The following is a 54,021-nucleotide window of genomic DNA, read 5'->3' as shown; positions in this document are numbered from 1 at the left end:
TTCTCTGCTTTCATTAGTTTATTTTCCTATCAATTTCTTCTTTAGTAGTTTATAAAAGTTCAACATTTAAAAGAAACTGGCAAAACCTGCGCTCTTTGCTAATATGCCTAGAATGATCCAAAACTTGTTTTCAGTTGTGCACTGGGCAAAGATATGTTTTGCCCTGCTTGGAGCCCCTGACTGCATGTTTGTGGCTGTGTTGCCACATGCCAGCGAGGAAGACCATTTGAGGGGATGACATCTATGAATCAAGAAGTTTGAAGCCATACCTCATGTGAAATGCTGTAGCCAGCTGAGACATCCCGTCAGCCTGGCTGAGAGATGAAGGGAGGAAGGCTCTAAGGTCACTTTGAAAAATGGCACTTAGCTTATAATTCAAGCAAGCGCTTTAAAAGATAGCACTGTCAATCTGCCTAGCCTGGTGGGAGTGCCAACAGTAGCAAGGGAGGCTGAGGGGTGCTGAACCCCTTGTGGCACTGCTTCTCACCTCATTGATAGGGTAAGCAGGGCTGAGCAGCCCCCAGCTCCCTGCTGCGTGTAAGGCTGTGTTTTTTGGGTGACAGCAGATCGATGGCAATGCACTGACACATGCCTGAGTGTCAGCCAGGACCTGTCTTTTCCCTTGCTGAAACGGAATTTCTTTGCCTGGGCTCCTTCCCTTGGTCCCGAGTGGGGTGATGTGACCTGACATACTCATTGTAACTTTTCTTTTCCACAACAGCCGAGGAGTTTCTCATCACTGCTCCACTTGAACACAACAACACGGGATGAATTCTGACAGTAAGCAGGCTGGAAGGCAGCTTTCTTTCTCTCTTAATATTTTATTTATGGGGAGGAGGCCAAACAAATAATTGAAGATGCCTGTTTGCACCCACTGCAGTCTGCGAGTGGTTTGAAATGTAAACATGTCAGCTCATGGCTGAAGCTCAAGAAACACATGTGCCGAAGAACCGCAGGCCGTTTGTCTGTCTGTCACACTTACCTTCCCAGCCTTCCCTCTCTTGTCTCACGCACAGACAGCCTAGGAGCAGGGAGGTAGCATTGTATATGACACTGGTGTGAGTTTCCATGGAAAATTTGATGTAAGGAATGGAGGCACGCACATGACGTGAGGAGAACTTATGGTGTGTCTTAGACAGTAAAAAAAAACAAATGGTATTTCAGGCTTTTTTTTTTCTTGTATGACATACAAATTGAGATCAGCTGAGTCTTCAAGAGTGGTACACTCATCTGTGCAGAAATATATGGCAGAAACAACAGACAAAAGGCCATTGGGGAGAAGAAAAGAGATTGAGAGGTTGGTAGCGCTGGAGTGGGATGTTGGACAATTACATGTATACTTGCGTAAGTGTGGTAATGGGCAACAGAGATGGAAATATTGCTTAATAAAATGCCATAATATTAAAACAGAGAAAGAATGCATAAATCCAAGGTGTTCTAAGAAGTGGCAAGGCCTCCAAAGTCATTTAAATGAGATGTCTAAGCACAAAAATACTCCAGGTGTTGGTATGGCATCTTTGACCAGCTGAATCTTACCCTGCTCAAATTCTTCATGAATCCCACAGCAACCTTCAAGGTGACCTGACTACAGTGAGCTGTATGCATAAGAGGTACCACAAAGAGCCAACTGGAACTCATGGTTTTCTATAAATATTAAAGAAAGATTAACATTCAAAACCTCTAGAACCGTAGATTGCATGGGATTGCATGGCATTTCAACCCCTTTAGCTCTTGTATCAGAGGGAGGTAATGAGTTGTCATTTAGATATATTTGATTAAAAGTTAAGAATTTGGGAAAATGTCAGAACAACCATTTTCCATAGTTATGATGGTGAATTAGTATAACAAAGGGGGAACATCAGACCCTAGAAGAGCTACTCTGAATGCACAGAGGGAAGTTCGGAGAGGTCTCTGGGACTGAGAGAAATATTCAGAGGTATCGTTACTGTATTCTCTTTGTTAAGAAAGAGAATGAGTGAATAGGATTTTGTAGAAATTGCTGTTAAAGTCTACTGGGTTGAATCAATCTGAGAAACATATCCTATGAACACTCTCAATAGCATACATTCATTTTAAAAAATGAGGTGGTAAGTGAGCAATAACATCATGTCAAGAATAAAGCTGATGCAGAAAAAGAGGTCTGATGCTGACTTCCCACCAACTTTGTACTGGTGTCACATTGTTGGCTACAGTGGGTGCAGCCCTGATTAATTGTCCTTGTCACTCAGACCCTGGGAACAAGTCTTGAAGGCAAACTGATACTCCAAGGGGATGTTGGGTGTAAGGTTATTTGAATAGGGTCTTAGCTGGGAGCAGATCTATGACATTTTGAGTTGCTGGTGTGTGCAGTGGCAACAAATGTTGAGAATTGCCATGCTTACAGGTTCTGTCTCTTTTCTCTGTGTGACTAAAGGCCTCCCTCTGAAATGTGTGCATAGCTCCTGTCAAAATCAGTGGGAATTATGTGGAAGTATCTGCATATGATGAGATCATGGTGCACTTTAGTTTTCATCTTTTGTGAGAATTGCCTCACTGCATTGTTCCAGGGTTTCATTTGCTAAGAATTGATTTCTGCAACTCAAAGCTTTTATATTAATGATAATAATATCCAAGATCTTTTTCTTGAGCTTTCCTGAATTAGGTTGTTCCTCACTTGTATCTAAATTTAGTCTGGGCATGACTACTTGAATATTTTCTCTTATTTCATATTATTCATCTCCTTCAGTCTGCTGGCTTCAATTCAGAAAAAGAAAGTCAATATTTTCTCTGCAAGTTATTTCATTTTGTTGGTCTGTGATATCACAGCAAATGTCAGCTGATCTTATGTAATACAGAGCTGAAGACAGACTGTTATCCTTCCTTTTACAAATAAATAACACTAAATAACATAGATTTGTGGTTGAATTAAGTATTTTTAGAGCTACTAAAGCAGTTAAAACAGTCCTCTGCTGATGAGAAAGTCTGTCTCATTTCCCGGTGGTCTCTTGTTTCTCCTCCACTTGCATTCGATCTCCGTAATGCTGGCCATTTTGCTGGTAACAAAGTCATCATTCACTCATTGCTTAGCAAGTCTGAGCACACTTCATGGTGGATAGCTGGGTTGCCAGCATGATCCCAAATTACCTTCCTTTTGCTTACTTTTGCTTTGCTTGTAGGGCCAAGCTAGTTCAAGACGTAATATGGGGCAGGAAGCAGCAGAAGATAGCCCCTGTTCTTCCTTATGCCAATGGGACCAGGTCCTCTGCTTCTCTGAGAGCAGGTAAGTCAGCTGTCACCAGGTGAGAATACGGTCCCACAACATCAAGAACCACACCATGTCTTCAATCTGTGGTTTTGTCAGGAGCTGGGTATCTCCGGGTTTACAACTGCAGAATGGCAGACTGTCTGAGAGGATGTGCACTTGCATGGGGTGGCTGTTTCCCTCAGTGGGAGCAGATGAGGAAGCCAAGAGCAAGGCAATCAGCCTGACTCAGAGTGCGCTTGGATTTTCCCTTCTAGCATAATGGATTAACTTCTGCTGCTGGCAAAAGGGCAACAGGAGTGTTTTAAATTCTCTTCCTCTACGTAATCGCAAAAAAAGGAACATGGGGTGATAGCTGCTGAACAAAGAGCAGACAAGTGCTCCCACCCGCTCAGCCTCCCTTTCCATCACTCATACTGCCACCGGCTTTCAAGGCCTGTCTAGGTCATATTATGACTCCTTTATTAGTGTTTAAGGTCATCGGGAGACATGCAAGTGCATCCTATATCAGGAAGTGCGGCGTGTCTCGAGAGTGAAATATTTGGCTGTTAGTAGGAGCCGTGGCCGTGACTCGGAAATCCCGGGGAGCGAGCTCAGGGCAGACGGGCTCCAGAGCGAGCGGCCTGCAATAACAGAGGCCTTCCTGCCATTCTCCGCGCGGCGCTGTGTGGTGGCCGGGCGTCCCCGCCGAGCTGCCGCAGGCTGCTCGCCCTCCTGTGAGGCTGGCTGCTGGCCGCAGCTCGGCAGGCGAGGATGGAGGCCTCCCCGCAGCCGCCGGGCCCAAAGCCAAGACCATGAGTGCAAAGATGTGGTGGGGAGGTTCACGGCTTTCTGAGCTCTGTGTGTTTTTGGTCTTGCTTTAATGCCACTCAGGCATAAACAGTCAGCATGGTAAACATGTTTTTTATAAGTAGTGTGCCCCAAAATACCCAAATAAAGCAGCTTTTCACAAAATTGGATGTAAAAAATGGGGTGGAAACTGGATCATTTATCTACAAGATAAAGTTCAAAATATTTATGTTGTATCAGTACGTGCGAGGATAGCAAACCCTTCTCTTCATTGTCCTCGTGCAGAAGAGACAGAGGGAGACAAAGGTGTGTAAACATCAACAAAACTCTTAGCATTGAAAGGCTTGCCAGCTGCTTTAGTTCTGGACCTCTGGACTAGTGTCAGGATAGAGGATCCTCTCTAAAATCCATCCAACTGCACAGTAAAAAAGCAAATATTTTCCCTTACAGCAGAAATAGGCTATCAAGGAGTCATCACCTCAGTCTAACATTTTACAACTACCACTGCTCTGCACCCTCCAGAACACTAGACAATTGGAGAGAGGAAAATCAGGTAGCACTGATGCCTACTATAGCTACAGAGTTATTCCCATTAGTTTCCCATCTCCAGACATTCATCACTTTTTTTTTTTTTTTTTTTTTTTCCCCAAAAAATGCCCATGATCAGACAGTACGTATGTGTGTGTGTGCATTTGTGTGTGTGTTTTTACACAAGTGTATATGGGTGCACACACACCAAAAATATATTTTTTTCTTCTTTTTTAGATCCAATGAAAATACAGAGTGAGACAAAAATGGGAAAATACAGCCTAGGAAACACTGAGGCTGATTTGAGTTTGCAAGGTCTCTGTTCAGAGCCATTTTATATTTTCCAGAAAATATGTTTGACATTTTAAGGAGGGATTTTTATTGAAATTTCATTAAAAATCACTCTTGGAACACAATTTAGAAGGCAACAAACCGATGCTCATCTTAAAAAAAGCCTTAGTAAGGAGAAAATTTGGCAAATAATTTAAGTGTTAATAATGCTTGGATTAAATGTTTGGGCTTAAAGGGAAAACACTAATAACATCACCAATGTGTGGCCAATAGTCATCTTCTAAAAATGCCAGGTTTTTATGAAGCATTTTTCTGTGTTCTGGGCAGCTACAGATTATTTCCTTTTTTTTTTTTTCTTTAACACAATGAAAGGAGGGGAAAAGTCACATTTCATAAATGCTCAGGGCTCTGAGTTAAGGCCGTAGTTTTAACTTCCTGGCTGAGTAAATTTTCACACAACCGGAGACATTCTATTAATAAATTTAACGTAAGTACAAAGTCGTGTATGTATGTACAATAAAAAGCTTTTACTGGAGACCTAGCTTTCCCCAAAGTATTTTATCCTATCTCAAAAAAAAAAAAAAAAGTAAAAAACAAAGTGTGCATTTCAGCTACACTTACGGCACATATGCATGTGCGGTAGCAATTAAGTACCGACTTTCACATTCCTCTGTCCTCTGGGAGCTTCTGATCAGCATCTTTGTTCTGGATAGCTGACATGGGCATGCACAACATGCCCCCTGAACACCTTGGGCAGCAAGCTCACAGATGGAGATTTGCTTCTGTGTGCTGACTTTAGCAGTCAGATCAGATTAGTAGGCCTAACTTGATGCCAGGTGGTTTTGACAGACTCATTTATTTTGTTGTATTTAAGTATTTATGGGTGTACTGTAATAAGGACCATCTATGAATCATGTTGCTGTCTTCAGAAAATCATCTACAACTCACATTGTTGTTAGCACCCAGAGGGTCAGCTGGGGACTTTTGGGAAATGTTAATTTCAACAGATCTCATGCGTGGTTTTGCCTGCTGTTTCCTCCGTCTCTTGGATGTCTATCCAAGAGAAGACAGCAAGAACGTATGAAGAGATGGTGGGGATGGGCGGAGAGTTTTCTCCTTTCCCATTCCCAAAGAATGTCATTCTCCAGCATAGACCACGCAGCCTTCACAGGCCTGGAGAAGCTAAGAAGGGTTGTGTGCAATCTGTTCTTCTCACGCAGATCTGGGATCAACAGCGTGACAAACCTGGCTGTGTCAGACATACATGGCAGGCTCAGAGCATTAATAAGCATTTTTTTAAGCTGTCACTGAAAGACAAATCTCTGTTCTGTGCATCTCTTGGAAGATATTTACTGCTTGGGTAAAAAGAAAAGCAACTGTTGGACAGATGAAATTAATTAAAGGTTTCACTTTGCTAACTAAAATTTCATATTTCCCTCCATGTAGGCTGTAATAGGTTGCACGATGACTAACCTAAATATTATCACATGACATGTTGTCATTTTACATAAATAATATAAGGATTGCTGTAATCCTGCATAAACCCAACTTTATGTTGGTTTATGTTGGATGTTGAAAAATATTATGCAAGTGTCCAACATGAAAAGAATCATATTTCTTATTCCACCACCCTGGCCAAATATCATGTTGTCTTTACTGGAAAACTGGTGTTCATCAAACAAGTTTAAAGCTAAGAACGGGAGAGGGTGGGACATTACATTCTTGAGAAATGACATTATAAATAATACGGTAATGCTTTGTCTTTGTGCTGTTAGTAAATCTGGGATATTATAGGGTAGGCAGGGAGAACACGCCATACTGTGTTTGCACTCCAGCTTCAACTTCGTGGTGGCTTTATTCTTCAAACACATGGACTACATAAAGTGATCTCTGCTCACCAGGTCTTCCAGCTCCTTTCTGCTTCACCCACTTAAGCTTAAATGTCTAGATCAAGAAATACCAAATATTCTCAATCTTGTAGCACACAATCTGCTCCCCACACCAAAAAAAAAAAAAAAAAAAAAAAAAAAAAAAAAAAAAAAAGGTGAAAGTATGCAGGGAGAAAACAGAAAAATAGTATAGCTTTTCTTATAAAAATAGAAAAATTTTTCTTATAAAAATTTTTCTTATTTTTACTTATAAAAATAGATGTAATTTAATGTCATAGAGGAAGGACAGAACAAAAAGAGAGGCAAAGAGGTTGATTTCGAGAGACTGTGTCATAGAATTGTTGAGCTATAACCGCTTCTTGTGTAAGTATCAGTGTATGCAGTGGCTTTCTGGAGGTTACAGGTCTTCAGATCACAAGCACTGGAGAAATATATTTTAAAGCTGTCATTTTTAATCTGGGGAGAGAACGGGAATAGGATCAGGTCTTTTCCCTTAACTGATAAACAGTATTGTAATGCATGCTTACTGTTCAAGATGTGAAAAATAACTTTTACTAAGTAGGCTTGGAGGTCTGCCCTATCAGCCCATGGTGCACTGTGCCTGCCTTGGGATTTTGGTGAATGCATCAATCTCACATGGACGTGCTGCTGCTGTGTGCTCTCATATGCAGGAACTGGGTGGAAGCTGTTTAGCTGAAAGATGCTAATGGATTCTTTTATCAAAGGAAACAAATGGCATAACAACAAGTGTTTTATTAGTTTCTTATATGTACTTTTGTGGTTCTCTGGAAAGTGGAATATTGTCAGAAATCTTGGAAATAATCAAGATGTAACAATAAATAGCAATAACAAAAACAGACTATTTATTTATTTATTTATTTAGCAGCTACAACCTCTTTCTTGTGGGAGCATTTTCTATAGGGCCAAGTAAGACATGTAAGCCTGCAACCATAAAAAAAAAAAAAACACAAACAAAACAAAACAAACAAACAAACAAAACAAACAAACAAACAAACAAAAACAAAACAAAAAAAAACATGCTTTGGCTGTAACAAGTCTAAAGTTTATGCAAGGCTCTTCTCCTTACTATGTTTTTCCTCTCACTGTTTATTTCTCTTTTCCTCCTTTCAGTTTCACTTCCCTCCCACTCTCCCTTGTTTCTCCCACCAGAGCACAGCTTCTGGAAAGGAAGGCAGCAGACTGCACAGAGGACAGCAATGAGAAGGAACTTCCCTCTACTCAGCAGAAGTCTTTAAAATAATCTTAAAAACACCTCAAAACCCAGAAAGTTATGGGAACACTCCAACAGATGCAGAGAATTACAGCTGTTAAGCATGCCTTGTAATAATGAGAGAAAAAGTCAAGAAAAAGGTTTTTCTCATTCCACTTTGCTTTGTACTGAGAAGGGGAACTGAGTAGGTTAGCTAGAAATAGGGACTTGGTAAAGGAGAACTAAAGTGCTCATCACTCCAGTGCCAGCTGGCAGAGGATGTACTCTGGTCCTACAGAGGGAGGGACACATGCACAGTGCAGGCCCAGTCCCAGCTGCACCTTTCTTATTTATTTATTTATTTTTTTTGAAAACTCTGTAATTATTGTTAACATTTTAGGTAGGCTTGGGTAAGTGGGATGAGCTTTAAGACCAGAGTATATAGCTTTCATGTTTTTCTATAGGGGAAAGTCCTGTTCTGGTTCTAGCAACACTAACTGGAAGGGAACAAAGAGACATGTTTGGGAGAGATCACTGAACACATACCTGATAAAGAATGCTACCCAAAAACATTCTCCTGGTGGATCTCAAATGTTCAAGCCAGCTTTCCTACCCTGACTGATCTACCACCTACATCTCAGAAAACTTGGGGTCCTTTGCTGAACATGAGACCTGACACCTAAGCCTTCACTGAGCTGCCTCCCAGTCATCCCCAAGCCCATACTGGTGTGGGTGGTTATTCCATCCCAGATGCAAGGCTCTGCACTTGCTTTGGTTGAACCTCATGAGGTTCCTGTCACCCCATTTTTCCAGCCTCTTCATGTCACTTCAGATAGCAGCCCTGCCCTCCAGCATATTGAATCCCACACGTAACCTCACTGCAAGAGCACACAGTCCCACCATCCCGACTGTTAATGAAGACATTAAACTGCATTGGTACCAGTACTGATCCCTGAGGGATCATTCTCTCAGACTCTGCCAGCAGGCTCAGAGACCTTTGAGGCCTGGGGTCAAATAACAGTGATAACAGGCAAAAAAGGTAAAAGCTGCAGGACACCTATTCTTGTGACTAGGTCCCCAACCTCCCTAAGCAATGGGCCCAGACTTTAGCCTTTCCCTTGGTGCCAGTGTGCCCATAGAGGAAACCTTAATTGTTGTCCTCCACCTCCCTTGCTAGGTTCAACTCCAGCCGAGTTTTGGCTTTCCTGACTCCATCCTTACACACACAAGCAACGTCTCTATATCCTCCCAAGTACCCTGTTCCTGTTCTCACTTCTGTGCACCTGCTTTTTATGTCTGAGCTCAGTCAGGATCACCACGCTCATACACGCTGGCCTTCTGCCATGCTTCAGCTCAGCTCTTCTCACATTGCCTTAGACTATTCTGGTGCTCTGAGGAGCTTGTCCTTGATGATCTGTATGCAATTTAGCTGGGGCTGAAGCTCCAGTGTTGTTTTTTAACCAGTTCTGAGTCCTTTTCCTCAGAAGCCACTGAATGTGTGGGGACCCTCCTCTCTCTGTGCTGACTTTTGATAGTATTCCAAAAGCAATGGATGTGTTGGAGCTAATTTTTTTTTTGAGTTTTAAGGTGAGATTGATCTGGGAACATGATAATGTTGTAAGATAAAGCCACAGACCCAGCAAAACAGTTTGCTTAAAGAGAAAAGAAAATGTTTGTGAGACAAAAATATATTTCTTTGGGGTTGAATCAGAGGGTCTGTATTAAGTTTCCCCCAAATTTATATGCCATCATATGTCACCATTTTTTTTTAACCTCAAATACATATCTGTTTTGCCTTATCTTACACACACCATAGTGTATATGCTAAAGGAAAAAAGGTTTTTCCCACCTTCCCAAAACTAATTGAAAATGACACTTTCTCCTAGATTCTTGTTTCTTGGGGCAGAAGATGAGAAAATAAACAGTCCAGAATGACTGACATTAAACGCACTGTTCTGAGGTATAGATATGTCAGTAAAAACTAATGAGTGTGGCATAAGAACATATATGAATAAAACATCATACTCCAGCTTTATATTTTTCACATTCTCAATTCACTAGAAAGGATATCCTACTGGTGCCTTCTCAATAAAGCCAGCTTGGGGCACATTGGAAGAGGCATGGCTGTCATCTTAAATTCTGAAGTAAGTTCCGGTACCTTTTTGTTTCGAAGAGAGCCTTAAGAAAACATGAGGGTGAAGCATGGAAAGTCTTATGGGCCTTCATTGGAAGGTGCATTAAATGCATCAGGGCAGAGCCCAAAAGTTAGTAGCAAGACAGCATGTGTGCAAGTGGTTAGATTATCAGTGAAGATTTCCATAAGACGTAGTCTTCAAAGCAATATTGGCACTAGAAAACGCAGTATTTGGATTACTGAAAATAGGATGTTTGATGCCAGAGCCAGCATTAGAACTGAACAGTCAGGACAAATGTCTGCAGTTTCCAAACATGCCATGGTAATAAGCCAAGTTAGAAAGAACAGCAAGTCATTCAGCACTGGACAGGATGAGAGAAGGATCCATCCCATCCCCATGTCCACTATTTGGTGGTTGCCCTGACTCTGAAGGAACTAAGGGGTCAGTCTAACAAGACCCATAGTAAAAGAGCTTTTGTGACTAAGGGGCCAAAAAATTAGCAAATCTGTAAATTGACAACATGGAGGATTTGGGGTAGATATAGATGCAGACAACAAAGCCTGTTCCACTGGGGAAATGCAAGCAAGATCTGACAGTGTTAGAGGACTTGACATGGAGACAAGGAATAAAAAGCGAAGTTACAGGTATTTTTTTATCTTCCCTCCCTCTCTCCCTCCCTTCCTCCCTTCCTTCCTTCCTTCCTTCCTTCCTTCCTTCCTTCCTTCCTTCCTTCCTTCCTTCCTTCCTTCCTTCCTTCCTTCCTTCCTTCCTTCCTTCCTTCCTTCCTTCCTTCTTTCCTTCCTTCCTTCCTTCCTCCCTTCCTCCCTTCCTCCCTTCCTCCCTCCCTCCCTCCCTCCCTCCCTCCCTCCCTCCCTCCCTCCCTCCCTTCCTTCCTTCCTTCCTTCCTTCCTTCCTTCCTTCCTTCCTTCCTTCCTTCCTTCCTTCCTTCCTTCCTTCCTTCCTTCCTTCCTTCCTTCCTCTCTTTCTCTCTTTCTCTCTTTCTCTCTTTCTCTCTTTCTCTCTTTCTTTCTTTCTTTCTTTCTTTCTTTCTTTCTTTCTTTCTTTCTTTCTTTCTTTCTTTCTTTCTTTCTTTCTTTCTTTCTCTCTTTCTCTCTTTCTCTCTTTCTCTCTTTCTCTCTTTCTCTCTTTCTCTCTTTCTCTCTTTCTCTCTTTCTCTCTTTCTCTCTTTCTTTCTTATCTCATTTTATTCTTTCTTTGTATTGAGTCGATGGCTTTGTTTGGGGTTTTGAAAGGGAATGTTTATTTTATAAGTATTTATTTATATTTATATTTTATAAGTACATGAAGTGTTGTTGACTGGGACTAAGAGAAACTCCATGTTGTGAATACTGCTTTAATTTTCATGTTTTCTGTGGTCCAGATGTACAAAACTGCATCTATGAGGATACATACCTTGCAACTGCATACCATAAATCTTCATATAATTCTGGATAAAATAAATAAATAAATAAATAAATAGCAACACAGAAGTTTAAGACATAAGAGTAAACACAGAAGTTTAAGACATAAGAGTAAAGCCATCTTGTATGCCTATAAGACAAATCTATGATGGAAACAAAGTATTATCTGAGAAGAAATAACTTTTAAGCCTGGAAGTATTCTTTTGCCTCATCAAATCTCATATGAGCTTAAACATATTGATTTTTGTTAAATTCCTGATATTAAGCATAGGCATTGGAAGGCATATTTCATTTTGAATGAATGTAGGCGTATTTCATTTTGTAACGATAATATAATCTAAACATGAGAAATAGAAGGACATAACCACTTTTGACAATGGCTAGTGAACAGAAACAGTTTAAACATAAATCATAGAGTCATAGAATCATTAGGGTTGGAAAAGACCTCCAAGATCACCCGGTCAAAGCATCCCACTACCACCAATGTCACCCACTGAACCATGTCCCTAAGCACCATGTCCAGCCTTTCCTTTAACACCCCCAGGGACGGTGACTTCACCACGTCTCTGGGCAACCCGTTCTGATGCCTGACCGCTCTTTCCGAGAAGAAATTGGATAAATAGGTAAAATATTCTGGTGTAGTTTGCAATGTTGTTGTTGTTGTTGTTGTTGTTATTATTATTATTATTTATTATTATTATTATTATTATTATTATTATTATTATTATTATTATTATTATTATTTTATAATCTGCAATAGCACAGAGTAAAATTATTTTGGTTTCATTGTCCTCCTGAAATCTCTCCCACCAACCTTTTTCGAGAGCTTAGAAGCAGGGACTTCAGTCCCCAGCAGGACTCGGTATCAACCTTCACAAATTAATTTATTTCCTTACTCTGTAACAGTTATAAATATGGCTTTACATGCATTTTATTTATTTCTGCAGCAGATGTTTATGGCTTCTACAGTTGGTAAGTTTGTAAACAACACAACACAGCTAGTTAATTAAGTCTATAGATGTGGTTTTGACTGCTTTATATTTGGAATAAATTCTTCTACTTTTCAAGTAGAAGAATTTCATGCAGACAGAGAAAACTGTTTTTGGTCTGAGTTTTTTTTTTTCTTTCTTTGTTTTTAGGACATTGTTTTCTCCAAAGTGCCTGTATAGAGGCTTACATGAACAGGATAGCTGCAAAGATTTTTAGAAAAAAAGTCTTGAAAAAAATAAGTAAAGGAATATATAAATTGCATTACAAATATTTTATTTTCTGCAGAAGAATTACCTATTAAGCTGATAATAAACCAGGTAATGAGGAATGTTATGCAAAAATAGTCAAATGTTCATTTCTCTTTTGCTTCTGCTTCTGGTATTGTAATTTTAGAGAAATTTTTCTTTAAAGTGCTTGGGGTATCCTGCAGGAGACAATCAGTTCCAGAACAAACCACTTTATCTGGTTAGCTCTCTCCAACTTATTGACCATAGAAAATATCTGTGACCGTTCATATTTTGCCTCTCCATGCAAACTTAAAATTCATTGCAGAGATAAAACACTAAGCATTCTGGGAAATAAAACCTGCTGCACATCATGCCAAAAGTAGTAAGAGTGGAAATAATTAATTCAGTACATCCTTCGAGGTGGACCCAAATTTAGTGCAAAGAGAAGCTGCACCATGATTTTATCAGAATTTGTTCTCCTCCCCGGAGCCACTAACAGGCCTGCCATTAACTAAATACTATTCAAATTTCTGTAGTTCATTTTATAGTGGAGAGCTTTGAAGTTTTACCTCCTGTGTCACAAATTGAGAGGAATTTGCTCTGCAAGAGAGATAAAAGAGGGATGTCTTCTGGCAAAGACCTAAAAGTAGGTACTCAAGGGTATACAGGGCCCTAATCTTTTCCCCCTAAGGCAAACTAATTTAAGGAATATACTATCAGACTCACAGCAGATCATATGAACTCTCTAGGGCACATTTGGGTAGCAGATCAGGAACATTAGTTGCATAAAATTGATTAACAGAGCTGTGCAATCAGAAACATAGAGAAAGCTTATGCTCAGGGTCCTGCAAGAAGTAACTTGTCATTAACCCCTTTTGAAAATGTTGCCCTAGCATACAAATAATTTGGAAAACACACATTTCTGTGAAAGGCTGACTCTTACACTTCAAAAGCTCACATCTCCAGTAAACTCCAGCAAAGAAGGCTCAGAGTTATCCTGTTAGAGGTTAACTTTCCTGTTCTTCCTTGGTCATACAACAGCAGGGCAGGGTGACTGGCACTGTACCGCTAATCAGTTCTGTGCCTGTCCAGATTTAAAGACAGGTCACTGAAGGTTCCTCTGAATATAAAGTTCAGTTATATGTTACTGGCCTGGGTTGCCAAGAAGATAAGACACAGAAGGAAAAAGTGGCAAAAGAAATTGGGGCAGTGATGGAATACAGAACCGGTGAATTACAAGTGAATTGACAGGTTCGGAAATGTTCTGGGCAACATGTTGTGGACCATCTCAGACGAGCTCTTACTGCAGGATGCTAAAGTTCCTGTATCATGTGGTATGAGTCATGTAATATGTCTATGCATTTGAACAATGCTTCACAAATTAAACACTGAACAGATGAGGGCCTATAATATAATTGCCAAGGTCTGTGAACATGTATTCCATCACAAAATGGCACAAGCTGCTCTGATGGCTGTCATCTCCTGCTTGAACATGTCAGAGGCACTGTAGGTGCAGACAAAAAAGCTTATATAGACTGAGCTGAATTGCTGATGAGGTCAAGAGTAAACATGGAGTTAGGAGGCTTTGCATAAACTTAGCATTTCCTTACAACTACAGGCTGCAGCTTCTGATATAATTTAGAGCAGCCCAAGAGATGATCTGAGCTGACTGGAGCAGTAACATAAAGCTCATTGTGTGCCAAAACTCTCTACAGTCTAGGCAAAAACTCATTGACTATTAACATACAATTCTGAACTCTCCTAGCTCACCCTCTGCCTCTTCTTTTCAATGAAATAACAAAGTAACACACCTGCATAGTTTCTACTTGTAGCAGAGAAATCTTCACTTGCTCTTTGTTTCTTTATTCTCACCTCATCTCCTTAAGTTAAGAGTTAGTTTCTTCACCTGTTCTCTATAATTTACTCACTGTGACCTTTCCAATCATTGCAATCGGGACAGCTTTGTATTTTACTAGGAGTGGAATTGCCTGGAGGTAGTATACTTGTAACCAGTATTTCTTTCCAGGACTGGGATTCATACTTTTGATTGCTTGGTTACATGAAACCACCAATGATGGGTGAAGTCAGCCTGGTTTCTAATTTTCTACTGGATTTCATTCATATTTTGAAGAGGTTTAAGAACAATGGGTATTATGTTGTCTGCTGCCAGACATACTGCCAAGTTGTAGAGGAACAATACTGAATATAAAATTAGGGAGTTTCTTCATTTACATGCAGGTAAGGATCGTGCTGTCATTTTAATTGATATACAGATTGAACACTGATGTATTTTATCTTCCAAAAGCAAAATGAAATATCATTATCCCCAAAAATGCCACTAATTTGGTCATTCTATGCAACAGGTACCTTTCATTTGCCTGTGGTCCAGTTTAAAAGCATGTGATGACTTCAGATATTCTTAATAGTTCAAGATTTAGACAGAAGATTGAAGATTTTTACATCCCTGAGAAAAATGGGACAAGAGAATGTGAGTAAACACAGAAATATGGCAAGGCAAGTTTCTGTTATTAATCTGAAAGTGATGTCTAACAGTGGAGTCAGTAAATAATTTGAAAAGGATCCTAATAGAAAGTGATATAAAAGAAGCTGCTTTTAGATCAGAGAATTTCTCACATTGAATACAACAGGAAACAAGAAAATACTTTATTATTGCCTTTTAAATTTTAAGGTTTGTAGCTCTGCTGTAGAAATGGAAAATAAGACAAGTATCTCCTGGAATGGCTGATTTAGAGACCATATAGTCCCTGAAGTTTCAGTGGAAAACGTTTGCAGATAGACTATATGTAATCACAGCATCAATTGAGCAGACCTAACAAAATAATCTATCAAGAAAAGGACAACAGCTTCTTATTTTCAAACGGAAGAGGAGAATGGACTAGAAGGATGCATAGAGCAACATGGTAGGCTCTACTGGTTGCCTTCTACACTTCATAATGTGTTTTTCAAATCATGGGTTACAGCCATTGCTATCTCAGCAGTACTGGACAAATGAAAGTGAGAAAGAAACTTAAAGAATAGAATTATAGGCATGAACAGATATAAAAGGGATGTGGAATATTAAGTGTTTCTTGCAACAGGCCATTTTAGGAACAAACATTATAAATTAATAAATTAATAAATTCAATAATAAGTTAATAAATGCAAATACTTTTAGAGGCAAATTGGTTAAATGTTTGTTTCAGCAAGGAACTAAAGTCAAACCACCAATAACAAAGAAAACCAAGTCTCCTCACATTGTACTGAGGGGCTATACAGGATGCTTCAGATCTGGCATGAAGTTTCATGGAGGTGATTTAGGAACCCAAGTCCCATGAGAATTCCTTGTGGCCACTCTTAGGCTGGAAGGGACTTCTCTTCCCTTGAGGATGGCAGGACAGATGAAATGCCTTCTCTACAGCTGCTCCCAGCCAGCTCTGTTAACCTTGGCTGAAACCAGCAGTGTTTCAGACAATGCTTCAGCAAGGTGGACAGCAGCTGAGGAAGGGTGGGTGCAGGGGTGGGAGGTCCCATGAGCAGATGACCACCTTTGTGGGAATGGGGATCCAGCTCCATCCAGGGTGCTCCTCCTGCTGGTCCAGAGAGCCACCTGGCTGCTGGACCCACCTGCCAACCTCCCTCTGTGTCTTCAGCATCCTGCAGGGCACCAGCAGGGCTCCATATCTGTGTGCAGGCAAGCACTCATGGGGATCTTCTTCTCTATAAAGCCCCTTGAAAGGAAGGAGAGGCTGAGGGGCACCTGGTGTGGGTAAGGTCAGGTCTCTTTCTAGGAATGGTAAACCCCATCTAAATGACAGTTAAATTGCTAAAGCTAGCTGGGAACATGATAAATTTTCCACTTAAACAAATCAGAAATAGTCTCAGTTGTTTAAAATTGTTTGAAGGTGATTGCATTTAGGGAGTGGCTTTGACTAGACACTGACAGTGTGTAGAGTGTTTTTTTATTATTATTATCTGAAACAAGCTTTTGTGGTAGAATTGTGCCACCACTCACACCAAGTGAGGCTTTAGGATTCGGTTTGACAATGTTAGGGAACGGTGATGAATTTGTTAGCTCTGTGTTGGCTTGCAGATGAACATCAGATACTGTACAACTGTTTCCTCTTTGTTTGGTCTAAGCAGTATTCTTACACAAATGCTGGGACTTGAAGCAGGATTTTCCACTACCCAGCTTATGCTGGGCAAATGAATGTTCCTTTAGCAGAGGGCGGTATTGCATTGCATTTTCATGTATCCCTACCTTATTTTGTAGGCACATACTCAGAAGACTTTTACTACAGCTAGATAGTTCTATTGTGAATTATCTTTTCAGATTTTGTTTCCTACAGTTACAGTTGTCTCTTTCTAAGGGCTGAAGGAGCATGTATGTGGGTGTGCAAAGGCTGGGAAGAACAATGTTACCAAGCCTGTTTGTAAAGAAAATGCACGTAACAACACTTGGAGTACTTAACAGCAATTTATGTAGCCATCTAGATAAAGTTACAGGAGCGAACTGTTATGCTAAGTGCATAATGCTGTGTTAGTCCTGCTTATCTCATTTCACTTACTTGACAGACAGTTCTTGTACCAGACCAGTTTGTGCTTGTGTGAAATAAGCAGTGAGAATAATTCACAACCATTCTTCTTTAATGTTTTTGCCACCTGGAGCCAGAAACAGGCTTTCAGCCCAAGGAACAAGGAAGCTCCTTTCATAACTTCTTAACAAGCTCATGCTCACTCTGTTTGACATCATGCTGCACACAGCACTTCTTTCAACAGATGCAGCAGAGTTTATTGATGAGTACCTGCTCTACTCTTAAACCCAGGGTGCTACGTCACTGCCCAGAAGTGCAAGTAGAAACTAGAGGTACTCCTAACATCCTCTATTGCCTTTATTAAGTATGAATTGGATTCAGTACCTGCTGGAGTCCTGTTCTCTGCTAATACTGATAACACATTTTAAATATTGGAGGGAAAAAAAAAAGAAAAAAAGAAAAACCATAGCCAAATGCACATAGTATATCATGGCAGGTTCCTATAAAGGGTTGTCATTGTGCATCATTAATGGTGTTTCAGTAGGGGTGGGTAAACAGCAGAGGGGCTGGCATGACAGTAAAAGTTCCAGAAGACTAACACAATCTACAATTCAGAAAACTTTGTGTGAACATATCAAAATTGAAGAAAACAAATGGATTTATCATGACAAGGTATATCTGCTTTTATCCCTGGGACAGGGTTATTGGACATGGCAGCTTTCAGAAGTAAACTGATGTGATTACTTTCAAATTGACCTTGACCCAAACTAAATATTAATTCAGAGTTCATGAAATGGGATAATTATACAAATTACACACAAAATGGAAAATTATGATAAAGAATCTATGATAGCATCACTAAAGAATGTTTTCCCCATTTTGCCTACAGGTAGAAGTCTTACAAATTCCTTTTTTGAATTTTGGTGCTTTCATCCATAAGATATTTGAAATGTCTTATTCATTCAGAATACTGGGGAATTAAATATCATGCTACTTATACTAGACTATGTTGCATTAAATTTTGGAAAGGAAGATAATCTGCTGGTGAATATGTGAAAGTTTAATCATTCTTTTTATTTAAGTTATAGTTAAATTACCAAATTCCTCAAACCCCTGTAAATCAAGGATTAAAAAGGAACCTGCATCACAATCCTAACTACAATAATTTATCAATGAGTTAATCATTCTATAAGGTTTAATTATCATTCTGTTTCTACTCTCAGAGTGTCTTTCTTCATTGAATAACATCATGATTTGACCAAGTAGAGTGAACTCCATAGAAAACAAAAACAAAAACAAACCACATGCAAAACCAAACCAAAAGCCCCACTGTGTTCACATGACACAAAACACTGCTCAAGAACGAACTCATATCATCAGCCTAAATTTGCTAAAATACACTGACAACCCAACTTTGTACCAGCAGGATTTATGCCAGAGCTTGTATTGTCTTCCTGTGCTGTTCAAAGTTTGTGATGGTTCTGCTATTTTAAGTCCTCTTAGAGCCAGAATAGGACTGGTAGAAAAGCACAAAACCAGCATAGACTCCACGGTGTGTGCTCTGGTTAATCTGACAGAGATGATGTGTGATAAAGTTTGGGCTTCATGGGTGATCTGGCGGGGCTTCGATCTCTGAGAGACATAAGAAGGGAGAACGCAGACACTTTGAAGCTGGGCTAAAGCACAAAACTTTCACAGGTTGAACTCAAATCCTTGGGCTGGAGACTCAGTCATACACCAAAAAACTTTGGTTGTGCTCCAAACATCGTTGCCTCAACCCATTCCTAACAGGGGTAGGAGGAATAGATATTTCTCATACCTTGAGAATAAAAAGATGAATCAGAAATAGGTCCCTCCCAATAGCCCTAATCACTGTATGATCACCCCTGGTTCTTCTGAAAGATTCAATTTGGTTTGAAATTATTTTATCATTGAAATTCTTCTTTTAGCTGAGAAGGGGCTGTTCCTTGCATACAGAAGCTCTCAATAATTTCATTTTGTACTTTCTCGAAGTTCCCTTCAAACAGGCTATTTACAGGGATCAGACAGGCTCTGTTGGAAGTACACTTGAATGTGCTCTGTAAGAACAGAGAAAACTCTGAAAGAAACATACTAACGATATTTTTTTCCAAGGAAGGGGAAAAACGAATGAAAACATTTTTATCAGGTCTCTGGAGTGTCTTCTAAGGCCCTTAGTAGTCAGATAAAAGGGTCCATACGATGTTTACACAGCCTCCTGCAGAGTAATTGCCATAGCAGCTCATATAAAAGCAACAGTAGAAAGGTGTAAAAGTCATTTGCTAGGAAGAAATAGGAAGCAATCAGCAACACTTTAAACAAATTATTGCCATGAAATCACTCTCTCAGCTTGAGATAAGTACTCGGGGTCTGTTAAAGCTATAACAGCCCTGTGGCTTCTCCTCCCAAGACATTTTTTATGCAAAGATTTATTCATAAATGGGATAAATAGGGATGCAGTAGAGATATGCATTAAGCTGGTGCTGAATATACCTGTCCTCAGGCTACAGCTGGTCCCCTTCCTCCCCGTATGTAACAATTTATGTGTGAGTGTGTGCAAGGACTTTGCAAAAGTGTAATTATGAGTGATGCCCTTTTGCAGCAAAGCAGAAGTCTGCACAGGTTAAGCCCCTTAGAAGTGGCTGTCTGTAGAAGAGCCATCTGCAAACGTCTGTGGTAGGTAGTGGGGTTTTGAGCTGCCCCAAGAGGGAAGCACTTGGCACAGGTGAGCTGGGAAAGGAATGTCTTTTGGGGGGAAACCTAATGGACAGGAGGATTTTTTTTGGGCTGCCTGTGAAGCCGGGCCAGCTCTGCAGCCACTCCGGCTCCCTGGGAGGGAGCTGTGCTCTCCTGGCGCTCTGCCTGGGGAAGGAGAAAGCATCGCCCCTGTGAATCCCCCACGCTGCCCTTGGCAGGAGGCCACATCCTTGCTGAACATTTGGCTGCTTGTTCCAGCTCACAGTTAATACTTCCAAAGGGTACTTGAACTGTGGATACAGTTTGTCGTTACGGGAAACTCAGAAGTGTTCACTGCAGGAATACTGCCATTCCATCATATTCCTCGGGGTGCGAGTTTTCTGGCTTATTGTCTTTTCTAAAAACCTCCTTTATTTTTCTCTTTTGGGAGAAGATGGGAGTGGATGTGGAAAGTGAATATGAGATCAATCACTTCTGCCTTTTACTCAAAATCCAAATGTCTGCCCATTACCCCTGATGTCACCAGCGGGATTAGGAATGCAGGTGGGGACTAAGCAGATGAGCTCTTGAGAAAGCAAATTTCATTTTGTAAATCTCCTTTCTGAGAGAAACTTGGCGCTCTGGAGGTGCAGGGCTCCAGGGTTATGATTCAAAGAGAAAAACAGGAACAGCAGCGGGATGTGGTAACACGCAGTGTGCGTGTGTGTGTGTGCGTGTGCAGAACTGGGTTAGCAGGCAGGGAGCTGGGGGAACAGGGTAGAGGGGATGAGGTAGGATGGTCCTCTGGCACATGGAGCGGGAGGGCTGGGAGGTGAGGGGGCTACCCCTGGTGTGACAAAATGGTTCTTGGCACTTGCAAACTGTGCCTGAGCAATGCCCGGGAGCAGGCTAGGAGGCAGCTGCCGGCGCTGCTCCTGGGAGCCTGCTGACAGCCAGATGATAGAGGCAGATGTGGGGCTGCACTCAGGCCCCTTCCCTGGCCTCACTGCGTTTACTGCATCAGGCATAGCCAGAGCAGCACCGGCACACACAGAGCAGATGATTTGAGAGAAGTAAGATCTCTGACACAGAAGAGGGGAATCACTCCCAGCGTTCCCTAAGGTGCCTTTGATGGATGGAGGCATTACAGACAATTCCTAAATCAATGAGAAGAAACAGTTAATGGACAGCAGAGATGATGCAAGTTCCAACTGCAGATTTGCAATGGAAAAGAGCCAAGCTATAGCCAGCTGCCTGTTTTTAGGTATCATTTTCTGATTTGGGTGAGCACATGCAGCTGCAGGGATAACCCATTCAAACCGCAGTCTCTGCCTCTCTCAGACAGGAGAGATTTGTAGGTGTCACAGAGTCAGGGCTCATTTTTGTGATCCAGCTCCTTCAGAGTCAAGCAGCCACACAGGCTTTCATCAGTGTTGCTGTAAAAGCTGTGGTAAGCACTAGCTATTTTATTGTTGCTTTCTGACCAGCCCAGCACCACATACCTTGCAGCACTCATCCACTTTTTGGGAGGTAAATTCACTCAGGAAGGAGGGTGAAAGAAGGATGCTGCTGTTCTCTGCAGCTGCATTGCCACTAGCCTCAGTCATTTCGGAAAATACTGATATTAGTTTCGTTATTTGTAATGCTCATTCCTGCCCTTACCTACAGGAACATAAAATTCGCTTAATGTCTTACACTTACTTGCCTTTTATATATAGGACACCAGTCAGTCTCCTTTTTAGTTTTGAAAATCAGAGAGGTTAGACTTGTTTTACATTTTTTCCATCTGTCATTGGTTGTGTTTTGAGTGTTACTTCCAGCCTCTGTGCTTTCTTTGCTGAGGGCTTGACTTTCATTAATAGTAAGTGGAGATGTATCTGGAGCACAAAAATTGGACCCATCTCTGGATTCAAACTTCTCCAAAATTCAGGCACAGCACAAGATAGAGTTTGTTCAGGCTCATGTCTGCATGGAAAATATTCAATCTTGTCTCAAGGTTTGTTTACATGTTTTTTGATTTCAATATTATACGAACCAACTGCGATTTAATTAGTGAGGCATTGTAGAAATTCTTCTTATGGGTGTAATTTGCTTTGATCTCTTGCCTGAGGAAGGAGTTTAGCAATGGAACCGCTGCTTCTTCCTAATGTGAGCACACATAATTGTACTTGCTTTGTCCTGGCTGTGCACTGGATTATTTCTCTACTGATTTTTAAATACTGCTTCTTCCTCTCAAATAAATTCCTCCTGTCAGGAGCTAGCCATAAAGCTTCTGCTTCTTTGCTATTCCATGCTGGTTTAAACTTCTTGCTGCATGCTGTCAAAGCTTTTTATTTATTTATTTTTATTTTTATTATTATCAGGGCCTTTTGAATAGGAAAATGATTAGTGAACATCTTTTGGAATATGGTTCCATAACCTCATGGGTTGCTTCAGATCTTCATTTCAGAATTTTGTACACGTGTGTGAGAAACAAACAACATCCAAAGATTCTTATCTATGCAGTCAGAAAACTTGAAAGAGCAGCACATGTGCAGTTATTTACTTGCTGCAATGGCATTGTCACACTGGGGTTTTCTGGGGTACCTATCCCAATGACCTCTTCAGTATTAGGTGGCCCGAATCCCGTTCGTGATGCTCTTTTAATTGTCTTTACGCTGGCAGGAGGGAGTCTGCCTGGACACGCTGTCAGGCAGGGAGCAGGAGGTGAGCCTGGCTCCTTTCCTTCAGGAGAAACAGCTGTGCTGGAGCCAGCCTGGGAGGAGAGGTCAGCAGGTCATCTTGGGGTCAGTGATGCAAAAACCTGAGTTTGACTAACGTCCTGGTTTCCACAGAAACAGCAAGTCCTCCCTCCCACTTTTGATCTTCTTTCATCTCTCCCAGCTCCTCCCTGCAGTCTTGGCATCTGATGTACTGGGGCCAACCAGCTCAGATTCATCTTTCAGCAGCAGAGGAGCTGCTGACACTCTCACCGTGCATGCCCAGCAGCTAAAATACTCTCCTCCACAAGTCTGTAACTAGCCGTTTATAACCAGGCTGCAGCACAGCATGTGCCCCAAAAGTGAAGGCTGAACCAGCAGCTGAAAGGGCAGAGCAGGGTCTAATCATTTAGTAAGGCAAGGGCACAGTCTTGTTGCACAGACTGGGCGGGGAAGAAAGGAAGAGAAGAATGCTGCAGGAAACAAAGAGAGGAGAACAAGTTCCCCCTTCCCCTGCCCATGGCCTCTGCTGAAGGGATATGCATGGGAAAATAAGTGTTGCATCAGTTTATGGTATAAGATAAAGGATGCAGAGTGGGATGATTCCGTCAGTGATTTACAGAGTTAGTTTTTTTTTGTTTGGTTGGTTGGTTGGTTGATTTTCTTGTCCCCCCTGTATATAATCATTTGTGTTTTTCCTTCAGTTTCTGACAGCCTGGGCTGACAGCTCAGTAGTTTCCTCTAAATAAAAACTAACACACAGCAAAACTGGCAAGCAATCAGCATTCAGTCTATGCCACAATTTCTCTTCTTCTCCTCTTATCTCTTTTCCCCCCTAAGCCACTGAACCCACTGCTTCTGAAGTTTAGCATCCCGCTTCCTTTTAGGAAGACCTTGCTAGCAGATTGAAGAGAGATGGTGAAACTGAGGAAAACTCTTGGCATGGTTGTGTCACTCAGTGTACTCTGTGCCTCACATACACACCTGTAAAATGGGGGTGATATCTCCTTCAGTAAGGCATTACCTCCAGTTCGGGTTGATGGTCCTCTTGAGTCCTTTCTAACTCAGGGTGTCCTATGATTGTATAAATGCAGTGACTGTGGAAATAAGACTGTGTAAGGATAACAAAAAGACAGCTGGATAGAATGTTTGGGAAAAATAATGCTGAACTCATCTTTCCTGCAAAAGAAAAGCTGAAGCCTTGATTTAAAAGAGAAGCAATATGCCAAGAAGAGCTGGCAGTGGTGAAGAAGAGGGTAAAAAGTATTTGTTGTGTGTATTTATAAAGCATGCTTTCACAGTGTCCTGCTGTCATGTGTTGCTGTGTCCTTCTTGGCTGCTGCTGGCTGAACTCAGGCTTTAGGCAGACCTTCCTGATGTCTGGGCAGGAGCTCCACTCTGCTCATCCTACAAGGAGCTACAGATGCTGTCTAACTCATCTCTTGAAGCAGTGTAACATTTTCTACAGCCCCAGTATACTCACTCTGCACGCAAGCATGTTTTACAATGTTCATATGGGTTTCGGTATGGTTGTTATTATGGGCTGGACCTCCTGATGGGCAGGCACTGCACCAACACGGGGCAGGAGTTTACAAACTAAGTATCTGTGCTGCCACACTGTATTGTAAAGCTTTCTGGTTATTTGTGGGACAGAAATAAAATAAAAGGCAGTGCCCTAAGGTTTCCCTCACTTTGCCACTGACTTCTTTTGGCCTTAAAGTCAGGGATGAACTGCTCAGACTCCCACAAGGCTGCCAGCAAAGGGACGGGGTCATGTAGGGTTGAAGGCCTGGTGAAGGGCAGCACAGGGGTGAAGTGAGGGGGTGCTGAAGGCATCTGTCTTCATCTTCAGTGCCTGTGCTACAAACTTGCCTGGAGCAAGGTGAGGGCAAACCCTTGTGAGGAAGGCAATATGAGAGCAAAGGAAGGTACAGAGATAGCATGTGGATAGTTTTTAAAATTCCTCAGGCTTGAGGAAGGACTTAAAAAAGATACTTGTCTTAAAGTCCTGAGATAAAATACTGACAGAGATAGAAACCAAGGGGAAAGGATTTGGATTTTTTTTCCCTCCTTGTCCCTTTATTGCCCTTTTCCATCTTATGACCTCTTCCTTGACACAGTGAGTCATGATCCTGAGGCAGAGGGATGGGAAACTTTGAGCCAGAGATCCTCTCTGTCACAGGCATGCTCCAGACCCAAAATCCTGCTGATCCCAATCATCTAAGCTCCGCACAGCAATCGCCTCAGCTGTTTGCAGAGCAGTGTTAACCACCTGGCTGCCTCGAGACATGCATTCTTGGGACACCCAAACCAACAATTTACATTGTGGTAAAACCTCAGTCTCATCAAGGTTCCTCTAGAGCTATAAAAATGAAGCAGCAGGTAGAGCCCACACTGATTTTTCCCAGACTATGGATCTTCTGTTCATTACAACCATTCTGGGATTTATCAGTCATTCACAGGCCTGATAAAAGGCCAGACTTTCAATTTTCTATTCAGCCACCTCAGAGAAGGGCAAAAAGATGCCAAGGCTGCCTCTGGTGGACTGGGGTCACTAGTGAGGTCTGCCTGGCCCCAGGCTGCTCCTCAGATTTCTCTCTAACTTCAGCAGCAGCCAGATGTCTCACCACATATTTGCAAATGTGTGTTGTACCAGACCTGTCTTGAACACAAGGAACTAAAGCAGGTGGAGTGACTTGCCCAGGGTTGCAGTGGGTATCTGACATAAAATCAGGTTTAAACCACATCCTTCTTTAAGATTCTGAAAGGCTTGATAGGGCCCCTTTGACAGCTAGGGTGTCACCACCAGCTAGCATTAGTGATCAGTCATTCTGTACGGCATCTTAGCTATCATCCCCAGTGAGGAGTTCAACAATTAAATATTAAGCTGGAGAACTGTTTCTAGCCCTTGGACATTCAGAAGCTGAACAAATCTAGGCTGTGTGTGATAGACATTGAGGCTGGAGAGAAGTGTGGCACTTGTTTAAGAAGAAGATTGACAACTTTTCCCTTGCACTAGGACAAGTTGCACGTTTTGTGTGCAAACTTCCCTTGCACTTGCACACTGAGCCACTGTATCAACAGATAGAACAATGCACATTTACAAACTATACATACTTCAATAAACACAATTATAACTCATTAAATTCTGAAATCTTTGTTTCAAGGTCTTCACACTTAATAAAACTGTTTTTGAAAAACTTGCGGACACTTTAATTATTGTGTAAACCATGACTAATATTAAGAATGACACTACTTTTCCAAAACAGAATTGACTCATACTTATTCAAAGCTACACAGTAAGTAACACAATAAGAGGTTCTACTCTGTCCTCTCCTAGGATCTGCAGGGAGGTGGATGTAAGGGGAGATGCTGCCTGTCCTGAAATCAGTGAGGAAAATGAGAGACTAGATGGAAGAGTCTTGAGAAATGTAACTTAATCTAACTTCTGCATTTGTACTGAAAATTGAGCCATGCAGCAATGGTTGTATACAACACATCATGTATAAACTGCACTCTGGAGTCTGTGCTTAATGTGACAAATCAGTATTTTCCACAACAACAGATTTTTATTTTTATTTTTATTTTTATTTATTTATTTTTTTTTCTGATAGCTTTAAGAAGGGTATTTTACAGATGTGAAAATACTCTGTGAAAGATGTGAAAATGAACTAGTGTTCTAACCAAAGAGCTCCTCCAGAATCCCAAATTCCTTTGCCTTTTCTGTTAAGCTAAATATTTCATTATAGATGTCAAAGCATGTAGAAAATGTATCTAATCCCAAGATTAGGCATATGGTTACAGGTAACTGTCTTTTTAAAAGAAAATGAGGATTTAAGAGCAACGCTGCACTTTCTTTAAGTTGTGTATTACACATCTGAAATATAGGAAGCAATAGTTTTGCTTATAAGCAAATACAGAAACTTACTTGAAGTTTAGAGAGGATTTCAAATTTAAGTCTATTCATTCTATTATATGTATTTGGCTTCAAAGCTTCATTTGTTAATGTACACAAGGAAAAAGCAAAATCTGAAACAACCCATACCTACCAAAATTGCATTTTAAATGTATTGTCCTGTCCTTTATTAAAGCAAAGCTTTTTTACATTATCAGCATCTTGTGCAGATATAAATTTAGATCACGGTAGGTCTGAGTCAGGGGGATGATTTACTGCTGCCTCCCATACATCCCACAGCACAGAGAGTGCTCTGACACCCAACCCGCTCTTAGGCATCGATAACAGTTTCTCTCTTGGCTTTTGCTCTTTGCTGAAAAAGCGTCTTCCCCCCCTTGCGGCTATGTTTCATCCCAGGTTTTCTCTTTCCAGTCTCAGGTTGTGTAATAAGTCACAGCAAGGGCATCTAATCATCTCTAGAATGTGACAACATTTGGTTCAGATTCCCTTATCAGCATCACCTTTCCTTCTGCCTCTGCCTCATCCTTAAAGAAGACCAGGCGGTGGGCCTTGGAGATCAGTCACACGTCGACCGCTTCTTCAAACACTTCACGTGGGAAACCATTCAGAGTCATGATTGCTGAGCTGCAGACCTGGAAAATAACTGTCATCAAGACCTTTACATCTGTCAAAGGAATTTCAGCCCACTGACACCGCTTTGCCCCTACATTTTTTTTTTTTTTAAACTTTAGCAAGACCTTGGAATTTTATGACTTAAAATTGCTACTACGGTGCATTATTTTGGGAGGAGTTCTATTTCACACAAGTGTTTTAGCCAAGAATTTGTTACACACCTTTAAAATGAAAAATATCATTATTATATTGTGTGTGGTAATTAAGATGAAGCCGTCTGCTTTATTTCCTTTGTTCCCGTTGATTTATGGAAAAACCCACCCTCCTCTCCAGCATAGCTGCGTGCCAACCAAGGATGGTACAAATCTGAAAACAGCCTGGAACTGGAGTAGGAACTGAGTTTGGCAGCATTGCAGGCAGCCTTGCACTGACAAGTTCTGCTAAATAATAACACTCAGGTAGATTATTAAAAGTTTTGTTGAAAAATCATGACCTGATCATGGCTGGATGTGTCCCACTGCAGAAATTCTAAATTCTGCAGCATATATTTGCATTAAAAGATACAGAATCTGTATTATACTGATGACTCCTGCGTCTCTTCTTGGAAAACCTTGCAAGAGGCCAACTGAATTCCTATCTGAGTGTTTTCACGTGCAATGTAATTAAAATGTAATGTAATTTAGAGCTTTACAGAATACTGTTTTAGTCATTTGGGAATTTGTGTGCAGGAATTTTTAGTTCTTAAGCTGGGCATGTGCATAAGCATGTTTTGTGAATCTTACATAAATAGTTTAAAAGCCCCTTTCTGAGAGTTGTGTGTATATAATCTAGAACTTTTGGTGGAAAATGCAAATTACATGTTATGAATACACATAAATGAATCAATGTTAGCTTACTGCTACCATTCTATATGGAAGGTAGAAAGCATTTTTTGCTCTTATAAAATTTGCATTTAAATTCTGTTGAACCTTTTCATAAAATAATCTGTTTTGTTTTGGTTTAGTTGAATACAAAATCATATCCAAATACTGAAACTGATGTGTTTTCAGACAAATGTTATCTGGCATCTTCTTCCCTCTGCAAGTAACAGCAACCTTAAAAAGACATGTTGACTTCTATGAGGCTCTGTCCTTTTCTCTGTAAAATGCAAGGTAGAATGTTTAGCAAGGAAAACTAAAAACATATAACGTAAACTGAGGTTCAGCTTTGACCTTATATTGTCCCCACTAAATTAACCTTTGTATCACCTAATGAGCAACACTTTGAACTCGCATAGCTCCCTTCTCCTGGATATAACACAGAACTGGAAGTAATTATCCACCAGCAAGAAAGGCAACTATTTAACATGGTTTTTAGCCTAATTTATATATAATTTCCCTGGCATATTAAGTGTTGCTGTGGTATTTTTGTCACCATTTAGATCTGATCAGTAACTAGGGTCATCTGGAGAGGGGCAATTCCATCAGCCGTACTGTGCAGCGTCCTGGCAAGAGGACTTGGCTCTGAGTTTGATTATAGCTCTTATTCACTTAATTTGCTGTCTTAAGACACTAAATATATCTTTTCCCTTCCCTTCCCTTCCCTTCCCTTCCCTTCCCTTCCCTTCCCTTCCCTTCCCTTCCCTTCCCTTCCCTTCCCTTCCCTTCCCTTCCCTTCCCTTCCCTTCCCTTCCCTTCCCTTCCCTTCCCAGCACTTCCCAGCACTTCCCAGCACTTCCCAGCACTTCCCAGCACTTCCTTCCTTCCTTTCTTCCTTCCTTCCTTCCTTCCTTCCTGCTTTTCAGAGTGTATTCCTTCCTTTCCCTTATAAAAACACATGGATGTGTCATATTTGTTATTGCAAGGCATCCAACAACAAACTGTTTCAGCCTGCCATGTGTTTAATCCAAAAGTTTCATATTCATATCTGTTAACTGTGTAACCACAATTGCTCTCAAAATATGCTTTTACCGTCTTTGTTGTGACATATGTCTTTTCTGGGTAGATCATTCTACACTGATGGAGTTATGGTCAGTCTGTGGAAAGAAAAAGCAAAGATTTGGTCAGATACAGAGCCAAAACCTTGCATTCTGGATTCACACAATAGAAATGTGTTAGGGGAAGATGATCCTTCCAATGGGAGAAAAAGTCAGTGGTTTATAGGTTGACTTAGTTTGTCAGTCACCAGCTGTGGCTATGGGGTTATCAGTATGTCTGTTTCTCCTGAAGATGAGGAGATAGCAGCTCATTTCCAAGCAATGTTTTATTGGCTTTAGTCAAGTAACACGGAGCACTGATAAGTTATCAACCATTTCTAATCAGACACTAGTTCGGCCTTCCAACATCCCAGCAAGACCCATTTGGACAGTGGTCATATGCCTCTAGCTGGAAGCAGCTGTTGGCGCAGGCAGAAGTTTTGTTTAAAAATAGGTCAGTGAGCAGTTAAAAAGTCTGTCCTCCACAATAAACAAACAAACAAATAAATAAATAAATTACTCTTTTCACATCAGAGAAAGCAAAATACATTCCCAATGGGGACATGCTTTGTTTGTGGACACGGCAATACTGCAGCCTTTCTAATTATCACCTAGTCAAAGAGGATGTTTTCTGTTTTGTGTGTATGGCTGCATGTTACTCATTCCTGGCTGCCTTCTCACCCCTGTAATTTCAGCGTGCATCTGTAACACTGGAATGCGTGCCCAAAGAAGAAAGCCCATAAAAAAACAGATTTGTAAGGAAAAAGAAAGCAAATACCCTCCTCCTTGAAATCTAGAGCAACGTCCCCCTCACATAGTCACAAGACACTTCAAAAAGATGGGTGTAGTAAAAAAAAAATTAAAAGCATGCTTTGGTTTTGTTTTTAGGAAGCACTAGCTCAAGTAGCAGCAGGTATCCCTCTTTTTCTGTTTTCATTTTCCCCACATCAGAATTTCAGCCTATTCCCAAACACATGCCAAGAGCACACACACTAAGCAGACACTTCTACTTTCACCACAGATGCATCCCATCTCCTCTGTACAGTACTGTGATCAGAGACTAAAGGTGTCTTTTGCAGTGACCCTGTCATTAGTAATAGAGTACTCTAATTTATTTCCTTCTTTCAGTTTAATCAAAACACTGCCAGAATTGTGAATATATTTCATCATTAGTGGAACAACATATCTGTTGGTATATAAATAGGTGTTCTGTGCAGAAACTTGTAGCATAACTTCTTCAAAACTTCATTGCTTCTTCATTTCACTGCAGATGTATGAGGGATCTCTTTTCTTTGCTTAGCTCTGAATTCACATTTTTCCAAGCACCTTCAGGACGCAAAAACTGTGTTGTACACATTGTGTTTTGAAATAAAGATGTCATGTTTAAAAGCACAGAGTCATTGAAATCTGAGATCATCTATTTCTGGTTTTCATTAATGTAAGCTGCACATACTTGCTCACCATGACACATTACAAAGTCCCAGTCCCCCCATCACTCAGAAATCATCTCAGCCTGAAAGTCAGTGGTTAAAACATGCTGCAGCTCCTCGCTGATGTGTTTACCTGATTTTCTCCAGCATGAGAACTACAGTGTACAAGGTATGTGGGGCAGGTATCTGCTAAGCATCCCGGAGTACACACCTACTCCCCCTTACTCACTTGAATTTGGGGAAGGTGATGGTGGACACAATGTACATATGCGTGCTGTGTGATAGTGCATATGTAACCATCAAAGCTTCTGAACGCTCTGGTTGGTGAGGGAACTGCTGTGACTTGTGCATTCAGATGGAGGATTTGTGACATCTGGAAATGCAGGTTCAGATTTACAAAGAGGAACTGAATTCAGAGGTCCCCAGCCAATTTTCTCTTATTCCCAACAAAACAAACAAACAAACAAAACAAACAACAAACAGGCAAACAAACAAAAAACTCTTATGCTCCCCCATGCTTCAGGGGAGTGGACCAAGATCTACATACACTACCTTAGCTTCTAAATCATCCTCATATCAGCGGCTGGCTTTTCTTCCTGTCTGTTGAGGAGATAGTGCCAGAACCCTGGGTCCGGCCCATCCCCAGCTGGTCTGGAGCTGTTCATTCCTGAGCGCTTGCTTGTCTTTTCCCCAGGCTTGTTTGCAACGTGTCAGTGATGGTGATAAAAGGCGGCTGAACCAAAGGCGATGTAAACAGACAAGCGCTGTCTTCACGCTGTCCCTCTAAAGCGCCTCCTAGAAAGAATGGAAAAAAAAGATGCAAATAGCTTATGAAGGACAAGAGGGACACAACTACCTTTCTGGTAGCCTCTCCAGGGACTAGTGACAAGGCTGTTAATTCCTTCCACAACCACAAATCATCTGAAAGTCTCTTGTTTACGAAACGGGATGCTGGGTTAATACATGCAGGGCCTAGCCCAGCTCTTCGGCTGTGGCCTGTGGGCCAGAGCAGCCCAGGCGCCATGGCCTGGAGAGGCTCGGCTGCCCCCTCTGGCCCCAGGACACTCAGGCTCCTATCAAAGAAGCTCCTTGAATTCGCCAGCCTTACTTTCAGCTTAGTCTTGAGAAAGAGCAGGCCCTGCAGTGGGGAAAAAAAAAAATAAAGAAGGAGGAAAGAAAGAAAAGAAAGCTTTCTATTCAAAGCACATAGTTGTGAAAAAGCCATGTTCTGAACCAGGGTGAAGGAAAGCAGCTCAAGGCATATATTCTACCCTGGCCTGCACTTAATTAAGTGTTTTGAATTGAAAACAAACATTTTTAAAATGGCTACTGAGACGCACTTCTCGAATGAATCCAAGATGGTGGCAGATGTTACGGCTTCTGTGATAAATGATTTCAAAGGCGCCAGGGCCCATCGCCATTTTAAAGTGACAGCACTGGCTTCCCTATAGCTGCTTTCCAGCGCTCTGGCGGTTTCTTTGACTGTTTTGAGGGCGCTTTTCCACCCCATATTTCACAATTTTGCCACATCATTCACGCGGGATGAAACCGAGCAGTTTCTGCGACATTCGTGCATAAAGACGGCCACTGTGATCCTAAAGAATGTGGCACCCACAAGCAGACACATGGCTTTGATATTCGTATTTTATTCAGAGCCCTCTCATTTAGAAAGCCATGTGTCACTAGACTAAACCAACTGCTGTTCCGTGGTGATCACAACCTCCTGCCTCTGCCCACTCCTCTCTTCTCTACAGTAGATAACTGCTTGAGAAGTTGTTAGAGAAGTTGTTCGCGAAAACTCCTCCTGACTTCTTGAAAAAAATTGCTTTTTCTGGCTGCCAGCTAGCCAAAAGAGTAAACTCAAAGAGACAACTGCACCAGCACAAGCCTTAAGAAACACTGAGCTCTATAAAAGGCCTAGCAGCTTATGAATCATAACCAAGAGAAAATCATCAGCTTGGGCTTAGAATAATGGCATCCTTGGTAGTTGTGCAGTGGGAAGAATCAATACATTCAGATACAACAAAAGAGTTTTGAAAAATAAATGTAGTCTAAGCACTGACTTACGGCTGACATCCAGTAGATGTGGAAAATTACTGGTATCCCAGTATGGCAGAGCAGGGAGGGGAAATAATTGTGAACCAGAATATAATGTACTGGACACACACACACACACGAGTCATCTAGCTCATATTTCCTCTTAGAAGAAAGAAAAGTCTCCTCTCATAGAATTCTATTATAATTTTATAGCTTGTCCCTTTCTTTCTTTTCTGCAGCTTGCCACTACTTTTTGAGAAGTTTGTGCCACCCAGTCTCCCTAGCCACAGCAGTCTTTTAGGCTGCAGCATGCTGTAGGAATTTGAACACGGGGTCTGAATGCTGGTGGGCTTGGGTGATGACTTTGAAAAGTTTTCTGACCTCTGGGTAGTAAATCCTCATCTGACCCAGAGGTCTTCCTGCACCCTCATTGGTAGATTAAGTACCTTGACTGGGTACTGGAGGGTGTCTGCAGACCTCTGTGAGGATGGAGACAGCTCCTTCCCCAGTGCTCTCTGCCAGCTCAGGCAGTGCCATCTGCTGTCTTTCCTTTGAGTGGGTGTAAATATCCTGGGACATTGCAAGGGCAGCTGGTGGCCTCAGAAATCCTTGGCTTCTCCATTAATATCCACGCAGTGGTGAGTACCTTAGTTCTTATGGATCAGATACACAAGGATTTATGATTAAGTCCTAATTTCAGTGGTGTTTATGGATGTAAATGCTTTGAGTTAACAACTATTCACAGGTTCAGCTGAGATTCCTATGAAGTTTTAAGCAGATCCTTCTGCTTAACAGGGGCAGTCCCACATTCTGGCTGGATGGTGCCCATCCTTCCTGTCTTTGTTGTTTATCTGATTCTCCCATGCTGTTGTCAGTGCCTCAGTGTCCAGCCTGGATGTTGGAGGCCCCACCACAGCATGGCGTGCCTACAGCTGCATGTGTTTCAATGCTGAAATTTTTCTTGTGAACCTAGCCCCAGTAATATATGAGGTGTCTGTTTTCTTTGGTAGAATAGCACTTCATTTTGCTCCAGTTCAATCAATAACAAGCTGTTTTGTACTATAGAATTTCTACAGGTGCTCCAACTGTGATGAGATTAAATGAGATTAAATTTAATGCACGAGTTATGGTGCACTTGGCTAGGAGAGATCCTCCATATTATCTTTTGAAGGAAGTTATCAGATTTTGAGCTTCCTGTTGCACAGTTCAGGAGACAGATCCACATCCTAATTTCTTCTCCTTTGTTCTGTTTTTGATTCTAATGTATGATCTGAACAAATCAATTCAGATAAGCAATTACAGGATTGAGGAACGTCTTTCTTAAAGTGAACCTATGCAACGTTTCACTGGAGAACGTGAAAAAGGAAGGGTAAGTATATTAAATAATGAGCAAACTGGTAGTTCAGATGGTATGAAGTATCTAGATAATGAAGCCTATAAATGATAATGCTAGATCTGAATCTGTATACCAGAGGAAATATACTCCAGGGAGCCACAGGTTCTTGTAAACACAGCAACTTTTCTTAAGAGAATACTAACAAGATTCAAACCCAAAAATGATTCAAACCCCATTTTGATCTTCTACAAAAGGACATTTCTGTAATTTGTGGTATAACATATACATACAGTGTATGCTTATGTCATCTCTGCCAAAGAAACACTGTGATTGCTTCTTTAAATTTAGGTAGAAAAAAACTGGCTGTCAGTGCCAGAAAAATACCTATACTATCCAGCCATCAGGGCACTAAAAGAAGATAAATTAACATCAAATTGTATCTAATTGCTTGTCTAAAATTGTACTGTAAAGAGTAAATTTTGGAATGATAGAAGGAAGGTAAAATGACAATTAAATTATTGATTATTAAACTACTAAACATGCTTCCTTTTACACTAACAACACTCAGCTTGTCTACGACTGGGAAGAGTCATGAAATATGCTGTGCCTCATCTAGCTAGTTCTGCTTGACCTCCCACTTGACTCTGTTACGCCTCGCCTGTGATGGAGACCATGACCTGCTCTCAGGTTTTCCACTTGTGAGTGTTGAAGTGTTAGTCCCATAATCCAGTTTGTAAGTGGACTATAAGATGGGTGCATGAGGCACAGGCAAATTCCTGCTGGAGCAGATAAATTTCCAGAGGTTGCAGGCATGCAGATCAAATGGTGCAGGCTGGGGTCAAGGCTCCAGATAAGCAGAAGGCAAGTTCTGGGAGTGTCCCACTTTCTCCTTCCAGGGAGAGCATTGTAGCTTGTGATCCTCACTACTTCATCTTGTATCAACACAGAGATTTCTTCAAATGTCAGCTCAGTCTTGGAGATTCTCAACACCAGCTCCTGTGACAACAGTACTATAATTCCTGGCACAGACACTTTCTGTATCAAACCCTTCATTCGTTGGATGTGAAACCTAAGTGAAATCTATGCAATAACTGGCAGTACTTCATAGGAAATCTCAATATTTTAGAGAGATTGGTCCCAGAATAGTTATCAAAACAAAAAGAAACTTCTTAACTTCTCCAGTTTTGTATGTTATTCAGTAAAATTAATTCACTGTTTAAAAAAAAATAAAAAAAATCTGCCACATAAAACAAAACAAAACAAAAATCAATCAAACAACAACAACAAAACATTCAAAATGTAAAAAAATTATATACATGTATGGAGCTCTTGTACACCATGCTGTCCTCTGCCTTTCTGCTAGAAACAGCTTTTCAGTGGATGAAACATACAGCTGTGTATATATAATGTCTCTTATCTTACACTGGGTGTTTGAGAAACGTTTTTGATTTATTAACTAGAAAGCACACCAAAATGTCACTTCTCCCTGCCACCAGACTTTGCAGCATTCTAGCACCTCATGCCTTCTGCAATGGGTTGTGTGGGTATGTGCATCTACTTGCCATATGTGCATACACATGCAGACATGCACACAATGGTCTTCTTGTCTTCCAGAATATCTTGGTGTTATTATTTGATTGTGTTGTATTGTTAATGTCCATATTCTTTTCTGTTGGTTTCTTGACCTGGCCTAGGCAGTGGGATGGAAGTCTCAGGACAGCAATTTCATTCATATTTGTATTGCTTCTTTACTTCAGTGGCTTTTAGCTCCCTGAATTGAATTCCACAGTTAGTAGAGTTGTCTGGTGCTAGATCCAAGAAAAAGATGAACACACCTACAATTCAGGTTCCTGCCAAACAGCATGTGATCCGAAGGCCAGAGTTATGCTCCTCCACCCCTTCAGCAATGCATGCTGAGTGCTCTGACCAGAAAACCATCTATGGTCAGCTAATGGGAAACACAAAACATGGAAGTGCGTGTGTCTGAAATCCTATTCCAATTCCAGCTGTCAGCGTCAAGACTAATTCTGGGAAGTTTTGGTCTTCCTCCAGAGAGAAGCAGTCTGTCCTGTGGCACTCCTCCTCTGAGCAAAATGAGAGGGGTACATTGCACCTGATGTCACCTTGCATCCTCTTACCTAGATGATCCTCTTAGTCTTACCACTCAATGGTAAGACAAAGAGACCTGGAGATTGTACTCTTGTCCCCCCGTGGGAAGGGATTCAAAGCACTTGTATTTGGGCATCCCACCCTGACAGCATGCTCTTGGTGCCCTAGGGGAATACTTTGCACCATCCTGATGCTGGTGCATAGGGGATACTTTGCTGTGTAAGCAAACCATGCAGGCCAGGGCAGAGGCTTCTTGCCTTACAGAGGCTTTGGGTGAAAAAAGTAAAGCCCAAATCATAACAGCAGAAGTCAGTACCCAGCCTTGTTCCCTCCTGGCTGAATGCTGACTGCCTTTTAAGTCTAACATATTTTCTAACTGTCAGAAACAACTCAGCTTTTTAAGTTGGAACTGATCTCCAAGATACGGCTAAAATCCTGTGGCCAGTGCTGTGGAGAAAGTCAGCATAACCCAGATGGGCCTGCCAGCCCTCCATATCTACAAAGAATTGCTTTTCAACACTTTGCCAATTTACCACCCTGTTTGTGATAGCTTACCTCCAGCACATGTCTACAGCCTGGGCCAGTCCTTGCACAGGAGAGCATTCAACATTGAACACCGGGCAGAGCCTGTCTTCCTCCTCATTCCCATCTGCACAGCTGAGATGAGAAAGGAAAGCAGCTTCCGCAAATGTCACAGCATAAGAAGATGATGGGAGAGGAAATAACAGAGACAGAGGAAATGGGAAAGGACAGTTTTACTTGCACAAACAGGCAGATAGGCTAGCATAACTGGGAGAACAAATAAACTCTCAGGGAAAATAACAAATGAATAGAGGGAAAACACCTAGGAAAGCAAGAGCCTAATCTAAGATTTTTAGGCAGGGATCTTCCCTCTGTGGTATTTCAAGGAAAGGTTAATCAAGAAAACATGGAGGTTTGTTTTTTCTTTTTTCTTTTTGTTTTGTTTTGTTTTGTTTTAAAGTCATTGGCTACATCTATATCAGTAAACTAAACAATGCCCAAGTGCATTCTCCGTCCCTGAAGCTGGAGATGCAGTCTGGCCATGTCTGTGACTATTGAACTTTCCTAACCTCCAAACTGCAGTGGCCGTGGGTATGCTGCGTGCTGGGAACAGGCCATGTCCGAGCCAGGGACTCCTTGGGATAATTACTAATTTGCCTGGTTAAACCACAGCAGGGACCTTAAGATTAAACAAAACAAATCAAATCAAATCAAAACAAAACAAAAACAACACAAAAACAAACAAACAAAATGTACATTAGTGAGTGTACATTCCCAGATCCCAGCACTTCTTATTATCCTTGGTACTGCCATGGATGCCAGAGTTTTCAGCACTCCCATTAAAAGCAGTCATCCAAGGGGCTTGATGGTGGGATGTGAGGACAGAAGATGAATTGTGAAAAGGGTAATGCAAAGATGATGGGGACATCAGAAATGGAAAACCTCTATATGATCCTGTATCCTGTCTCTAAGAGTGATCAACGGCTAGATCTTTTGGGGGAAGACGGACATGCATATTATAGAATAGGTGCCCCATGGCTGAACATAGTCCCTGTTGTGCATGAGAATCTGCCACTTTCTGCTGTAACTCTGAATGAGTTAATTAACAAATCAGTTTTTGAAAGAGTAGTTCAGATCATCTCTTCTCTTAATAAGATCCTAAAATATAGGCATGGTTTATGTTTATCATTTTACTGTATCATTTATATTTTACTGTATCTTTAGCATTATTTTGTCTGTTTGCTCACACTGTCTGGCTCACCTGAAGAATCCTATGATTCTCTTTGATATGATATAATGCAATTGACTGTTTTTGCCATCAATCTGCTTTTTTTTTTTTTTTTTTTTTTTTTCCACATGTATGAGAAAATAAGACAGCAAGCAAAGACTCATCAAGAAGTTAAGCTAGCGGGAAATCTGGAAAAACCTCCTGATCATCACGTTTTTCTTGAATTCTGATATAACATCATTTTTGTCCTGAATGAGGGATGTGACCTTAGATTATATCCAGTTGTGTTGGTTCTGCTGTTGCAAGCACAATGGAAAAGTAAACCACAAACTTTACCTTCCAGCATTGAATTTAAGATGTTTTTTTGAAGATGATGACTCTTCCAAACTAATTAGGCTTCACACAGAAAGCAGGGTGGGAAATGCTTCACCTGTAGGAATGCCGATATTACCACTTGACAATGCCAGACCAAAGACTTCTGTCTTTGTTACAGATATAAATCAAAAAGCATTTTAAAACGTTAATTCTACTGATTAGCACCATTGGTGCCTATGGCAATTCTGGATTTTCACAAGTGCAAGTTGGAGTCATGTCCGCTGTGCTTTACAGGTTGAATCAACCCAAACTAATAGGTTGAGCAAAGGTTATGAGATAGGCTGAAAAGGAACATGCTTCCTTTTCACCCAGGTCTTTTCATTCAACACCTGTTTTCCAAGTAATCTCCCTTTACAATGAGTGCACATCTTTCTACACTGCTATGGGAAAGACTACACTGTGGTTCTTTAAAGTTAGGGATACTTTGGTTAAGCCAACCTTGACGTAAATGACCCAGACTTGCAGTGGAATTGCAGGACAGTAAAGAAATAGAGGTTTTCTTCTGTGCAGATCTGGAATGCAGTCTCCAGAACACCTGCAGCACAGGAATGTGCAGTAACATCACTAAATTTACTGGCTCCTTACTCCACTGCAATAGAAAACAGAGTCTGGCCTCACTAACCTTTTTCTTTTCCAATCTGGATGGGTGCGAGCTCCTTCCTTAAAAGAAAATACTGACCTCTGAGGTCAGTTTTGTTATTTTGGATACAGTTCCTTCTTTCAAGCAGGCTTCTGTCTAACACATGAGAACAATTTCCAGACCCTTATCAGAGCACCAGCCAAGGAGTGTCTAGCCCACTATCTACACCTCCGAATGAAACAATGAGAACCCAAAGGCAGACGGCGAGGCGAGCGCCGGTGCACCCTCCCCAGAGAGCGGCAGCCGCAGTGGGAAGGAGGGGTGGGAGGGGGGCAGTCATCACCCTGTTGGGAACATAATAGCCCCCGGGTAGGCCACTGCAAACAGGAAGGGTGTGGACAGGATCTGAGTGCAGCTGCTGCTCCGCTAACAGCATCTGTTCCCACAGGCTTTGATCAGTGGGCATACAGCATTCTGTGCCATGAGATAAACACGCTCTTGGAGCGGGATTTGTTTGCCTTACACATATCTCCCTAATGAACTGTGTGCCCGGGCAGCCACACACTCCAAATCCAGGAGCAACAAGACCAAGCCTTTCTGGGAGAGTTGCAGCAGGTCCTTGCAACCTTTTCACAAAGATTACATCATGCAAGCGTTGCTCGCCAGCCCCACATTTCTCACAGATGAACATAATCACGGTTTTCACTATCGCTCATGTAAAACTGGCTGGACTCCTTTTCTCTCACTCGCCTCTGCGGTTGAATCCCTTGGAGCAGGGCACCCAATTTAACATAATTAACTCTCGCGAAGAAAATTATTCCAGTTGGCTTCTTGGCATGGCTCAAGCACTTTGTACGCCCTAGCTGGAGCCCTTAGGTTTGGAAATGAGCAGGGGATTCCAAGTTCCCAATTACCAGAGGCCATAAACACTGCCTCTCTGGGAATAGACTTGGAGCTGTGCCTGTGGGCCCAATCCAGCTCCCACTGAGGCCAACATGAGCCTGTCAGAAACTTCAGGGGGTGTTTGATGAGTCCCCCGGCAGCTGTGGAGGGAAACCAAGTAAGCACCATGGTCTTGGATCTTTTAGCAGCCCCAAGGGCTCACAGTGAGGGAAGAGAGGGCAGGTGAAGGCAGCTGCTTCATGCTCATTTTCAGAGGTTAGGCATACCATTGCATGGGGTGATGTTTGTGTTTAAACAATGCATTTTAGAAATGTTGAGTCCACCTGCATGTTCTCCTTCACTGGGAGGAAACCTGAGGCCTGGCAAACTACTTGCAAATATTTTTCCAGAAGAAACAGCAAGGAAAAAGTAGTAAGTAGGCCAATCATACCCTGCTCAGCATCAGTGTTATCTGTAGCCAAAGGACTTTGGGTCCTGCCAGTCTTCTTTAGGAGCACACCTCTATCCATGAACTCTCCAGAAGGTCCTGAAGGAGCATGACTGAGTGCACAAATACACTTGGAGCTGTCTTCCTCCTCTAGTCAATCAGCAGTGATATATGTAGTGTGCAAGATATTGTACACCAGCTGTGAAAATGCTGGAAGGTGGGAGCAAACACTGCTAGATGAGGTCCACTGTATTTCTCGTAGGGGTACTCAAGACAAACACGTTGCACCCCTTCAGGGCAATGTCCAGCTTAGCTGCCCTCCGGGGAGCAAGGGCAAAACTCAGCTCTGTGCAGAAGTGTTTGCCAAACGCTTGGTTAGATGGGGAAGAAAGTCTTCTCAAATGTGAGTAATGAGTCAGGTGGACACTGGGGGCCTTGACTATGTTGTTTGCTGCAAATCATTTTTATCTCTGGGATTTTTAATGAGATTTTCATTAAGGAGAACAAACCATCACAACTCCATTCTAATTTGCAGCTGCCCAAACCCATTTGGCCAAATTTACTCAGGGAATTATGTGGTGGATGCCTGTTTGTAAGCTACAATGGGCCAAGTCCTTCAGTTGCTACCTTTGATCAACTTCATGACAGTTTGCCAGACTTAAAAATGAATTAGGACCTTAGGATCTGGCTCAATATAAATAAAACTCTCCCATTACTTGGTGGGGTGTGGTCACTAATAACTAAATAGATCATGCTCTGTCCTTGTTCACAAGTTTGTGGTTCTTTCCGTTGGAAAGCTGCAGGCAAATAATTGTTTTTGTCTGCATCAAGGATTATGCTTTTATTTTTTGACTGTGGATTTCAGGCTTTCCTTCAAGTCTCTCTCATCTGCTTTTTGTATTTTTTTTTCTGTAATACCACTGAGGATTATTAGATTTTGCTTCTTCCTTGAGTTTTACGATGGCTATTCCAAAGTACTCTTTTTACTCACATTCATTAAATCAAGGGAAAGACACCTTATTTTGTCCTTTTGTAAGAAATTTAACATAAAAGACACAGGACCGTCAGGATCCAATTCAGCTTCTTGCAAACACCAAATTCAGCCACCCTGCAGTAGGTGGTTATGGTGGGTATCTAAACCTGGAGCACAGGGTGCATCCAGAGGACCCAGACAAAAGCTCCACATCACAACACTCCACAGCTTCAAAGAGTTTTGAATTCAGCCCTTCAGGCACTTAGTTCAGAAATACAAGACTGTGGGAAAGAAAAGAAAAAGCACTGTTTTCTTCCTTTCTTCTTTTTTTTTTTTTTTGGTCATTTTTTAAAGTTCCTTTCATCTCTGACCAGTCTAGTGAACTTTCAGAAGATTGTTCCTAAAATATGTAGGCTGAACTCAATATCAATAATTTTACAATAACTTTATTTCTCTTATTTACACCCACAGTAAATAAAAAGGTATCTGTTATATAAGAATGTATAAAAATTTAAGTTGTATACGATGTATGTTTTATATAAAATTTTATAGGAAAAATCTCAGCAAAAATGCTGACTAAAGTAACTGCAGATAATTTAAAAAATTCTTAAAGATTTTAAAGAGCAGTTACAGTTCATATGTTATGACCACAACAGAAGATTGATTTCTAAATCCAGTTCATGGTGGAAAGTGGCTGGCTCCTCAACACCAAAGAGAAGTGACTGACTCATTCATTCCTCTCTCATATGTACCCATGTGAGCTCCTGTCCATCAAGGTCCTCATGCTCTACCTCTATCTTTCATCAATACTGAGGTTAGCTCTTGCCATCTGTTTAGCCCTCTTCGCCCACAGTTAGACAAAAGCCCATGTATTTTTTTCCATGCCTCATATTCTTCCTGATGTGCCCCTAGTGTCCCATGGGAATGAAGGAAATGTGTGGTTATTAAAGACAATACGGACATGCCTTATATGCATAAGGCTCTTCATTAAAGCTACAATCATGCTTTTGACATTTTTTTTTTTCCAGCTGTAGCAGTTTTCTGGAACATCTGCATGTGTGTGGCCACCAATGTAGGTGTGTGGTAGAGCCTGGGTGCGTGGCTGAGCTCTGCTGGTGGGACCAGAAGGGGCAGGAGAGTGGGGACATCAGCTGGGGTCTGTCTGCAAAGCAGAGCTGCCTTCTGATTTACCGCTTGGCTCCTTTCACTTTCTGTTAGAAATGGGATCCATGTCCAAGACCCGAATCCCAAACCACCCAGAGCCATAGTATGCTACAACTGTAGATCTGCCAAATTTTGTGGTCTGAGCCCATGTTGTGTTAGTCCAGGATTGAAGTCTCTGCTCTGAGCAGAGCCCCCTGCTCCTGCCTTGTGCTGCTCCAAACCGAGGACCCCGTATGTGTCTTCCAGTGCAGGAAGAGGAGATGAGACATAGAGCCTTCTGACCCTTGCCATTTCCCCAGGATCCAGCCGGGGGGTTGTTTATATTGCTGTCTTTCTGAGATTTGTATGGTAGATGAGAACAAGGGATCTCCTTGAGAAATATCAGAAACAAAAGGCAGTCTCCCATCAGGCACTGTAACTGGGAAAGGACAGGGAAGAGTATTTAGTTCCAGCTTTGAAAATTGCATTTTTTATTATTATTATTATTTTTTTTATTCACCATCTTGGAGGATGGGAACAATGCATTTAGGGAAGTTTAATTAGACCCAGGATGTTTTAGACTTTATCAGGAATAAACATAAGCTCTTGCACACATTGAACCCAGTGCACGCAGATACTCAAGCCTCAGAAAAATATTAATTTATTTCATATTTCCAGAGGCATGCCATTTATGTGACTTCTTTTGACTTATTAAGTATTTGTGGAAACTTCATTTTATGCAGGAAATAGCTATAATCACCAGCAAATATGACTTTAATAACTAAGATACTGGGAGCCATTCCTGATTGGCACTAAACCTCACACACAGTAAAATCTTGTGATAAAATAGTCTATTTTCTTATCTGGAGTTGAAAGTCAGGACAAATCCAACTGATTAAGAAAATCTTCATACAAGATACCGTATATCCTCTGTAAAATTAAGCTCTGGCTAAAGATTAATTTACTTTTGCTGGATGTACTCAAAATGCAAATATTGACAACCAAAACCACAGTCTGTAGAATATTTCATTTTTGAAAACAGTGTAGTCCCCAGCACATCTGACAGGGAAAAGAATATAAAGCAAGGCTTGAAAAATAAATCCGTGAATCCAGAAAAGCGGTTTATTAACAATTGATTTCCATTTTGTAATTTCAATACGCACAAAATGTTTTTGAAATATTTGGTTTTGCAGTCTGAGGAGGGTTCATGTGAAAATACATATGCATGTGCAGGTTAGGGCAGCTGCTGACCTTGCTTCTACTGAAAGAAATGGAAAGACTCACACCATTGGGGTATTAAACTTTAAATAGGATAATGGAAATGTTATGGAAAAGGCTCAGGCCCTTTGCGAATAGCAGCCTTGGCGGATTTGTTTCTCACCCATCCCCATTGCCTGTGGGACACGTGACTGTCAGCTCCCTACCCAGGCACACAGCATAAAGTACCGCTGATCCTGGGAATTGAGAGGGGGGAAAAGGACACGTCCATAAACAGGGACAAACATCTTTCTCTGAGCAAAGCTGTCAGATCCATTTAGGCAGAAACCTGCTCGAACTTTTCCTCTGGGGCCACTTTTTCCTGTCTGGGAATGGCTGTGGCATTGCCTGGCTGTTCCCGAGTGACCATCCCTGAGAGGTTTAGATAAGCAAGAAATCACACTCAACAGTCTTATGGTCCTGGGCTCCAAGACAGAATGGAAAGGCTGCACTTCTGCTACCAATCTTTCAGAGGAAGAAAAAAACCTAAAAACAACCAACCCACGACCAAACAAAAAGCAAGCATGTATCAGCTGAACAAAGCTTGTTTTGTCTGTTGGGAAACACTGATCCTTAGCAATTGTCCGCATTTGTATTTGCACAACAGCAGTGTTTTTAGGTGGTCCAGCTCAAGTAATAGTACGGGGGTGGCAGCTACAAGATTTAGCTGTATTGCTGACTCCAGAATAAATTAGAGGAGGCAAAGAAAAAACGTTTTACTACCTGTGTCAACATTAAGTGGTAAATACCCGGGAGTGAAGCTCCCATCCTGTATTGGAATATGGGGCAGAACATAGTGACTGCAGAAAGCAAACATTAATAACATTCCCTGGAGCTCAGAATTTGGTGGGTTAGTTTTAAGAAGGGAAAGAAGTGTTACTTCAAACATCTACAAATACCTGTACAGTGATATTTATCAAGTGTTTGCATATTAAATTTCATTAAACATTGAATAAATATAAATACCCCTTATGCCTGAGCACCTGTCCTCTAATGCAGCTCAGGTGTAGGTGGGAGCTGTGGACGCCTTTTGTGTGTGCAGCGAGTGGTCAGAGCCTCCTGTGTACCAAATAACTGTGTATGAGGAGCTAGGGAGAGGCTTCTACTCACAGTATCTTTTAGAGTTCTGAAGGATGCCAGATCACTGGGTCGAAACCACCTTTGACATGCAGAGATACTGCATGGATCCAATACAGTTATTATTTATTATTTGCACTGGGAAGGGGCCCAGAACCCGTAATCACGTATGGTGCCTGTTTTTCAAAGAGCCTGTAAAATCCTTGTAATGAGAAAACAGCCCGTGCTCCACAGACCTTGAAAGGCAGGACTCTGCATTATGTTTTTAGAAATATGTAGCAGCTGTTGATAGAGGAGCACAGTGTGAAGATGTTAATGAACAAAAATATGGGCCGTGTCTTTAGCTGGTATATATTGGCACAGCTCCAGGGACATCACATTACATGCCATGCCTTCAACTGGTATATACTGGCACAGCTCCAGTGACTTCACAGAGTGATGCTAATTTACACCAAACTTATCTGGCTTTATATCCATAATTATTGCCAGAAACAATACGTAGTTATAAAGGAGAATTATTGTTTAAAAGCTTGAATGAGTGGCAGACAAGATGCTTTCTGTTTCCCAGGAGAAGATGCATGCTGCTTTTCCCTTTTTCATCATTCAGGAAAATTGCCAAATAAGGGCTCAGGCCAGCACAGGCTGAAGTCAGTAGAAAGTTTCCTTATAATACCCTGGGATTTTTCTCTTGGATCTGATACCACTTCAGTAGTGGAATGTGTTTGGCTTGGTGTGGTTTCAGATCAACACAGTATTTTTGATAGATACATAAAATAACATTGGGAACATCTATCAGAGGCAGTTAATTTTGTTCTTTGGATGAGATCACAGCGGACATTAAATCAAAGCCCAGGTCTGAGCCCTTGTTGTCCTTCTCCTTGAAACCCTAAGACATGAGATGCTCCTGGAGAGTGGTGGCTCACCTTTGAGATGCAGTTGAAAGGAAAGAAAGCCCAGAGGCATAAGGGTTGTTTATGAAACCATGCAAGCCCAGGGAGATGAGGACCCCAGCGCATGCTGGGAGTTAGGATTTCTTTTTCCTTCCATTGGATTCTTTTCAGGAGAAACAGGACAGCCACAAGCACCTCAGCGGGAGGCTTTCAAGGGAGAGTTTTCATCCTAGAGCTCTCAGCAATATGTTGGGTAGGCTTGCCCATGATGCAGGTACTGGATCTGTTGGCATGAAGAATTAGGACCACATGTAAATATATATATACATATATATATATATACACATATTTATGATCTGGTGGGAAGCTGGGACCAATACTGGTGGACAGCTCTGAAGGGTTTCTGGCTGTACTTTAACAGCCAGTGTGCTAGGTTAGGTGGCATTTCCAAAAGGGTGAGTGGTCTTGTGTCCAGGTGAGCTACTGTAAGATGGAGCTTGACAAATCTATGGAAGGTTTTATATGACATGGTGCCAACAAGGGTACTGGGACAAACCCTGCTCAAGATGTTCTTCCCTGTCCTTCATTCCTATGTGTTATTCTGGGCCTGATGTGAAGTGACAAAGATGAGTATAGGTTGAGTATGAGACGGTACAGCTCCCACCAGGATGAGGCAGAGTATCTCAGCTAGCTGGAGGTGGCAAAAAGTACTATTTTTGAATGCTGTTACATTATAATTTTTTAGCAGTTGGAACACTATTAAAAAAAGATTGGCTGAAAATACTTATCTGGTAACATACAAAGGATATGATTGCACTATTAATAAATGCTGACTTTACACTTGTTCAGTGGAAGAAAGAATGAAACCTGATATTTTCATTGCATGCCACTGAATCAGATTTCCTCTGAATCATGAACTGCTTAGTGGAGCTGAGCAATGCACATAGCTGACCATTACTAAACAGACCAAATTTCCAAATTAACTTAACCCAACATTGCTGCTGTGGCTTAGTTATTCTACCTTTGGCCAAAAAACAGTCCTGTTTAGCTTTCAGACTTGTCCACTGAGACTGCAGTCTGAAATCACCATCAGCATGAAAGTGGACAATTTTGTCTGATTAAAAAAAAAAAAGTGCATTCAGATTAACCGAAGTCTTTGATGAATTACTGTTTATTGTATTTATTATTATTATTATTTTTTTTTTTCTGGTAAGAATCCTGCCAGTCCTGTTCCAATAAAATCCATCTGATTTGTACAATTAGTTCCAATCAGGATTTGTACAATTAGTTCCAATCAGGATTCACATTTCAGATCATAAATCTGTCTTCAAAATTTTTCCCCCTTTTTTTTTTTTTCCTTCAAGAAAAGGAAATATTTTGATTTCTGTTAAAAATATTCCACTTAGTCCAAAACAATGCTCTGAACATTGTTGCTTGATGGACATTGATTTTAAAAGCCATTTTAAACTAACTTGAAATATCCTTACCCTGATTTTTTTTATTTTTTTTTCAGAATGGTTTCAGGAAAAAAAAAAAAAAGTACACAGCTCTTCTTACAGAATTTTATCTGAGCTATGAATTAAAGAATGGAAAAGATAGAATCTGATCTGAGAAATCCTATTTCCTAGTACGAATATAAAATCTGTTCCAACAAAAGTTTATTACCAAAACTAGTTTCATGTGAATCTCTCCTGGAGATACTCTGTCAGTCTCAGATTCTCTTGATAAGTTTCCTGAGATGTTTTTCAGTTTTATCTTGTCTTGGGTTTATTAAATACTCAGTACTATCACTATGCATGTTATCTTTGCTGAAACAGGTACATCTTGTATCTCAGTCTAATATTGTGCTGATCAATAACAAATTGTTTTTCAGTAATCAATAAGGTGCTTTTTAAGCCACAAAAATAAAATGCAGAAGTAATTTTGCCTCAGATTCATCTATGTATAGGTGAATAGGGACAGATAGGCTTTGGTACATCTACTAGTTTCCAAATACATATTCATGCGTAAAAAATCTCCGAAATACTCATTACCTGTATTTGCATAGATGTACATTTTTGTTTACAACAGAATTATAAAATGTCATACATGGACAGAAACAAAAGACTCAGAAATAAATGACCACTGATGTTTTGTAGCTTTTCTTTAGCAGTACCCTTACTGAGGCACAACAGATTCTGACATTACTTCCAGTGCAAAGCAATTGGAGAACAGTCTTCTTTCCCTTTTTAATTTGGCTCTGATTGCACAACATTATCATCAAAGAGCAGTAATTTAGGAAAGGTAACTTGTGTGAAGATTGTCTTTCATCCATACCAATGAAAATCTGGAGTGGAGAAAAGTCTTCACATTGGCCTCTCATCTAGAGTGAGGGAATACAGCTACTTGAAACTAGGACCTTAAGCTAAATATTGGGTTAACTTACATTTTGGGAGCTTTTCTACTGACTGGCTTCTGTCCAAGATTTCACCCAGGTCCAGGTCTGTGATATTTTCTTTAAAGTGTCTAGTGTTGTCTTGGGCTCTGAAACCGACTGATACTTCATGAGAATTTCTTTGTTCAAACTCCAGAAGTAAAAATGAAGGAAAACATCACAAAGTGCTGATATTAGTGGATGAATGTCCCCACTGTTCTAGTGGGGACTCTTGCATGAAAAGTAAAAGTCGCATATTCTACCTTACTAGATATAAAATGCCAAAGTTAGGCTTTGGAAACCTGGTTGTTCTGCTCAGCTTATGGCATTTTAGAAATTGCAGAAAATTCAGTGGGGGTTTATCATATTCAAAAAACATCAATAGATAAGATTATTAGGAGCTCCAACAACAACATCAGCAAATTGTGTCATGATCTAGCACAAAACATGGTGCAATCAGCAATTTTTGGTCATTCATGGTGAGACAGCCATTCACAGACTGCAACACTTGGCTCCTATATTCCAGTGAGAATATTCTTGGAGAAGAGAACAAAGTTTTGCTTTCCACTGCTTTAAGTCAACTTTTTAAGAGTCCTCTGCTTAGGGATCTTTCAAATAAAGGCAGCTGCTAGGCATGCTGTACTAATCAAACCTCTGTCTACCTTGGGAGTGTTTTTCTGACCCAGGCAGCTAAGCAGGCAGGCTCTGATGTGGGTGTTTCTGGCATTTCTGAGCACACCCTCTATTACTGGACTTTTCCAGTTCTGATGTGTAATGGGAAAAAACAGAATACATTCTTTAAATGAGGACCACCAACCTGAATGGAATGGCATCAATATCTGGGAGCAAAGTGTGTCTATTTTATCTGGAGAAGCTCTATATTTCCAATAGACATTTGGGAGCAGTATTTCAACAAATAAAATATTGTATAGAGCATGCTTATAATTAGCACTAATTTCTCTCCTATTGTCAAGGTGGTTATACATTAAAGGAACCTCCTTTTTCTAATTGATGTTTTGATAGCATCCATGCAAAACAATGATTTTCTCCCTGTTGTGTTTAAATACTAGGTAAAATGATGCCAAGGAGACTTTTAGGTTAATTAAGGATTAAATTGTGTAAAGAAAACAAATGATGCAGTGAAGCAAATTATGTTCATGGTAGATATAGTCCCTTGTGTTTCCTTCTGTGATGGTTCCCAGGCCTTGCCTTAACTGGGCTGATGCAAATTATGGTGACACTGAAGAGGACAGCATGCTCTAGTGCCAGTACATTTACTTCAGGAGGTGAGTGCAGTGGCTGCTTTTCCTTACACTATATGAGTTGGAGCTTCCAGTTCATACCTAAAATAAGAGGATTGCGTTGCAAGGTACAAGCTACTTTGCTAACAGAAAGTCGTATTATGTACTGGCTCTGGGATATCACATGGGGCTGTTCCTGGGGAAAAGCATGTGTGGGCTTTAGGGAAGAGACCTGATAAGTGCTCTGAAGCTGAATGAGGGAAGCAAACCCGGGCTGCTTCCTGCTGTCGTAGTGTCCGCGTCTCCTGCGAGTCTGTGAACAATAACACACCCAGCGCCAAGTGCAGCAGGAAGCTGAGGAGTGAGTCCCGTCCATAAATGTCACAGAATCATGTTACCTGCATTCATAGGAATAAGCGTGGGTACAATTAACTTCTCAGCTATCCTTCATTAAAGCCAAAAAATCCCACACTGTAGGCCTCCTTCCCTCCTTCCCACACTGGTTTTGTGTCATCCTGGCTTTCAGAAACTACACACTACTAGCAGTACAGACACAGATCGGCATCTTAAATTACAAAGCAGCTTACTGGATTGAGGGTTTCCTGTTTTACCCAGACATGTTGCTGCATTCCTGCTGGTCCCCTATCCCAAAATTCAATGCATGTTGCCTCCCATATCATGATTTTTTTTTTTTGGGGGGGGGGGCTTTGTTTTGTTTTGTTTTCTCTCATTTCATGTCCACAAGGCTGACTATGTGTTTATTTCTTATTTATTTCACCAAAGCATAAAGAGTTAACACTCTGAATAACAAATTGGCCAAGAAGACCAACAGCATCCTGGCTTGTATCAAGAATAATGTAGCCATCAGGACCAGGGGAGTAATTGTGTGCCTGTGCTCTGCTCTGGTGAGGCTGCACCTCGAGTACTGTGTTCAGTTTTGGGCCCCTCAGTACAAGAAGGACATCAAGGCTCTTGAGCATGTCCAAAGAAGGGCTACAAAGCTGGTGAAGAGCCTGGAACACAAGTCCTGTGAGGAGCAGCTGAGGGAACTGGGGTTGTTTAGTCTGGGGAAGAGGAGGCTCAGGGGAGATCTTATCATGCTGTACAATTACCTTAAAGGAAGCTATAGTGAGGTGCAGATTATGCTTTTCTCCTAAGCACTAAGTGATAAGACAAGACGAAATGACCTCAAGTTGTACCAGGGCAGTTTAGGCTGGATATTAGGAGAAATTTCTTCACTGAAAGGGTTGTGAGGCATTGGAACAGGCTCCCCAGGGGAGTGGCTGAGTCACCATCCCAGGAGGTCCTTGAAGTATGTGTAGTTAAATGTTAAAGGTGGACTTGGCAGTGCTAGGTTGAAGGTTGGACCAGATGATCTTAGAGGTCTTTTCCAACCTAAATGATTCTATGATTCTATGAAATTGCAGATTATTTCATTGCAGAGAAGTTTTACAGGATTCATCTGGAGTTAAGTTTCCAAGAAAAAAGGAAAAAGGTTAGCAAGGAAGAGATCCTTTCCCCCTTGCCACCCATTTTAATATATAAATATTCACACTATTCTTTATTTCATTTATTATCTTCTTGTGTAAGGTAAAACTTAAGACAGAGGGGTGCAAGAGCAGGCTTGTGAGCCTGACTAATGAAAACATGATTACCTTTAAGCGTGTCCCCTGCACAAAGAAAACTCATGTCAGTCAAATTAAGCTTTTGCATTTATATTACAGGCAGGAAGCTATAAATTATAGCCTGCCAATGAAGTGATTCATGTAGAAATAGAAAGACAAGGGGATAAGTGAATGAGAAAAAGCTGACCTTTTCTGGAGCTGCATATACGAGAACAGACTTGGCTCTGTGCACGTATCCTAAGTTGGGTCAGGAGCCCGTAACATAACTTGGAGCTCTACAAAGCAGGAAGGTTTGACAAAAACGTTATGGAACTGGAAGTAGCTTTAGAAATTAAAACAAAAAAGGGCACTTGATTGCAAAACTTAAAACCAGACGTCCACCAGGCCACCCTCCAAAATGACCCATACTCTGAAAAGTCAAGATATTTGCTATACAACATATTTTTAAGTCTCATATGATGACACTTTCCAGATCCCTGGCATGTTTCTTAATAAAAATGAGTTCCTTTCAGACTTGAAAGCATATCACAAAACTTTAAAGTTGTTCTGCGTTTAATATTGCATTAGCTGGGACAAGGATATTTGTATCTGTATCTCCATAACAGAGTGTTCCCAGATTGCGGGAAGTGTTTGACTGACCAATAGTCACAAGTGATCTAAAAAGAGAAAATATCCAAAATAAGAAACACTTGCTACACAATTCCTTACAGCCAGATTTTCACTGACGTGAAAAGAACTGCATCAATTTGCCCACAGAGAGAAGCTTGCTCACTTTCATTGCCTAGCTGTGGAGACACAGTGTGAGAGGGATTACTTCTCAGACTACAGAAAGCACTGACTGCCACCTTGCATGCTATTCAGCATTAAGCAACAGTTAACTCAGTCAAGACTTCAGAGGAAAAGAAGAAAAAAAAGTGCACAAAACCAGCACTCCCCAAGTACTATGTTAAAATTACAGGCAAACCCAACCACTCTGATGCTTGTGTATTGATGATGATGAGGGTAAAATGTTAAAAGAAAACCCAAGCTACGTGGTGTTTGCATTTTGGAAGCTTGTTGCTGGTGTGCACAGTGTTGGAGGCACTCGCAGACCTCTGGCCACCACTCTGTCCAAGAGCCAGGCCAGGTAGGAATGTGACAGCTGACAGTCCCAGCACTCGGGCAATGCTTCTTGCTCTCCAGATTACTCCTGCTGCAGCACTTGAAGCCTTTAGTCTCAGCATATTCAAACATCTAAAGCACAAAGCAAGAGATAGTAAGGCTGACTTTATCTGGTCAGTATTTGTAGCTCCTTCATGCATCAAACACAGTCCCATGCTACTCACTGTTCATATTTTTTCATGTAGGAATGTCTTGTTCTTCTGGCTTAGCAGCTCTCTGTGTCAACTATGGCAGTACAGATATAGGAAAAAATGTGAAGGATTTTAACAATTCAACTTAATATAACACTTAAAGAACACGACACAGTGTCTCTTGTGTCACAGTCCAAATATTAGTTAGCTCTACTGCTAAAATGTAGCAAAGTGATCATATAAACTGAACCATCACTGCTGATCCTTTATTATACTTTGGTGGTACATCTAATTAATATGTTTTTATCACCAGATCACTCCAAGCCTTTTGATCACCAGTGAAGCAGTCAATACACAAAACCTGTCACAGGCAGCCATAACACTTACATGGGTGCTGTTTTAAGAGAGGCCACTGTACAGCTAGATCCTCTTCTAAGTTTCTGGAACGGCACTGCAAACCTGTTAAGGAAGATTTTGGTATGGGATTACCATGCAGACACATAAGGCAAAAAGTAACTGCTCCCATTGCTGTTACTAATTAAATCAATTCCCTTTCTGTTGGAAACTCATTTGCTTAATTCATCAGCCTATTGGTTTCCTTAATTCAGTTCCAGCCTTCGTGTCAGTACAGTCTAGGAAAAGATATTTTCTCTTAATACCTCTGTATCACTTTCTTCTTTTGATGCAGGGTAATTAGGTCTATCCTGCTGTTTTCTGCTAAAAATAGAGCAGTTTCCAAGACCCAAATGATCATATTATAGTACTATTACCTCATATATAAACTGCTGGCAATTGCTTATGTTTTATGGGTGATTTTGAACTGTTGGAAAAAACAAGTGGTGCCAAGGAGATGGGAAAAAAAAAAAAAAAAAACAGGAAACAGTGCAAGTAGCTCAGTGATCTGGACCGTAAACTCCATCTTGCTAACAGGCAAACTGAGTGACTAAAGGTTTATTTCTCTAAACTGCTGTGCAATTCTTTTAACCATAAATTTCAGTAGTAGGATGATTAACATGCACAATATCATATCATATCACAAAACTCAAACCTTTCAAACCTTTCTCCAGATCCTTAGTAGCTTTTTGACAAGAAAAGACATGGGAAGAGGCCTGTTACAGCTATAGCCATTTTAAAACACATAATTCAGTGCTGCCGTATGTACACAAAAAGTTTACATGCTTTCTTTCTTCTTGCATATTTTCTCCTAAGTATACTTAATTCTCGAGGATGTCATGATGTGAAGGAATTATCAAGTAAGCCAGACAAGAGGTGTACAGTAACTTAAAAAATGGAAAAGCATTTAAAATACTAAGACGAAATTTCTACTTAAAATTCTTCATGGGAGAGTCAGGAACTGGACAATTCCACCTGTAGGGAATGAAGGGGAAAAGGAGTGTGAGACAGGGAAGGAAGGGCTGCAGGATGGGTTCAGGCAAAGATGCTGTCAGACACCAGGGACGGCTTTGCTTCTGTCATGTCTATACAGCAATTATTGGCCTGTATGCTAAATTTGACAGCCTGTATCATAATGTCACACAAAGGTCAGGAAAAATGAAAGGACTTTTAGACAATCTTAATATTTCCCTAGTGCACTTTTTGTATGATGACCTCAACTCACACTTGTGCTCCATAAACATCCTATGGGCATAAGACTAGTCAGAATATTCACTGTGCATTTGTGGCATAGTTGCTAAACTATGTACTGCAGATCTTAGAGCAAATCTAATATCTCATTGCATGCAAACCTAATCAACATAATTTACAATTGCTCTTGTGTTAGCAGGATGAAGGACCGATTTTATGTGAGTTGGAAGATGGCTTTTCTAATCCCTGTTGCCTTGAAAGGCTGTATTGTTGTTTTCATCACTTGACCCATTACTCTTTTCATCATTTAATTCAATTATAAACTCTCTTGCTGATGCCGCTTGCTTGGATATTTTCCCATCCTTTTTTTTTTTTTTTTTTTTTTGTATGAACTCCTCTTCACCTACTGCTTTTTCAGTTTTCTAATCTGCCTTGCCATTAACATCACTGC

The 54,021-nt window shown here is 41.1% G+C and overlaps 1 long non-coding RNA gene across 1 annotated transcript; it reads left to right on the top strand.

Annotated features, from left to right (window-relative positions):
* The first annotated feature begins 14,755 nt into the window (after positions 1-14,755).
* LOC116487938 lies at positions 14,756-28,008 on the top strand. The gene is made up of 3 exons (XR_004253121.1): positions 14,756-14,959; positions 15,085-15,209; positions 26,974-28,008. It is a non-coding gene; the product is annotated as an uncharacterized LOC116487938 (long non-coding RNA).
* The last annotated feature ends 26,013 nt before the right edge of the window (positions 28,009-54,021 follow it).

The sequence above is a fragment of the Aythya fuligula genome, chromosome 3 (genome assembly GCF_009819795.1).
Source record: "Aythya fuligula isolate bAytFul2 chromosome 3, bAytFul2.pri, whole genome shotgun sequence".
Taxonomy (NCBI): Eukaryota; Metazoa; Chordata; class Aves; order Anseriformes; family Anatidae; genus Aythya; species Aythya fuligula.
Note: the sequence above shows the minus strand (reverse complement) of the source record. Positions and strands in the feature narration are given on the sequence as shown.